Source organism: Symphodus melops (genome assembly GCF_947650265.1).
Source record: "Symphodus melops genome assembly, chromosome: 21".
Classification (NCBI taxonomy): Eukaryota; Metazoa; Chordata; class Actinopteri; order Labriformes; family Labridae; genus Symphodus; species Symphodus melops.
Genome location: NC_136711.1, coordinates 3,928,837 through 3,996,492, shown reverse-complemented (window position 1 = coordinate 3,996,492; position 67,656 = coordinate 3,928,837). Strand labels below are relative to the sequence as shown.

Below are 67,656 nucleotides of genomic sequence, written 5' to 3'. Positions count from 1 at the left end.
ATGTATGTATGTATACTACATGGTGACTCAGCGACCTTCTGTGGATTTATGAATGAAAGACAATGGTGTTAATGTATTTTACCCACATACAAACATGCTGGTGTGGTGTCTGTCCTCAGGGATATTTGGTCAACGTTTGGAGGACACAGTGCAGTATGAGAGGAAGTTTGGCCCTCGGCTGGCCCCCTTGCTGGTGGAGCAGTGTGTGGACTTCATCAGGGAGAGAGGTTTGGATGAGGAGGGTCTCTTTCGAATGCCAGGACAGGCCAACTTGGTCAAAGAGCTGCAGGAGTCCTTCGACTGCGGCGACAAGCCTTTGTTTGACAGGTAAATGACAGAAAGGTGACCACTCTAACTTTCTGAGAGCTGAACAATAGAACGTTCAGTAATATATTTTTTTTTTTTACTTAATTGCAGTAATACTGAAGTCCACACGGTGGCATCCTTGCTGAAGCTGTACCTGCGGGAGCTGCCTGAACCAGTCATTCCTTTCTCCAAATATGAAGACTTTCTAACCTGTGCACAGCTTTTGGCCAAAGATGAGGAGGAGGTATGTAAAGTATACTGTGTGTGTGTGTGTGTGTGTGTGTGTGTGTGTGTGTGTGTGTGTGTGTGTGTGTGTGTGTGTGTGTGTGTTTTGTTTGCGGTTTGTGTTCATGAAAGTGATTCTCTGTGTGTTTTATCAGGGGGTCCAGGAGCTGGGAAGGCAAGTTAGCACTCTACCTCTACCAAACTACAATCTCCTCAAGTACATATGCAAGTAAGTACACTGCCACTTGACTCATGTGATATCCTTCAATCAAACTGACTTTATTTATATATCAAAAATATGTGTCATAACATGACATAAATCAGACAGAAGCACAAAAGCTGCTGTGAAGAAACAAAGACAGTCATTTGGATCATTAAACAATCTTTATTTTTATAGCGCTGATTCTGAGTCAATGTTATCTCAAGACACTTTACAAAAGAGCAGGTAAAGTACATGTATCTGTGTTATAGAAATAGTTTGTTATAGTTTATTTACAAAGAATGGGACATATGTATAGAGTTTTAAGTTGACTCTTAAAAGTAAACAGTCTGTCTTCCAAACCCTGACGAGCAGATCATACCAGAGAAGGCTCGACCGCCCACATTACTTTTGGAGACATTATGTACAAAAACAAAGCCTGCATCAAGAAAGCTCATTATTCTCATACTGAATGTCTATTCATAGCTTTGGATGGTCATTAGAAGGATTTAAAATTGTATGCTGTATTCATCAGTAGCAAACATGGATAAGCTGATGTTGGAAAAAAAAAGTGCATCTTTATGAGACAGAGTGTGCCCAGTTTACCCAGCTAAACATTGGAAATTCATTATATATGAGAGCTGAAGGAACCAAGATTTAATTCAATGTATTAAGTTTGTAAAGGAACCATGTACAATATAAAACAGAAGCATTGGTTGCATTGTACTAGAGTTAGTTTTCAGCTCATTTACATCCACAGTCACTGGAAACAATGGTTTCGCCCCATAGTGGCACCTAGATAAGGTGAATAGAATCAGCCAAACCTTTTTCAACTCAGTGACCAACTCTTACCCGCACAGTGCCGTGGTGTTAACATGAGATCAATCTAATAAACAGGATTTAAGCCAGCCCCAATGTGGTTCCTTTAATACCAATTAAGTGTCCCATTCTCTGTAGCAAGATGTGATGGTTGATTGTTTCAAATCCGCCGGGGAGATGTGACAGGACGAGTATGGGATAGGTGTGAGATAGTCTTTCACCATGCTGTGTTCATGCACCAAATCCCGAGTGAAAATCCGAAACAGCTGATTAGCCAATGCTTTCTCGAGGACATAAAAGAGGAAGTGAGAGATAAGTCTCTAATAGGCTAAGGGGTCTGTTGATAAAGACACATGAGGGCTATAGACTGGTGGACGGTTAAATATAGAAATCCTTCCAGTTAGTTCAGAAATCAATCAATCTTCAATCAATCTTTATTTGTATAGCATCAATTCATAACAGGTGTTATCTCGAGACACTTTACAAAAGCAGGTAAAGGACCTTACTGTTTGTCTGTTAACATTAACAAAAGAGCAGGTAACAAGACCATGCTCATTGTTATGTTTACAAAAAGCAGGTAAAGGACCTTACTGATGGCTATATCACAAGAGCCCAGCTTAATCCGTCATAGTGTGGCAAGAAAAAACTTCCTTTTAACAGGCAGAAATCTTCAGCAGACCCGGGCTCATGACGGAACAGCCATCTGCTAAACTGTGCTGGGCTTGAAATGGGATGGGGGAGATGGGACAAGATGCAGAAAGAAGAATAGGATGGGATAGGGTGGGGGGGGGGGGGGGCGGTCTGGGCAGGCCGTCCTCGTGGGGGGGTGGGGGTTGTTTGGGCAGGCCATCCTCACCAACAGTCCCAAGGAACCTAAGAGAGCTCAGGAGCTCCCAGAAAAAGGAGAGGTTAGAATATAAAGATAGTGACAAGCAGTAATAAGATATGAAAGCAGAGAGAGAGGGAGAGAGAGATAAGAGATCCTGGTGCCAGTTCCCCCGGTAGTCTAGGCCTATAGCAGCATAACTATGAGCTGGTCCTAAGCCAGCCCTAACTATAAGATTTATCAAAAAGAAAAGTTTTAAGTCTATTCTTAAAAGTACCTAGTGTGTCTGCCTCCCGGACCCCGACTGGTAGACGATTCCAAAGGAGCGGTGCCTGATAACTAAAGGCTCTACCTCCCATAGTACTTTTAGAGACTATAGGCACCACGAGCATTCTGGGAACGTAATGTTCTTGTCGGATAGTACGGTACAATTAACTCTTTAAGATACGATGGTGCCTGACCGTTTAGAGCTTTGTAGGTGAGCAGAAGGATTTTAAATTCTATTCTAGATTTTATAGGGAGCCAATGGAGAGAAGCCAATACAGGAGTAATGTGGTCCCTATAAGGTCACTTGGAGGGGGAAAAAAACTGACTAGAATTTAACCAGCTTTTACTAAATGTTGTTGTGTTCATGGGGAACTACGTGCTCATGTTAATAGCTTTCACGACTGTTTTACTTTGTTTTCCCTTCTCAGATTCCTTGATGAGGTCCAGTCCCACTGTAGTGAGAACAAGATGAGTGTCCAGAACCTCGCCACAGTTTTTGGACCAAATATCCTTCGACCCAAGATGGAGGACCCAGTAACTATCATGGAAGGTACAGGCAGATCACCACAGTAATAGTTAGGATTACATCTGAGCCCTGAGCAGTGTGTATTAACGTGATATCTGCTGAAATAAAGACGAGATCATTTGACATTTATCAAATCCTGTCTGGTTGTGATCCATAGGAACTTCTTTAGTCCAGCACCTGATGACAATCCTCATCAGGGAACACATGCGGTTATACTCAGGCCGGGACCAGGAGGGACCCACGCTAACTGAGACAGAGCTCCCTGTTCAGGGGCATCAGCTCCAGCACCGCAGCTTGGGAGCCTGGATCTCAGAGGAAGATCTCCAGAGCTGCCCGATTACCAACCCTGACCAAGAAATGCACAGCAGTGCCTCATCGCTGGATGCCAAATTGTGTGCAGCCGTCACTCCCACCCAGACCCCAAACCTTAACCCTGGACCAAAACTGGGATCTTCATCTGGGAAAGGAGAAACGGTGGTCAGCCCGAGTAAACAAGCCAAAACCATTCCATCCTGGAAATACTCCTTTAAAAGCTCCTCTGCTCCGCGTCCACAGCCGCAAGCCAAGCAAAGCAGCAGTGGAGGCTCAGCGGCTGATGTTACTAGTGTGTCCTCTGGTGGGGGGGGAGGAGGCGGAGGCGGAGGTGGAGGTGGAGGTAACTGGCTGATGAACGGTCTGTCTTCCTTAAGGGGGCACAGGCGCACATCCTCAGGCGAGCGCTCTGCTCGGGATCGAGACTCCACAGGATCCACACAGAGACTGTCCACCTATGACAACGTCACCTCTTCCTCCAGTATGGGCAGTGTTCCAAGTGTATCCAGCACACCTTGGTCCACTTCATCGTGCGAAATCTCCGTCCCTGACTCGGGAAGTGAGCCCTCTGCGAACCAGAACTGTGGAGTCGTTAGTGAAACCGGGGAAAAGAGCGAGTGGATGGAGAGCCAGAGGGAGACGGACAGAGGAAGGGACGGAGGAATGACGACAGACCCGAGCTCTGAGCAGGACAGTTGCGAGGCCATGGAGCTGTGCAGCAGCAGCGCAGCTTGCAGTGAGAACGGAAACACGGCCATGGCAGCTGGGATGCCGTCCATTATCATGTCGGAAGATGGAGACGGGACAAATGTGACACTGAGTGGCCTGGTGGAAGGAATGAAGGAGGAATTGAAGAAACAGAAGACTGCATATGAATCCAGGATACTAAAGTAAGTCTGTGATAGGACTAGAATTACAATAAGGGAAACCGTTCGACTTCAACATCAAATGCAGCATCTTGCCAGTTAGACAGTTTGTAAGGCCTGAGTAGTGTTACAGTGAAGTGTCAAACTCATATCTATGATGACATCATTAGTGGATATTAGACTTGATCCTCCGGAGACACAACACACACAATGCAACGTTCCTCAAACGCTGAGTCATTGCTTCTATTGGCAGCACATCAACTGAGAATTGGTGTCTTTTGAAACAATCACTAGTGGCTGCTATGTTTTTTTTTTTTATGTTTTGAAACTTGTAAAGCAGGGCCCAACTAGTATGATAGTAATATCAGTAGTTATTAGTTCTTAGCTCTATGTTCGATCTGTCGTAGACAGGTAGATAAAGATGTACACACGTGTGTTGATCCAAATGCAGTTATCAAACACTTGTGGAAAAGATATACAGTATAATGACGAAAACATGGTCACTCAACGAAAGTACAGTATGTGCATCATCTGTTGACACTCTGGAGAGTGATAGTACGTTATAGTCCATGAAGCAATCTCTACTGATGACGGCCGGAAAGAGAAAGAGAGTGTGATATGATGATACTGAAATGAAATGCTATTTGACTGGTGAATAAATCTAGCAGCATCAGCGCATTAAAATTAGCCGATTCGTCGCTTGATATGCTAATATCAGCAGATGTTATCGACCTGTAAAGCAAAAATGTTACACAATATATGGTGCAATGATTGACTCTTCATGTTAGGATATGATGTCGGCTGATTAATCGGTCTGACTCTACTTTTAAGATCAGCCATTACAAGCTGCACGGACCGACATTAAGGACTAAAAGAGTTCAACTCAAAGACCCTTCAAAGGTCAATCCACCCAAATCCACCTTTTTCTTTGTTTGGGTATTAAAACGCGCACTTTACTTGGCTGCATTACTGTTTGAAACACAACTTGCCAATTGCAGCTTTAGGTTAAAGGTATGTCCTGATAACATGTAAGCATTGTTCAACAATGTCGAGGGTGTAAAAGGCAAATGTCACTGACTTTTGCTTTCTGTCTCTGCTGCTGCCCTCAGACTGGAGGAGTCGAGCGCTGCTCTGTGCGCACAGATGGAGCGTTTGGAACAAGAGATGGAGCAGGAAAAGAAGAAGCAACGCATGCTGGAGATCAAACTCCGAAACTCCGAGCGGGCGCGGGAGGACGCAGAGAACCGCAATCGGCTTCTGGAGAAAGAGATGGAGGATTTCTTCTCCACACTGGGAGATCTTGCATTGGGAGCAAGGACTAGTGATATCTGATTTGACACGGCAGGGCCACTCATCTCTTTCTGGCCACGACTGCCAGCTTTTATATGTTTTTGGATTTGGTGTCTTTTAAGGGCTTATGTCCTCCTCGGTGCATCTCGGCCGTTCCTTCAGAAGAAGAAAACTAAAGGAACTGGCAAAGCTTGTGTACATTCAGGACAAACCGGATGGAAACTGAAATAACGAAGGAAATTCTGAAGGATGAAAAAATATCAAGCTGTGACTGGCTGTGTGGTCCCTGCCAGAATGTTTATGTAGAACAGTTTTTGACTGTGCATGCTTGAAATGGAGCATTTTGATAGGAAGAAAGCGCTCCTGATCACACTCCTTGATGAGTCCAGGGTTTGTCTCATGAAGGCAGTCTTTCACAGTTCAGGTGCCTGTATGTGAATAGTTCAAACCTAATGTTATTTCTATGACATTCTCTGTACTAGAGAGCACTGACTTCCTTAACCACTACTTAACCACAACATTACACGAATCAATTCCTTACTGAAACTTTACAATCCATCAGAGACATAAATGTTGAAAAAAGCTAAATACTCCTGTCTTCTTGCAGAGAGTTAGTGCGAGTCGTCTTTCTTGTAGCTACAGCCAGCAGCTTGTTAGCCTAGCTTAAAATTAAAACACAAACAGAAAAGACTAGCTTGGCTCTGTCCTAAACCTGTAAAGATACACTAACCTACCTTATCGCTGTGTCCTCGTTTTAACAATGTGTAGAACTAAAGCCTGTTCTTTCTCTCGAGCTTGGCTAAGCAAGCTGCAAGCTATATTAAGCAGGTAACATTTTTGCTTCAGATAGCATTCAACTCTTTCTAGCTTTCCACAATTTTTTACTGTTGTGTTAAGCTAAGCTGCAGCTAACCGTTAAGCCGGGTGTTCACTGTACAATTTCAGAGCGATTTAGACTTGATTTTTAAGTAGTACGACCAATGTTGAAGTTGAATTTTGTAAACTGAGGTGTAACCAGCAATCACAGCCCGATCAGCTGCTCCTGACTGGTCAGATTGTTTTTCTGACGTGTTTGACATTTTGGTTGTACGACTGCACTCACACACACAGTGAGAGCAAAGCCACAGGCTGATTCCCTGACTTTGAGGCTCTTTTGCCTGATGTGCCTGCGCAAACTGACAGCATTCAAAATCACCATGGCAACAGCAGGCATGTCTGTTTAATGTGTCTGTCCCCTCCTATCATGAAAGGAAAGTTGGCAGGAAATATCTACAGACTTCCAGCTGACAGGACATATTTGTCATGACTCAGCTGCGAATGAGCTCGTGTTTTTTTGATGATGCAGACGTCGCGTGTGTGAGACAGAGGGAAATTGAGTTTTCTTTCTGATTTAACTCGTACAGCATGAGCTCTCAAGTTATGTCCAACAATCTGGCCGTACAGTGTGAGCGAATCGTGAGCCTTGGTCGAGCATTGAAAACGATTGTGAGCCGACATTCCACCCTGACTTTTGTACAGCCGTACAGTGTACGCCGGACTTTAGTTATCTGCAGAGAAAAGGTTTCATCTAATCTTTTTCTAAGCAACATATCAAATTCATGCATTCTCCAAAATGTCACGGTACACCTTTAACTTTTACTTCTGGTTATTCAACTGTAGACTTTTAGAATATAACTCAAATCCAGGTTTAGAAAAGTGGGATTTTTCTAGATATTTCTTTTGGAGCTGAACCCAAACAGTAATAGGTCGAACCTTTGCAATAGCTGCCTCTGTACTTCCTCTTTCCTCAGGCCTTTCCAGTGCCTCGATAGACACCATCTACATGGTTTCCACATCCCTTTGATGTCAAAGCCTCAGTGTTCGGTACACCTCGACCCTCACAGATGTCAGTATACCTTTAATGTACAGATACATGACAACAACAGTTAAAGCATTTTCAACACAGCGCATGCTGCCAAGGACAAAAGGACATGTGGCTGAGAAGGTGAAGGCCATGTACAGTGCACAGTGAATACCAAAGCTGGACCGCCTCAGCTATTCGCTCTCTGAAGACGACAATGACCTGCCTGGAGGCCATGTTGATTTTGGCACATGAAGCTGAACACTGCCCTCACAGAAACAATGGAATTTCCTGGTTGTGCCTTCAGGGAAATGTTTTTGGGTTTGGAAAACGTAGTGTTGCTTGCCTGTCAAGAAATGTAGTGCATTATTCTTGCATTGTACACGCAGTGGCTTTATTGTTTTTTTTTAAATATGGCAACGGACTGCTGACGAGAAGTAACTTAAAGGTGCCAATTATTGTGAAATTGAATAGTGCATTGAATGGAAATGTTGAATTCAGAATGTATCCTCGTGAATGTAACGTGTTGATGTTGAAACCAGCCCAATGAAAAAAAATGTAAACTACCAGAGGGAGGAAAAAAAAAAAATTATAACCACTATTCATGTCCAGTTCAGCACCCCATCACTCTTACTTTGCCTTCTGCCTTTGGCTACACTGAACATGGAAGATATTATGGGATGTGTCACACATTACATCAGAAAGAGCTTCATGGATTTGGTCAATTGAATGTTTAACGATGAAATCTAAAGTCCTAGTATGAAGAGTTTGTACATCTCTTTTTGTGAAAATTGCATGAGGTTAGAATGTGGAAAAGGCCTTTTCAAAAGATCATCATCAACAGGGTTTAAATGACACTTCTTAAAGTGCCAGACAAACAGTAGACGTACAAGTATGAGATTTGTTTCAAGTTGGACAATATGACTGTTTTTTTCTTTTTGTATACATTTTTTTAGACAGGTTTACAGAAAAGACAAAAGGCTTTTAAAGGCTTTTTGAGTTAGCTCCAAGATTCCTCAGTTTCCTGAATTGTCTTAATTTCCTGCAGGTTGGCCGCCGACAGCAGATATTTCTCAGACATTGATTTCCCTTTATGTACGTCTCATGACGAAGTCTTTGTTTCTGTTTGTTAGTGCTCTGCTGATCATCTATGGTGCTTATTTATTATGGATTTCCACTATTGTAATGGATGGACTTGTATGGGAATAAACATGACAAAGATCATTGTGTACCATTCTGCATTCTTGGACAATTTTCAAAGATTTTAAAGGTCACATATTGTGCACAATGCACTTCACCATGTTTTTTTTAAACACAATTATGTGTCACTAGTCTGCCTCGACCCCCCAGTTATGGAGAAAAGTTTATCCTCTGTTTGTTCTCTGTCTTCTGCCTGCTCCACGAGTCCATCGTGTGACTGAAACAGCCTGTTCTGAGCAGGCCTGAAATAGAAGGGTTCAAATCCAGTATCACAGATCAGACATGTTTTGGGGAGCTCTGAGACTTACTTACACTTGTTGAAAAGGAGGATAATATGTGACCTGTAAAGCAAAAATGTTACACAATATATGGTGCAATGATTGACTCTTCATGTTAGGATATGATGTCGAGTTGTATTTAATTATTTCCATTTAGGTGTCTTTCAGCATACTGCAGCCATGTCAGTGCTACCAGATGCACCCAGACAACTATCCTTCTAGAATATACGGTGTGCTCCTTTAGAGGATCTGCAGGGTTGGATTCAAACCCCAGCCGCCCGCTTAGAGGACTACAGCCTCCGTACATCGGGTGCTTGACAATTTAATTAAGAAAGCTGTCCATTTAGGCGCCTCTGCTCGTCAATATGGGAGAGCTACTATGTATGTACAGCATGTTTTAGCATGTAAAAGGTTCAGTCAGCATCGTTAACACAAGCACTTGTTTGCTCAAGTCTGCCATCGCACTAATCTCATGTAAACAGAGAAACCAACACACATGACGTTATGAATCCAAACCTTGGTTTTCTCCGTTTAGACATAAATACTGTAAACAGAGCTTCTGAAAATCTTCACCCTGGAAGGAGTTTTCCCCAAAAGGTGCGTCCTGGTGAGCTAGACCACCAGTAACCTGTGTACAAAAGGCCAAATCGCACAGAAATGCCTGCCAACATGTGGACTAGAGTTTAAAGGCAGGGTAGGTCCTTTTCTTCAGATACACATTTTTTGGTTGTCTTCAGGTCCTGACAGTAATTTTTAACTCATGTGCTCTAAAAAAGAAAGAAAAAAAAATCTTCTTTAGCAGTTGTAAACAAACTCTTTGACGTATGTCAGCACTCGGTGACACATTTTATAAGTAAGTGAGGGGCGGGGCTTTTGAAGGAGCACAGAGGGGAGGGGGTGGGTGGATACCATATGGAGAACGGAGAGGATGCTACTTTCAAAAAAAATCATGCTAGTTTTGGAAAATTACCAACCCTGCCTTTAAATCGACAGTGAAAAAATAGAATGTTTTTGGTTGGACAAAAATTCCCATTCAGTGACTGTGACTCTCTCTCTCTGCACTTTATCTAAATGTAACCTTTAGTATCACCTTTGTTACAGCACAAAAGAAAACGCAACCCTTAAAGTGTGTTGTTTTTTTTATTTGCAGTACATGTTTTTTTCACTTTTTTTTTTTAAAGAGGTGGCATCATCAGATCCCAGTGCATGTATTCTAGTAGTGCACTTCTTCGTTGGTTGCGGTTTTTAGGACACGCAGATCCAGGAATTCTTAAAACTACTTGCATGGCTGGATTCACTAGCAAACATAACAAACCAGCACCATACATATAATGATTTCTTGTAGGTATTTTACTCATCTTTTTTTTTTTTGTACGTGTGTTTGTGTCTATTAACATTATTGTCATTACCACATCCCCAAATCAAAGTCTGTCAGCTGGGGTTGAAACTCGATGGACTTCCTGTCTCTGTATCAAGCCGTGGCCAACAGATTTGTTCGGTGGGTAAGACTGATTACGTAACATCATGACTATAAATAAGTCACAGAAATAAAAATCGATCTTATTCATAAAAAAGAAAAGAAAAAGGAAAACATGGATTGACAGTACCAAACATTTTCTTTACCTTCAGGAGACAGCTAACAAAGGCTCATCACATACTACTAGCACAGTTTGCTGAAGGTATTGCACATTTAGTTTCAAAAAAAAAAAAAAGAAAAAAAAAAAAAAGAAAGAAAGAAAAAAAATACATAACATTTCTCTTACTTCTAGGTGAAGTATACATAATGTACAAAACTAGAAGTCTGTTGAAACCAACAAATAGTACACTTTCAAATAAATAAATAATGGAATCTGTTATTCACACGTCTTCGATAGCTAATTCTGCAGGCGACTAAGTATATGCGAGAACTGGCAGAAATTCAGCATGAGGTAGTTCATCAAAGCCAACTCAAATCAGAACGACGTTGTTTGGAGAGATGCAGTAATTATATATGTTTTTTAAAAAAGCAACAACAACCTAAGCACAAGAAGGAGAATCAAACAACTCTGATTAAAGCCCTCGATAAGGGCCGAGAAAATTAAGAGCACTTTAGACAAAAAGAGGTGTGTCCTCATTATTCGAGCGAATAGGATGAATTGATTAAATATGACAAATGGATACATATGAATCACTGTCTCCCTCGTAGATGTGACACTGAGGAATTATTTACTCCTCACTTCTAATACGTCCTCATATGTAGGAAAGGATTCTCGTTTGCTCTTTAAATCTTCAAGAACTGACTCCAGAGAGAATTTAGCTTTGTTCTGTGTGAACCTGTCAGCAGCTGCTTCTTCTTCTTCTTCATCCCGACCCTGAAAACTCCACTCGCATGATAACTCAAAAAACGTTCCCTTTAAATCCTGCTGAGAGGAGAATGGAAGCGAGTTGCACCAGCTGTTTGTGACGTTACACAAAGTGAAGTTCAAGCATCGTTCTAACTCAACAAAACTCACAAAAGTGTTCACCAATATTTACACCCTGTCGCTGCTCATTTTTAAAGCTAGCATTTTGTGGCTAATAGCCTGCATTAAACATTAACTGCAACTATAAACACGCAAAGCTAAAATTAGCTTCAATCATTCAAGTTATGAACTGTTCGGCCCAGTCCAGGACCTAAAACCAAACCACATGGGCTGGGTCTAAGATTAAAGGGGGGGCAGCTTCAGTACACGCGTGTAGAACCAGGCCTGGTTCTGCTGCTCAGCGACACATACAGTTTATTGTGTTCTAATGAGGGTAGCTTAGGTGACATACAAATAGTTATTTTAATCGTGCTATATGTCTTGTATATTTTGAAATATCAGCACAGCTTGCTTCACTGTTCAGTCACATTTCATTGCTCGGTGCTCGTGTTGTAGCATCGAGGCGTTCTGCACCTTTTGAAAATCAAAAACAATTCAGAGGTTCCAGAGGAACTACATTTGTAAATTGTTCACAAACAATATTTCAGCTAAAACTAGTTTTTAATAGTGATAATAATAATAGTGAAACCTAATTTAAGTTGTCACAAGCGGAAAGCTGCGAAGATTCACAAACAGCTGGTGCAAGTCCAGATGTTGATGTGGAGAAGAAGCCACAGTTTGTCAGTATTTTAAAGGAGATTCGATCTGCGCTAACCTTCGACGTTTGCAGCTAAAGGTCGTCTTCTGCAGAACTGAGACGGACGCTGTTACAGGTTAAACACGTTACGGGGAGTGGCGCGCATGCGTCTGCTCTAAAAACAAACCACAACACCTGCTCGTGATCCATGACGGCACAACAACACATCCGCTCTCTGCTCCTGCCCAGGAGCTTTAGTTTGGGTTTCATAAAATCCCTCAAGCAGACACACAGGCTGAGTGAAACCTCGAGAGATTGAGCATCAATGAAAACAATAAAAAAACACTACTTTGTTTACCATCGTGACACTTATGATCTTTAAAAGCACAAAATAATAAGATTCTGTCTTTACAGTTTGAGGCTGACATGGCGAGTTACAACTTGGGTAACGGCGGTTAGAGGGCAGATTAGATAAGTAGGGCAGAATCTCTGTGGATTTCGGCGCTGCCTGTCTGATATGTGCTCATCACTAAAGCCTCACTCTGCCTCCTAACAGTCTCACTGTACAGCTCCACTGGTTCCCATATAGCGTCTTAAAGCCTTTTATTCATTTGTTAGGGAGAGCCGGAAAGGCAGTCGCACAGTGCATGCTGGGATGGCTGGCGCTCGCCGGACAAGAATAGACGAGAGCTCTCGTCTATGTAAAAAAAAAAAAAAAAAAAAAAGTCCAGGAAGTGTCTGGACACGCTGCATGTTCATCCAATCAGGTGAATCATTAAAGGTTACATCACTTACTCACGCAACACTTTGCTGTCAAGAGTGGATGGAGAGGTGGAGGAGAAGATCGGAACAAGCCCGCTGTTCAGTGAGTGTAGACGCACCGAGCGCCCTCGCCTGGAGCCGTAACGGAAATAACAGTGACGAAGCCTTAACCTCAGAGTTCACTCTTTAGTTTGATCCAGTAGTTAAAATGTGTCGGCCACATTTATCATGTCCACTCTTCTCTCTGCAATCCTCTTGTTAAAGTAGCACTCAAAGAATTTAAAACAACAATAAAAAAAAACAACAAAAAGAAAAACGTATACTCGGTTGCCGTCACTGCAAAGAAACACTTCTTTGTACTTTGATGAAATACCTTATTAAACTGCCTGTTCTTCTGAAATGACTCACACACACACACGCTTAAGCAACTCAACGTATACGCCGTCTCCTTCTTAACCCTGCAAGACAAAACCGTCTCCCGCTCACGGGTCCGACTCAAAACAAGTAGAAAAATATACGACACATTTGTGACAACTACAACCCCCATAATACACCACTCGCTTGATATGGAAGCTGCTGCTGTTACCCAGACGCCACGAGAACCCAACGAAACCACCGAACGCTCACATATACAGGAATGAATGACAAACGACAGGCACTTTTCCTTTCAATGCTAAATAATAAAAAAAGGGCACTCTTATTGCATACAGTAAGAATCCTTTGTTTCCTTTTGACTGGTTTGTGCCGCTGCTGTTTCACATGCAAGCTTTTAGGTTCTATTCACAATTGGAGGCAAGTCTGGTGCAGCAACAGTTTGGCCAACTTGTAGAAAAAAAAATGAATTCAAATGTCCAAATTCACAAAATTCATGACTAAGAACAGGATGTGGTAATAGGAAGTCGACATCTTTTCACACCGTCCCATCAGGCTGCAGCATCACTATCCACCCAAGACGCTGAACATCGATCACCTTCACAAGCTTTCTGAATACCACCGTCCCTACTTTACAGAAAGCACATTCTATTAACACCGCCACCCACTTTACAACCTCTCACTGCTCATCTACATCTCCAAAGACCTCCCAAAGCACAAAAAAAACCCAAAAACATTCCCAAGTCCTTCACCATCATTTCCCCCCGCTGTGGGATCACAAACTGTTTATCTGAAGCAATACTCCACTGTTAAAAAAAAAAAAAGCTTTCAGGGAACGTGAAAGAGCCGCTTCAGTCCAGTCCTCTAAAGCAATCCCACCACTCCACTTCCCCAATGCCACAGCCTGTTGCACATAAGAGGAAGAGGTACTTTAAAAGCACTTAAAAACACAGAAAACAGCAATCCAAAACACTCCAGGGACCCAACGGCGCCATTATCGTTCCCTTAGCTAAAATGTAAAAGGTCACTGAATCACATGAGAGGGTGAAAAAAACCAAAAAACTGATCATGTCTGAATAGGAAGTTGAGATTGGGCAAATGATAAAGCTTATTTTCAATTCAAATTACACAAGTAGTAGTGACTCAAAAGAAAAGGATAACGGGTAAGAATGAATTTAAAGATCTCAGTAAAAAAAAGGAAAGAAAGATGTCGTATGCATTGAAAACAAGCAGCATATTTCATGAAATTAAAAAAAGTGGGGGTTACTAAGAGCGTACGTTTGTCCATCCAATTATGTTTCAATGGCTCACTGCAAACTCGTATCAAAGAAAAACTACATCTACCATCTAATCTGTACAAACCGACTCGACATTGATATGGCAAGTTGTAAAAGCAGTAGCTTACAAGTGAACCAAATTACTTCCAACAGAAAAATATAGATCACATTAAAACATCTTACAGATAGTTCTTGAAATTCTCACCGTCGGTTAATACAAACCGGAACAACGTGAAATCATATAAATTCTCTTATCGTCTTAGGTTTCTGAAAAAATTAAGAAAATGCCACAATAAATTACAGCTAGGACTCAAAGAAGGAGAAACATCCTTATTTTAAAAAAAGACTATAACAGTAATAAAAAAAGAAAAGAAAATCTTTTTCTCATTATTTCTCAAACAGCTAGCTGGCTAATCGCTACACTACTGAAGACAAGCACAGAGGGGGGGAGGGGAAGAGGTGAATGCAAGGGGCGGGGCCAGGAGCCAGTGTTGAGCTTGTGGTCTTGGATTCGACCAGGGGGGGCTCCGCCGAGAACCAGGAGGAGTTGGTGTACATGATAGTCATCTGCAGCAGCCCAAGGGGGCGGCGGCTGGAGCAGCGGCGGCGGCAGCTGGGGCGGAGCTGGCCGCCGTGTTCAGGCTGCTGTCAGTGTGGGTCAGGGTGGAGTCGGTGGTCATGGAGGAGGAGGAGGACGTGGCGGTGTGGTGCTGGTGGTGCTGCTCGGGGCTGCTGCTCACTGCTGCACCTGTGCTATAACAAAAAGAAACAGGAAAGGGCCAGTGGTCAGCCAGTGAGAGGGAACATGAGCACACACTTTCATTCACACACTGATGACAGAGGCTACTGTGGAAAGTGTCCATCTGTCGTCTCTTATCCTTTCAGACACTCGCACGTCGCCGCCGAAGCAAGCTGGGGTTTAGTGTCTTGCCCAAGGAGCTGGGGATCGAACCCCTGACCTTCGGTTTAAGAGCCACCCAAATCCTAAAAAAAACAAAAGAAACAGCACTAACCTATGGACGCTGGCTGTCCTCTGACGACACCGTTCTTTGTCCTCTCTTCCCAGTCAAACACTTCTTTGTATATCAACTCTGTAACAACAGGACACAGGCAAGATGAGAAACAAGAGAGAGGGAGACAAGTTCACAGATGTCACCTTGGGGCGATCAACCATCCTCTTTTTCTTCAATGTTTCCCATAAGTGTGATGTATTATTTACATATTCATCTGTTTCCCTTCACCTGCAGGGGGAAAATAAAAGTGGAGGTTTTAATGTGATAGATTATTTAGAGAAAGATGTGATGACTCATCCTCGAGTCACAGCACAATCTCCTGCTGTCATCGTCACTCGATGATGTGAAAGCGAACCAGGGATGTCTTTCTCACAATCCTATGTTCTTCCCCAGGAGTCAATCAGGGGTCGATCATGTTTTACTTTCATGTTAACAGCATATTAAACACTACTGAATTTTCTGTGCTCAATAGTATAATGATGATACACAAAAATCAAGTAATCATAAACACAACCACTTTTTACTTATTGCATGTTTTCTTGTTTTTAAAAGACGTGTTAGGTCTTAAAAAACCTTGTGTACGTTCACTTATCGCCCATCTTAAAAAGATCATATTTCTTTAAGTCAAGCAGGGAATTATCTACATGTTTGTTTACCTTTGAGTAACTAACGCTGTTAAGTCATCGCTTCCAATTCTTTCTTTTCTTTTTATTCAGTTGAATAACAGAGACAACATTTTCTTATTTTTGCCTTACATCAAAACTTAAAAGAAGAAGCTTATCTAAACTTGCATTTCATCACAGTTCAACAGTAAAACCCCCACAGAAGCATGCCATGAGGTACGTCAATCTGGATTTTGCACACATTATTTTAAAGACATTATTTTTCATTTGTAATATCTTCGAGAAAAAAAAAGGAAACTGGGAAGTCATGAATGCAACAGGTGTAGGCTGTACTTCCTGTTTAAAATGAGGAGACAGACGGATAACGACTTCAAACATGTATCAGCGTAAGAAAGAATATCAAATGTCCCACACACAACAAACTTATGCAACACACTCCACAGAGCTGAGTACTTGTGACAGCTAAAAAAAAAAAAAAAAAGGAAACTAAAGTACTATCCTACCTTTCCACTCCTCCACTGTGTGCTCTCTCTCGTCGAGCTGCTTGTCTGTGATAACTGGTGGCGGCTACAAGAACACAGAAGGAACACGTCATTTATATATTGCACTCTGAAAACAGATGCTAAAAAACACACACAACACACAATAAATATGAGACTCCAACAAACAAACAAAAAACAAAACATGACAAATCTGAAATCTGAGCTTTTCTTGTTCTGACTCAGGAGCTGCAGCTCAAACAGATTCAGTAAACTCAGTAACTGCTGCGTCCACTGTCCTTCAATAAAGCCGCTTAATGCTGACATTCCTCTTTAGGAACAAATATTACAAAGTACATTAAAAAGGTCCGCACACTGAGCTGGAACAAACACCCTAAAAGTGGTTTGTGTGTGAGATGCATCGACGCAGCGTCACAGAAACATCTGTGCACAAATCTGCACTCGTAAGTGATGAGCTGTCACTTCTGCACAGTTACTTAATGCTGAAGGGAAGAAAGCCACAATTCATTACCTCTCTGCTTGATCACAGGCTAAATCAATTTGCACTGGCTGAGTCATTGCACTCCAAAGCAGAAGGCCGTTGGAATGTCACCAGCCGCATACAGAGAAAGCTTTTTGCATGCAGAGAACCAACATTTTCAGAGCGAAGAGGCGGTGGCAAAGAAAACATATTTTCTCTCACAACAACTTTCTGTGATTGGTTCTTCACGCTGCCCTGCATGAACACACTTTATTTCTCTCTTCACTTGATAGATGTCTTTATTTGTGTATCTTTAATCTGTCGACGAGGTCAAGTGTTAAAGTATGGAGTCAGAACAGTCTCATAATGAATAAATGCACACAGAAGGACTCACAAATGTATTTGGGAGTTGTATATAAATATGACTCGGTACACAAATGCATTTTCAATGCACACACACAAATGTGTTTCAATCCATATGAATACAATAAATTAATATATAAACAAACAAGATTTGTAAACACATTTGTGATAATTCACAAATGTACAAATCAACAATATATTTCTGGAAGTTGTTACATTTATATATGAATTGTCAAAAGTGCATTTGTCTCGGTGCTTTTAATTTGTAAACCTGCATTTGTGTGTAGAATCAGGAATCAGCGAGGTGTTTGGTTTAAAGTCTTCTGACAGTGTTTGGTTGTTTGCCTCTGCTCATGAATGTGAGCACATGAAATCCACTGAGCAGATCAGTCTTAACCAGGATTAATGAGAGAGCACTTACTGCCTCCACTTCAGTGGGGTCATACCACACGTTGATATAGGGATGCTGAAGAGCCTCATCCACTGAGATCCGCTTTGACGCGTCTATTACCAGCATCTTTGATAGAAGGTCTCGAGCTTGGCTCGCTGGAAAGAAGAGAGAGTGGATGGTTAATCTGAGAGTGTCAAGTCTTCTCAACACTGGATGCTGCTAGAAACAATCCATGGACAGAAACTCAAAAGTCATCAATATGGTGTACTGGATGTACAGAGGATGTAGTCCTTGTCACAGTGGCCATGGGTTTGAATCCGACCGCTGCCTGTCACTCCCCTCTCTTCCCTTCCAACATGTGATGACGGTAAAGAGCGATGGATCCGTCCTCCAGTGAAACACGAGCTGAGCTTTAAAGTTTCTCTGCACATTAACGTTTTATTCTTTTTATATTCTTACTTCAATTCATTTTATTTCAATTATTTAAAAAAAAAATTTGGCAATAATACAAGCTGATGGAACTTGGATCTTCTCTTCAGCTGGACTGTTACAGTCTGCCACTGCTGGTTTGTGGTTATGCATCGTGAAGAACAATGTCATCAGCGAGGCCTTACACTTTATGCCAAACAGACGGTTCTGCTGTGCACTGTTACCTGTTACCTTGTCATCGTAGGATTTCAACATCAATGTTAATTTTTTTTAAAAATGTGAGCAAGAGAGTAAGCAAAAGAGAGAATTATTTATCGACGCTTGATGTTCATGTCAGGAAGCTCTGCCGGTGGGGCCTCTCCGAGCTCTCAGAACCAAATGTGAACAGCCAACACGCACTTCACAGAAAGACATTTTCTGTCACACGCTCCTGCCTCTGCAAACTAACGAGGACAGGAAAAGGATGGGCTCCTTTCTCTCTCTCTCTCTTTTCTTCGCGGGACGTCTTTCCACAGCTCGGCGCCGCTTGCTGTGAGCGCTCCCTGTCATCTTCTCTCTCTCATTTACACACCAACGCGCTGGAGGTGAACTCTTCTCCCGCAGAAAACAACTCGGTCCTGAACTGTCAGCTTCCTTAGTAAGTGTTTAATCTCAGGCAGCCGCTGAAAAGTGATTTGTCACTCGGGCTTTGCTGTCGGCTGATGTTTGCGAACACGCAGCCTGCGACACGAACTGATGCTATTCAGGGGAAAAGTTCTCCTTTCTGGGTTACGAGTGCCGGGAGGATTACTCACTTGGCCAACTTGGATCCATCATATTAATCCTATTTGAAAAATCAGCTCACAAACATAACTGACTTTAAAAGGGCTTTTGTTCAAATTTAAAGCAGACTCACTGTTGCATATTATGGCATTAAAGTCAGGGCTCCCGAAACAGGAAGGGCCATTTACTTCTTGTTTGTTCCATCATGAGATAACACCAGAAATTTACATTTAAAAATTGGTTCCAGGCTGCTCAATTTATGCAGCTATTATAAAAGCACAAAGATTTGAACTCTTGGCAGGCAAAACATGTGATACGACCTCTCATCTTCTTTGTGCTTCAGAACAAAAAAAAACGAAAGTAGAGTACTTCCATTTACATCCGTTAACGGACAATGAAAGACAGGAGTGGATCTTTACCTTTCAGTTTGTTGTGTTCGGAGTCTGCCGGAAACAGAACGTCAGGGAAGAGCTTCTCGAAGCTGTAGCCGGCATACCGTGGCCGGTTCTCCACGTAGGTCCTCACTGACTGGTTGAGCTTCATCAGGAACTCCTGAGACGGAGTCCCGAGCTGCTCGATCACCTTGTTCCACTGGTCGATATCTTGAGGTTACAGTATTAAGAAAAGCAGCAGACTGGGCTCGGGGGGGAAAGGAGCGGGTTGTTAAGTGGTTAGAGAGGGTCATCTTGAGAAGCGTTCATTTAAAAAAAAAAAGAGAGACTGATTGATTGGGTATCTGCGCCTTGTTCGGTGGGGTTTCGGTTCACATACGCTCTTTAAATACAAAGGAGCTTTAACACCATGATTTCAAAACGTTCGACATTCAAACATAAATACAGATACAACATGGAGGACACAAACAGCAACTCAATGATCCGAGTCTGACCAAAAAAAAAAACTGTGTTACGGTCAATCAACATCGCCTGCATTACAAGAGGAAACAGATTTCATATTCATGGTCCAAACAACCACGAAAGTCAAAATGGTGGACGCTGTCATCAGCACGTTTGGCTTCAATTCAAAGAGACTCCATGAGCGGTGGAGTAATACGTCAGTCAGCTTACAGCAACACAGGAGCAGAGTGGGTCATTTACAAGACACGTCACAGACATGTTGAAAAAGGAGAATACAGGTGAGCTGTAAGTTGGTTAAAAACATCGCTTCTCTATTTTACAATATTTGGGTAAAAAATACCAGCGAGGACGGACAATGTTCCACTTTAAATATTGCTCCTCCATTTAAACATGGCGAGTGTTGTGTTTATCCTTTATCATCACTGAAAGTGACGCTTCTGCGCACCAATCACGGAGGATCACAGAGGGAGTGTTTCAGGAAAACATGCAAACATACTTTATCTGCAGAATAAACCTCTTACCTGTTACAGGTGAACTCAACAATAACATCAAAAGGTAAAAATGCAGAATAGACCATTTTCATGACAAACATCTTAATGTGGCACAGCAGGACAAACAAAGCTGTCGTTAACTTAAAGTGGTCTTATTAACAGATAGCCAGTTTACTGGATACTTGGATTCATAGGTTAAACCTTTGTTTTACCCGCTGTGATAACTGAAGTGTCTGCCATGAAGATGTACTCCTCTTCAACTGAAAACATGGACGTCAGCACATATCCAACAGGAACAGCAGACACTGTGCTCAAAGATATGAACAAGATGTCAGACGAGGAATGAGGCTAGATGGATTTGTTGGGTTGGGGGGGGGGGGGGGGGGGGGTTTGGAGGAAAGGTTCAACTTAAGGATACGATCAGTGCCTGGAAACAACACACTACCCCGGACCATTTCAGCCATGATGCAGCCAACAGACCAGACATCAACTGAAAAATGAAATGACAACCACTGAATTAGCATGCAGGACCGAAAACAAACAAACCAAACCTGAAAAGAAAAACAACAACAACAACAAAAAAACAGAAACATGATGTGGTGCCAGGTGACGTGTGACACAAGACAAGTATGAAGAGCATGCAGCTGCGTGCAGTCTCAAACCTGCGTCAGCGTCCCACAGAGCAAAGTGTGCGAGCGTCAGTAAAAGCAGCATAGCTTCTCAAAGGATGTGTTTGACATAATGTCTTCTTCAGGTACACCGTGAAGTGATCACGAGCTTTCATAAGTGAGACACTGACTTTCAAGGTCCTCGGAATTTTTTTTTTTTTGCAGAAATACACCCTCACTACCCTCACTGCTTTCATACTGTTTGAAACAGGTCTGCTGGGATCCATATGGTCCCCCCCCTGTCTGATAGAGACAGTCTCCTGCTATGAGGAGTATATGTGAACAGCTAGTTTCAAGAGCAAGTCCTCTTGAAATTATCTAGATTTTATTTTCGGTGAACAGAGGGATGTTGAAAGCAGCTGAGGATAAATGCGGACGTGTTTTTGCAGTTATATTCCTGACCATGAAGGAGCAAACTTAAATTCTATTTCAGATTTATTTTTTCTCCAGTGACTGTCGCGGTGCGGCTGCTTCAGGAGAGTGAGCTGGGAGGCTTTGTGTGTCTGTAGAGAGAGCAGGTGGGCGGCTGCAACGTCAACGTGTCAGGCAAATCTCAGAGATAGAATTTGTAAAGTTGCTCACAGGGAATGATCTCCATGCGATCCATAAGATGAAAACGAGAGAAAAAAAGAAAAGAAAAAAAAAACTTGAACAGACGTAAGATGTTTGTGCGCTTTGTTTTCGTACGAATTGCCAGACACTGCTGCAAGCAGCTTAAGGATACAATCCCTTCCTGGAAAAAGGATTTTGTGGCGAACCATTTCTGCCATAATACAGCCCACAGCCCAAATATCCACTACACATGTGCAGCATTAAAGGAGGGAGAAGAGAATAAGCAAAGAAAATGCAACAAGTCAGCAGGAAGAACTCGTGGAAATGTTTGGGCTCAACAGTATGAACAAGACTCTCCTGAGTTCTGCCCTCATCATTACTGCCATGCAGCGACCTCATTAAGCCCGTTAACAAGAACAATATATTCTGAAGGACTAAAAAAATCCAAAACTTACAGCATAGAGAAATATTATAATTATATAGATGAACAGAAATGTTAAATGTGTATTATTTAATAAATCAAAGACAGACACCATTCAGTAAGAACCAGGAGACAGTGATGCTGCCTTCATGGACTCCTCGGAAATACAGTATTTACCGTGTTTATGAGTTAAAAGCACCTGAACTTATCCAAAGTGCTAATTAGGATGGAGACATTTTTTCAATGATACCCGAGTTCTGACTTTTGTGTGGCAGAAAGATTAGAAACAGTAAAACAGGAACATGTAGATTTCTTATCTTGTTCACAGCAGCTATTCTGTTTTTTAATAGTCACACATGTTAGTATATGCATCTATCAGCTGTAGCAAGCAAGAAAACGTTTAACTCTAAAGCATGCAAGGCGTATATTAACACTGATAACAATGTTTACTTGATGCATATAGTCTATGTTTATTTTCTGTCTCTGACACACTCATTAGTTTTCTGCTGCTTTTGTCAATAAACAGCAGCCATGAAAAAACCAATGTTACTTCCAGCGCTCTTTTTCAGAGCAGAGCACTTGAACGTGCGCGTTTTCGTTACTACGACCAGCACAACTGGGAAATACGACGTTTCAGAGGAGAACATGAATGCAGCACAAGTCTAGGTTAGCTTGGCTTAAAGACTGGAGACGAGTGAACAGCTAGCAGGGATTTGTCCAAAAAAAGAACAATCTGCATAGAAGCACAATGAATGAAATCGAAAGGAAAATTAACTATTAACCATGAAGCCCCCCCGCCTTGTTCAGCATAAAACCACACATAACTCTGGACTCAGCAGGCTAGCTGTCCTCACCCTCCACCAGTCTCCATGCTATGCTACAATAACTGTCACCTAGTTTCTAATAGTGTCTAATAAACACAATTAGAGGTTTTAATCTTTCCATCTGTCATGAAGCAAATTAGCAAATTAGCACTTCCCAAAATGTTGACGTTTTCCTTTAAGAGTGTTTTTTTTTTTAAACTGGGATTTGTTCAGAGCAGGAGCACCAAGTGAAACTGCTGAAGCATGCACAAGTGCCTGTATTCATTCTTTCTTTTTGTAGCCAGGCTGTTAGGAGCTCAGGACAGGCAACCTCTTAATAAAACATCAAAGGCATGCTAAAGCACTGCTGGGAACTGGAGACCCCAGACAGGAAGTTTCCCACAAAGCACCGATGCCCAACATGCCAACGTCCCTCCCTGAGTGTGACCTTTACAGGAACAAGGAGTGAGTGTGTGTGTGTGTGTGGTTGGGAGGTGCTTAAATTAAAACATCCTGGGAAGGGAGGGGGGGGAGCATGCAACAGGCCAGGCAGCAGCTTAGGCGCTCCTCATTGGCCAGTCCCTCTCAAGAAGCTGCTCTCCTCCACTCACCGTTGGCCTGGTAGCCCATGCCCAGGATGACTTCAGGGGCACGGTAGTAGCGGGTGACCACATAGGGTGTCATGAGGAGGCCAGTGGCGGCTGTCCGGGCCAGGCCGAAGTCCAGGATCTTCAATGTGCAGTCTGATTTCACCACGATGTTGCTGGGCTTCAGATCCTGCACAGAAAACACAGACACACAGCTCCGAGTCAGATTTAGACCGAGGAGGAGGGGCAGCTCGTAAAAAACGACTCCATAGAAATAGTCTTCTTACTGAAGGTCTCGTTTGCTTTCGTAGGACAAAAAGAGGCCACACTATAAATGACAGTCTGTTTTATAACAAGCTAAAAAGTCCTCACAGGAGCTTTGAGCACAAAGGAAAATAAAGACAAAGATAAAAGAGGGCCGGCCGTGGCTCAGCTGGTCGCTCGCCCCTTAACCGGAGAGTCAGAGGTTCGATCCCCAGCATCTGCAGCAACATGTCCAATCTGTCCTTGGGCAAAACACTTAACCTCATGAATGGGATCAGTGAGGTCACTTTCCAGATCATCATTGTGTGCACTGGTATGTTTGACCTGCAGTGTGTCTTTGAGTAGTCAAAAGATTATTGCAGAAAAGCATGATACAAGCTCAAGTTAATTAACCATACAGACCAGCTCTCATCGTCTTATCTGCCAGCAGGGTTGGCATGCAGGCAGGCAGAGAGGATTAGTTACAATAATGCAAAAAAAAAAAAAAAAAAAAGAAAGAAAGTGCCCAGAGATAGGCTCCTGTTTAGTTGGTGGAAGGAGTCGTTTAAGGACACTGCGGAGCAGCGGCTGTGGAGTGGGAAGTGTTCTGGAGAAGGTGTGTTGGCGAACCAGCCTCCTCTTTGTGCTCGAACACTTTATAAAAATAAATACTTAAAATATTGAAATGACTTGAACAGACCCCTCACATCGTTACTCCTACAATCATAAACATCGCTTGTTAACAAGTCTTTGGCGAGCCGTGACTCACGTTGCGTCTGTTCGCCTTCTCAAAGCCGTGGCGTGCCGAGCCGTGGCGATGCGAGCCTCGCTGGTTAGCTCCGCCTGTGGCTCAATTAGTTCTGCCTGGCAGAGCAGGAGGAGCTCTGCTAATCTACTGCTGCTGTCTACCGCTGAGGGTGATTGACAGAGAGCCGGCAGAGAGAGAGAGAGAGAGAGTGTGTGTGTGTGTGTGTGTGTGTGTGTGTGTGTGTGTGTGTGTGTGTGTGTGTGTGACTGACTCTGTACGCTTGGATACAAGAGGGATCATTTGTTTACTCCTGCTGGTGCTTCAGGTGTGTGTGTGTGTGTGTGTGTGTGTGTGTGTGTGTGTGTGTGTGTGTGTGTGTGTGTGTGTGTGTGTGTGTGTCATCTTGCATCTGTTGATTAAAAGTAACAAAGCACCTGAGTGTGTATGTGGGTGTCCTTAACCACCGTTGTACATCCTTTCAGGAGCAGAACGACCTGTTCACGTTCGGCTGTGTGTCCTCACAGTTGATATACGTGGATACATGTTTACTCCCACCTTCTGGAACCTCCCTCCCAAAAAACATCCCAGACTCCCCGACACTCACCTCCTTCAAGGAATCTTTAAAAGCTCACCTCTTCAACATCGCCTCCAATCACTAAGCCCCATCCTTCCACCTTACACTTTACGTTTTGTTTATTGATTGTTTGTTTTTTGTCAAAGCGTCTTCGGGCATTTAGAAAAGCGCTATATTAAACTAACATATTATTATTATTATTATCATCATATGAAGCGTATAATCTGACGTCGAGGTGGCTCGGTCTGTTTCCCAGAGAGAGGACTCGAGTCCACGTCGTGCAGTTTGTGTGCAGCTGTGTCGCTCTCTTACTGCCTTCTGTTTCAGCTTGGTGGAGTGTACACTGCTACGAGCTACAGTGTGATAGCTGAGCTCTCAGCCTATGGGGAAAGTTTTGTGGGAAAACAATGAGTGGGAAAAACGTTTAATTGCGTCGACGGTGGCGTCTGCTCTCGTGGTAATGACGGCGCTCGTGTCAGCATTTTATACGGGTATATGCAGCGCAGTAAGAAACACTGTTTACTTTCTAGATGAAAAAAACAGGTAATTACATCCTTCTTGTGTCACATCCTGTGAGCTCCTGACCTGTGTCAGGCTGATGAATCTGAAGCCTTCAGTTGGCGTGGAGAGTGAAGTCTCATCCAAAGCAGCAGGCTGGTAACATCGGGATTGTTTGTTATTATTTGTCAGATTGCTGGAGCTTCATGACTCTTTGCATCCTGACCTCCTTCAAACATGACGATACTATTCATGCATGACCAAGCCAACAGGGTTGGATCGTGTTTTAGGGTATTACCATTCACAAAGTCTGTTTAGACCTCTCTTATGCACCTACGCTGCACCAGGTCCCTAATCTCCTCAACGATAAGTTGTGGTCTTAAGAGGGTCTGACTTCATCTTGGCTCGTTAAAGTGACTTCCTGAAGTCTTGTCGTCATCATCATAATTTTTTTCTAACACTCACGGCAACAAGGAAAGGCAGAGTTTTCTTCCCCTAAAGTATCCTTACAGTACTTTATGCCGCTGTCATTTACAGCTGCATGTGAGTCTAAGCGTACATCTGTTTATGTGTCTGTTTATATCTGCAGAGCGCCTCACCCTGTGTATGATGCCAGCAGCGTGCAGGTGTTTGATTCCACACAGCATCTGGTAGAGCAGGTAGGACAGCCTCTCGTGGTCCAGCTCCATCTGAATCACCTGGCAGAGGTTAGCGTCCATCAGCTCCATCACCAGGTACCTGTGCAGAGACCACACGGGGTTCAAATCATCGCACACGTCACACGTACAGAGCTTCTTTTTTTCTTCTTTTCTAAATCATTCCTATTGCAATTAAAAAGCACGACCAGCGTGGTGTGAGAGCTAAGTGAAGCGCTACGAGGTCTTATGTGTTAATTATTCAACATATGTGACTCAGAAAACGTTGGATTGTTTGAAGTTTCTTTCTTTGTTCATTCTTTGGCATTTAGGAAGTGACAGTAAGTGTTCTGCTTCTCCAAACAGTGGTGATGTTATGCTGTCTGGCAGCTGTTATATCATCAGTCCCTACAATCCTCCCACATGGTCCAACGACCTTCTGACATGTTTTTTATCCTAAAAAAAAGAACATCCTGGAGAGTTCACTTCTCCACCAGGAACAAGAAGTAGAACCGATGTGTTACTACGTGTAAGACGGGGGGGAAAAAAACGGACACTCTGTGCCCGACTGTAAACGTGTGTGCTGAGATCCACTTCCTCAGAGGTGCTTTCACTCGGTGTGCTGCGACGCTCTGTGTGATTAAAGCGCACATGTAGCTACACAGACAGACAGTGAGGGGAATGGAGTGCTCCTGCCTCATCCTCTCACTGCGGCTTCGCTCTGCAGCCCTCTGGCTAAGATTTGTCCAGTTTCCTTTTTAGCTCCAATCAGGCAGACACAGTGCGCTCAAACACACACACACACACACACACACACACACACACACACACACACACACACACACACACACACAAAGCTTCCAGTGGATGGCATTAATCACGTTGGTTCCCGTCATACTCGGAGAAACCGTCACTCCCCCCACATCTCAGTTTAGAACTCCACTCTCTGCAGTTCTTTTCCACTTTTCACCCACATGGACGTCCTGTCCACTTGGAAACACATCGAGGACGCCACTTTTTTATTAAAGGGCACCGTCCACACAAATGTACACAAACAGGGAAATAAGCCTTTGGACAGATTCCAGAAGGATCCCTCCATCAATGCCACCCAGGATTTATTGGACTGTTTGTATGTGGAGGAAGCTTTTTTTTGTTTTGACTGCAGATTGTTTTGTTTCTGATCCTTCATATCAAACACGGTCATCTTTAAGTCACTGAGGCTAGAGTCTGTGTTCATGAAACACTATATATAGCTACATGGCACAAAGCCCCTAAAAGTCACAGATGATCACCTCAGCTCCCAGCACGCCACATCCCGTATTGATCTGACCAAGCGGCAGCGAGCAGCTGTGTTTGGGCTCAGTGATACTCACACATCTTGGAATTCTTCCAGCGTCTTCTGTGGTGTGAATACATTTAATAGGCCGATGATCTGCCAAATAAAAAGCACAGTTATTACTTTGTGTCCGGAGGGGGGGGGGGGCGGGGACGTGGAGCTGTAATGTCTCTCTGCGTCCCTGAAGCAGCAGAGCGAGCAGCTGGAGGCAGAGCATCATGAATGAATAATAACAGGAAACATGGAGGGGGGTCAGCTGTCAATCAAACAGCTTCACTGTACTTCAGTAGAAGACAGTTAAAGATGAAGATTAAACAAATGTCACAGGTCAGTTACTTCATCATTTGTAAGAGGAGCAATGAAAACTGGCAGGTCGATGGAAACACTGAAAATGTCCTTCTCGATATTATATCAGCATCATTTAATTTAATCATTGCTTTTGATGCATATTTTTTCTACGCTTGTATTTTTATCTTTTTTAATTTTTTGCACTGTGTGACTTTCTTCTGCTATCCTGCTCTGTAACACTGTACATTTCTCCTCTTGCGAGATGAATAAAGGATTATCTTATCTCAACTGAACATCTGTGTGTTGGGAATCTTCAGTGTCTCACGAGTCCATTTCGATTGTTGGGGTCCTGCGATTCGATTCAGAATCTATTTTGGATTCAAAGTCTATTTTTGAATGCGTACGCACTTCAGGGTCGACTCCAGTCATCTGTGACACTGGCCGTTAAGAGCTAGCCTTAGCACTTAGCAGGGAGCGATTGATTAGCCCCAAAAAACAACAAAAACAAAGATTACAGGAAGTTTCAAATCAATTTTAAAACTCGGGAATACAAGAATCTGGATTTTTTTTGTGCACCTCTTTGTTCTCTTACAGCAGCGTTTGATGGACAGAGATGCGCTGATCAACGTTTTTTTCCAGTTCTGATCAGATTCTGATACGCAGGTACCGATAAAACACCTTTTTTCAGAGAGTTTGATAACTGCATATGAGGGATCAATGCCACAGATCATAGATAGATCAAAGAGAGATAGGGCTGCTATATATCCAAATACATTTACAATAAACGGATCCATTTAAAGCTGAAGGCCTGAATCAAACGAACGCACAGCTCCACATAAGTGACCAATAAGATGTCACAGCTCAAAATGTACAACTCTGAAAAACAACAGGAAAGGTCCGAGGAGTGGAAGCACTTACGTTCTTGTGGTTGACACATTTCATGAGCACCAGTTCTCTGTAGGCCCGCTTCGCGTGAGTTTGATTCTGAAACGGCCGGCTCAGTTTCTTGATGGCGACGTTCCTCTCGAAGTTGTGATCGTACGCTGAACTGAAAAATAAAAAAGGGAAACATTACTCGATCATAGATTTACTCTGACACATCTCTGACGACAACACGCGGCCTCTTCAACCATCGGCAACCGGTTCAAGGTTGAAGGTTCGATGAATGCTGAAGATGTGAAGGAAGCAGATCGACACTCGTTAGGGCAGTTTAGGAAAAGAGGACAAAGGCCTTGTGTCTAAGAGACGGAGGAAAGATGGAATAGTCACAAAACTGGGACTGTAGAGCAGTGCACACCTTTCCTTTATACATACACAGTCGTGTGACGCAGGTGCACGTGCCGCTTGGCCCGACATGTCGTCTCCTTTTTTTTTACACTTCGAGTTTCCAAAATCCAAAAATGACCAAATCATTTGCACAGCTGTAGTTTCCATGGACTGCAGACACCATGTGGAGTCTAATTTAAATCCAATCAACCCAATAACATGTGAACATTACAATGCGTGTCACCGTGACAACCAGCCTGAAGACCCTCACGTACAGCAGCTACTGACTTTTCCAGAGTGTTTGAACATTCTTCTGTTTCTCTAAAGCTCGTCACGTCTACGAGAACAAAACGTCAGTGTGTTCAGCGTCCTGGACGTCAGCTCTCTTCTGCCGCCATCTCAGGTGAAATCTAAAAATTAGTCCAACTTATTGGAATAAGCCTTTGATGTCATTTCTTCCTCGCCGACCAATCAAATTCAAGAAGGGGTTGGACTTCTGTTGACAACTTTATAAACAACAAATAGTAAAAACAGATCGGACTCGTCTTTTCAGGGCTAGAGAGGGACGCCATAACTTTATGAATGTCTGAATGTTCTCCTGGTGAAAAGTCAACAATGAGTGAAAAAAAAAATAAAAAATGGACGAGTGTGTCTGACCTCAGAAACTTTCAGAGCCAGTGGCTTCAATCTAATCACCTGAAGAAATCTGCAGTTAGCGTCATCAGCTCATATATATTCCTGTTCATGCTTTTATTGTGAAAGGCAAAACAAGAACTGAACTTTGGATGACAGAGAGGTCGGAATTCAGAAAAAAGACGAGGAAGAGAGAAGAGAAAAAAAAGGAGGAATCTAAAAACTATTAACTGAAGAATTACTTTGCAGGTTTGTGTGTCAAACATTCAACCACATCTTTTCCAGCATGTCTCCACCAAATCCAATGAAGTCGAGCATACGTGGAGATGTTCTGGTCATGTGACCTTCTGCCACATACAGACTTTCCGTTAGTATTTCTGTCACATTAGAAGTCAGGTTCATCTTTCTTACCAGACTATTCCCTGTGCTCCTGAGCCGATGGGTCGCAGGTTCTGGTAGCGCTTTAAAACCATGAAAGTCGAATCTCCCACATCTATACTGTAGTACTCCTTCTCACGCTTGTTCCGGTTCATGGTGACGCCTTGGAGCTGCGCTGGGGATGGGCATCCAAGTGGAGCTCTCCTCTCAAGACCTGCAGAGAAGAAAGAAAAAAAAAGGTCATTGTTTGAAACTCATTCATTACACGTCAAACGTTCCCTTCCAGCATCCACCTCACTCATCAAACCAGGAAGTCTGGAATCTCCAGAACACAGATTTGTGTTTTTTTTTTCTTTTCATGTAACTTTAAAAAAGGAGTTGCAGTTTCTCTATTAACAACGGTGCAAACACAATCTTATAATGTGGCTTTCACTGAATGTAAAAGCCTGATTGAACACGATTTAGTATGTGCATGTCAAAGTCGTCATGCTTTAATCCTCCATTGAGGTTTATCAATCATAATGAGTATGATATCAAAGCGCTGAAGCTAGCAGCGAGAGCCACCGAGGACGCTGTGGAGACGACGGATCATTAGTGAAATTTGGAACAGTGTTCTGAGAAGGTCAGCTTTTGTCGTGATAGCTGTTCGCTCCCCGGACGATGAACTGACCTCTGGAGTGATGAAACAACAGATAACCCCGCCCTTCAGCGTCCTTCATGCCTGCACTCGTCTTCTAGCTTCCCTCCATTCGTCTCTCTCTTCCTTTCTTAAGGCTGCGATCCAATTTGAGATGAGTTTTTGTCCAGGTCAGACGAGAACAGAGAAGGAGCAAAGTCCAGAGTGGAACTGAAGCGATTCACATCCTCTCCAAAGATCAACCGACCTGCTGTCCAATGAGCATCACTCATATTTGTTATTCCAGCTCTTATGTAGCATCATAGTCCAGGAGGACGATAAACTGGGTACTATAAAGAAATCTTGACTTGACCTGAAATTCACTTCAGAGCTCGACATGTCAGAGCCCGAAATCTAACAACCCCAAATTTTAGAATTCAAAAATCTAAAATATTAAAAAAGAAAAATAAAAAAAAAATCCAAAATGTAAAATCTCACAAAATCCAAAATGTTATAAAATATAAAAATATAAAAAAATCTAAGAAAATCTAAAATGTTATTTAAAAAAAAGCAACAAAAGCCAAAAAGTAATAACTAGTCGATAATGTAACAAAATGCTGAGCAAGAAACGTGCTAACTTTTTGCCCAAAGTGTAACAAGCTGTCTCCATTATTACAAGTTAAATATGTCACCTCCCCCATAATGTAACAACTTGTGAGCATCTCAGCTGCGGCTTCAGCTTCACTCTGAGTACTCACAGCGGGCGCAGTGAGCGAGATCACAGCAACAACAACCACTTTACGGCAGCTATGGAAACTCTCTCAGGACTTACAACTCCAAATTAAAAAAGAAAAACAAAAGTGTAAGATCCATCCAGTCATTATCTATACTGCTTTGTTTCCTCTTCATGGTCGCAGGTGGGGGATCCCAGCTGTCATTGGGCGAGAGGCAGGGTTCACCCAATAATCGCAGGGTTGCGTGTAAGATATGTGACATGAAACTGACATGAGATACTAAAGGGAGAGGAAGTTCCAGCCACAGTCGTCTTTTGCCAAATCTGTTGATCAATGCCGGCACGCATGGACAAGTTGAGTGTAGAAAAGACGAGCTGGTTTTGGTCAGGAATAGAAAGTAATGTTCCTGAGCCAGTGGCACGACTAAGGACTTATTTAACTTCACTGGAAGTCTTTTTTTTTTTTTTTTTTTTTTAAACATAGACAGGGAATCCAATCAAACTGTAAAAGTCTGTCTGGAAAGCAATGGATGCCAGAAAACAAACATCTCGATATTGAACTCCTCTCCTCCTTCTCTTCTTCGTCTCTCCTCTGCCTCGGCTGCAGACGACCAGGGAAGACTGAAAGCTTTAGAAAACTCTGTTCTTTTATCTTGCATCCACAGGAGAACTGCTAAATGTTTGTCATGAGGTCAACTACTTCACTTCTAACCTTGTAGATGCAGAAACACCAACTGTGAACATGAACCTTTCTCTATATGAAAGCAAAAGATTGTTTCTCCACCTCCTCCTCCTCCTGCTCGCTCTCAACCTGATGTTCAACGTCCTCCCGAGCATGGCATGAATCACCTGCACAGCCACAACATCAACTGCTTCCTGTGGACAGGTCTTGGACTAATATTTAACGGCAAAAAAAAAAAGAAAAGAAAAGTGGGTTACTGTTTCCCATGCGATGCCTCCGTTTCAGTCTCGACGTCCTGTCAAAGTGACAGAGGCATGATGGTGGTGCAAAACTGTCTCAGAATCAGAGATAGTCACGAGACCCACAAAAAAAAATTTAAAAAAAAAAGAAAAAAGAAAGGTGCATCATGTATAAAGAGTGGCGTGGACAGGACGGAGCTGTGTGAGGTTAGCACGTCTGTTTGGGTCAAAGTAAAAATCACAAAAATTCTTCTATACAACAACACCTGTGTGAGAACGAGAGAGAGGGAGAGGGAGAGAGAGAGAGAGAGAGAGAGAGAGAGAGAGAGAGAGAGAGAGAGAGAGAGGGAGAGAGAGAAGTCCAATGATCCCTCTTCCCTCCCGTCGATCGAGCTGCTACGTCTCTTATTTAAACGTTAGCTTCTGGAGCTGTCGTTATCGTAGTTTTCTGCGTGTGCGGAGCTGGTCACCATCCTGACATCATCATCATCATCATATCTTTCCCTGTGAACTCTGTTCATGACGACATCTCTGTGCCTTTTTACACTTCCTTCATGGAGCGATGCTTTCAAATGCTACGCTCAGTGATCCCCCTCAGCTTGTGTTTGGCTAACTTGGCTAACATCTTGTCAATGCGACCATCACACACGTTTCATGGTTATTGTTTTTTTTGAAGGGCAGATACAGGTCAGTGTCGCGACAGAAGCAAGGGAGTTCCTGAACAATCCCCGACGCTGTGCAGCCTGGCCTCGTTTGAAACAGATGCACTGCTCCTCTCAGATACTGAAGAGTCCGCAGTGCCAGGTCCCGTCGACCCCGGGGCCATTGTTCAACAGGTCAAAGCGTTGACTGCCAAGTTGTTGCTTCCGCTTTCAGCCGACACCTCTACTCTCGCTTTCGTGTCACGTGACCGCAGTGGAATCACTGAAAATTGGACCGCGTCACGGTGTTACCGCAGACGGCTTTCAGCGGAGCGCCTTCACTCAGTGCTGGCGTGTGACGTGTTCCACATTTTAAGTGAAATGTCCAACACGGTCAGAGACCAGCCCTGCAGGTCGTCCCTTGTTTCAGTGCAGGCTGTAGGCAGCCACAATGTCACACCGTTTTCCTCTGATCCCCACAGAAGTGGAAATGTCAACTTCATCTGCAAGCTTGGCCGGGCTTCAAAGGAAACAACATGCAAGTCACTGACTCCAGCATGCTGTTCACAAAGAATCTGTCAAACAGGCCACTCGTGTTACGTTCTATAATCTGCAGGTAAATGTAAAATATGTGTGTCAGGCTGTCTTCAGGTTAGAGAGAACATTATACGTGTTCCTGCGAGGAGCTATGGAAGCATGCAAAGATGGAGTTTGGGGATGTTTGGAGATTTTAAAAAGGCAGAATGTGAAACATTTTACACACAAATAAAGCTGAAGTCAAGTTTGTGTAAATGTCTCTCTGAGTCATGGCTGTCTCTCCGTGTTTACACGGACGGGACGGCCTCGGTTAATTAAGCTGTTTTGGGTCGAGGACGAGAGAAAAGAAGAAGAACAAACACTCACACTCACTGCTACCAGAGGAGAAACTCCGGGTTTGTGTTCAGTCCTCCTGGAAATATCACAAGCTTTTTTCAGGAGTTTTCTGCAAGTGTGAAAGACGGATTATACATCTGTGTATCTGCAAATCAATGAACATTTCACTCCACATAACTCCAGCCGAGACTAAAACCTTGGTGCAGGTCCGCCATTTTCATCATCTCTACAGAGGAGAGGCGTAAACGGGGAAAACTCAGGGGGGCGGGCTCATTGCATTTAAAGAGACACACACGCCAAAACGGAGCGTTCAGAGAGAGCTGGTTTCTACAGGGTCACTCGTCTGCTGCTTGATTCATGGTATATTTGGACCACAGCACAGAAACACAGATGTTTCATTAAGAGTGCAGGGGACTGTTTGAAAAGCTCTAGTTGTAATGAAGTAGGTTTAGATACTGTAGCTCAAACAAAACTGAAGCCACAGCTTCTCGTTCTTTATCTGACCACATGGCACATCGAAGGGCCCGGCGGCGTTCAGTTTGAATGTGAAACTCACTGGATGCTCCTCCTGCTGCACTCAAACAACACTTCAAGCATCACGGTGGATTTCATAAAAACACAAAGGGTGACACATTTGTTGCCATCCTTTAAAATAACTGGCTGTCAGGGTATGGAACAAGCAGAGAGCAGTACAATTCGCCGAGTCATGAATCGTCAGGGTGGACTTCGGTCCAGGTAAACCGTCATTCTCTTTGGAAGATCGTCCAGACTGACGCCGCTCTCTGCCTCTCAGCAGTCCGTCACACCGGCTCTGTCTGCAGGGAGTCCACGCGTCTCTGAGAGGACATCAGCTCCTGGTCACTCTGGACATCGTGACTTCACTCTTGCAAATACATGGAGGTTTATTTTATCTCTGCAGCCCAGATTGAGACCGCTGGCAATTTGGCAGAGTTGGATTTTATCTTTGACCTGCTCGCATTCAGCCGTAATGGCTGCTGACAAGAGCCATGAGGGCAGAGTCCGTGCCAAGTTCTGGCAAATAAAAGCACTGAAGCACATTTCTCCTCCGATTGTCTAATGGGACATGTTCAGCTCGAGCTTCCTTAATGTAGCCAATCTGAAACCAACGTGTTCGTCAGGACAGAGGGCGCCTGATGCTGGAAGTGAAACGAGCACCTCACATTCACATGCATATCCAATCAATAATGTTGGATACATTTTAAAGATGTGATGATGACAACATGGCCGGAGGCTATAATCCTCGATGCAGCGGTCGAGGGTTCAGGCCCCGTGCTGCACGTCACCCCCAACTCTCCCCTCCCAGCATTTCCTGTCTCTCTTCAGCTGTCCTATCCAATAAAGAACAAAATGTCCCCCCCCAAAAAAAGATATCCACTGATGACAACAGAAAATGTCCTTAATAAGAAAATCGGTCAAGAGTAATTCTTTAAAAAACGTCGACCTGCGATCACATCAGTGGTTTGAGACCACACATTGGATGACACGGATAAAAGCAGGGAAATGTTTCTTTTATTCCTCTTAAACTGTTTTCATGTCATCGAAGGCAAAACTGAATTAAACAACGACGAGACTCGTTTTAACAAAGACTCGATCCTCTGCAGAAAACCTCAAGGTGCTCAAAGAAACACTCCAATTTCACCCCACCAACACTGATGATATACTTTGCAACAAAAGAAATGGTGCAGACTTGCACCACCTCTAAACTGAGGGTTTTAACTGATTCTGATCTCCAGCTGGATTAGCTCAAAGAACCTGTATTTGCCCCTCAACCATGACCGCTAGAGCTGCACTGTATTGTTGTGTTGTTGTGCCGGAGGTTGACCCTTTCTGCCGGGTAAACACAGGACATAGTGCATGCTACTTCTCGGCCTGTTCATGCGAGTTATGAGACCTGCATCATGCTATGAGGAAAAAACTGCACCGCGCCTGACGATTGTTTAATTTTGCAACAACAGTGTGACGTTGGATGAATTCAAATGTGTGATAAATATCAGCATACACCTTTAAAGTCAAATAATCCACTTAATTTAACAACATAATCTAATGGTTTAAAGTGTGAGACTTGTTTTTTTAAAGAGTCTCGTTTATTCACAAGTCAGTCGGGAAAGGAAAAAAAGCCTCCAGGTGTCAAAGTGGTTTTCATATGAGGAAAGCTGGGATCATATTAGGATCTCCGCAGACCACCTTTCACTTCTGCTGCAGGAATCAGATTTCTTTGCTCGTATCTGACCACCACGCTGGTCTCTTGCCAAGTTGTTCAGCAGGCCCTTCAAACAATGTGCATTGCAGTGTGTCAGATGCAAAGCCCCAAAATGACTTCAGGTAAGTTTCCTTACATCACTATTATTAACATTTAACAATTCGATGTCACACAAAACTGCTTCTGTTATCCCCTAGTTAGCCTTAATTAGCATGCCTGCTTCATTGCTGATAAATTATCTGATCCTTGCACCCAATCTAAATCAATGAAACACAGAGATATCACAGTGCAAAATGGTGCAATTGCCAAGAAAGAATGTTTGCATTCAAGTCTGAACTCGTAGGTCAGTGGGGCCTTTACATGAATAACATGAAAACGACACAATCACACTTCAGCTTTACATAATAACAACACACACACACACCTTCTCTCGACTTTGTCTTGTTTTTTTCAGAGATGCAAAAACAGTGTAAAAACACACAAAAAAGTGTTGCACGCTCCTGTGCTCGCTTCACATGGTCTGGATGAAGCTCTCTCGTGTTTCAAGCTAATAGAAATGTATATTCATGATAATACCACAGCAGTAAACATTAGCAATCCGGTGTTAGCTTCAAGAACGGGCTGTATTCAAAGGCGTCTGTTTACACTGTAGAAGCTGTGGTGCTTCTGTGGCTGCAGACTGGAGGTCACAGTGGTTTTAATTCAAAGTTTAACCAGTGTCATGACTGGCAACACCACCCGCCCTGCAGGATACAAGCAGTGCTAATGTGTGTGTGTGTGTGTGTGTGTGTAGCATTACATGGAGAGGTTACAGTAGTGTGCCTCCCAGTGTAGCCACTCAGTCTGGTTGCCTTTACCAGTTAGGCCAGACCTGTCCAGCCTGCTGTGCTTGGTCACCATGTATATTATTATAGTAACACCTATTATACAGTAACATGTCTGACTCAAAATGTGTCACTTCCCATCCCCCAACAGCTGGCAGTAACACGTCAAACATGCCTCACAGGAAGAAAACAAATCCATATGTCGAGCTCACCCCTCTCTGGTTCAATCCAACGGTCGCTGTTTGCTGCCTCCCGGAGACACAGTGTGTGTTTTAAAGAGACAAAAACAGCCTTTTAATCCTTTTCTTTTCCAGCAGCTACACTCTCGATTCCCTCACACTAACAGGCCGGGGTCATCACAAAATACGTTCGTAGCTTCAACGTAGTCTAATCTTTGTGCTTCCGTGATACAAGCAGTTTCTGCCATTTCATACCGACGGCGTCGTCGAAACCTTTGCGACGTTTCCTCCTCGGCTGCACAATGAGGAGCAGGGCGCGTTCAAGACCGCCTGCGCGTCCCCGCCACACACTCCAGGGAAGCGGAAGTGACGATTTCGCAACATTTTGACATGATACTGGAACTAGGACAGGGCAGATATGATATGCTATATGGCATATTTTATATACAGTTATATGCATTGATTATAACTATTTGACAAATGGGTAAGATCCAGTATTTTAGATTTTAAAGTGTCCCACTTTTAGAACCACAGGTCGAGCTGATCAAAGTGTAAAACTATTTAATGTCTCTTCAGGGATACCCAAGTTATATATTTCAGGCAATATAACACTAGGAGGTTAAAATATACCTGTATGAACTTTTGTTACAACAATTAAAGCAACAACTAGTCTTATGATTGCAGCCTATTATTTTGTTTTTGTAGTCATAAGCCTACTGTTATAGTAGTCATTTGGCCATAATTGAATTCAACAGTCTTAGAGGGACTTTAAACTTTGCTACAATATGTTTTCTCTCTATCTGTGTGTCTTTGGCTTTTTATCTGATTGTATTTATTTGAAATCATTTGTCAAAATAATGTAATTCACTCTTTATCACCAGATTTGTTTCATACCAAATCAATCATTAAGTCAATGACATTTATTTATAAAGCACATTTAAAAACAGCAACAGCTGACCAAACATGTACATGAAACAAGTAATATATTAAAACACACAGATCCACACAAGTAGACCTATTTGAAATAAACACAACAATGCTAAACTATCATAAACATCAATTGACCCTTAAAGAAGAAGGTCAAGTGCAAGATGTTGCTTCAGGTCAGGTCCATGTGTTATATACTCCCTTTGCCCGAAGGGACAGAGTGTCAATACATTTAAAGGTACTGTATGGCTGAGGATGAAGTAGTGTGTTGGCTATACTTCCTGATAAACATGCTTACAACTTAAATTTAAAAACATAACACGCAGCAGGTACAACTGGAAGAAGAAGCCAAGAGCATGCTCAACAAAACCTGCTTAGTCATCGTCCTTGGGGGATGGCAAACCAATTGTGTGTTAATCTACCGTGCTAATAGAGAGAGTGGGACAATGAATGTGTCACTTGTCGCAGAAACATCAGATTAACAGTCCCGTCTACAATGGATTGGTCCTTTGCTGCCCCATCTGCCATTAGCTTGCCCTGCAAATCCAATTATGTTCTTATGCTGCCTGCGCTAAAAATAGGAGGAAAAGAAAGGAAAACACAGAAACAACACGTCAGAAGCGTTAAGAGGAGACCAAATTATGTTATGGAGCTGATGTGTCCTTTCTGCAGAGATAACTGAAGTGTCAAGATAAGATGAGGTATCTGTGACAGGCTGCCATGATAGACAGAGCTCGGACCGGGGAGAGATGGGTGGAACGGCAGCAGGGGATGCATAAGAGGAAGAAGGATTAGGTCTCAAGGAACTTCAGAAAAATCTCTTTGGATACTGGATGAAATAAGGTAAGACACATTTAGGCCTTAAAGTGCTTTCAGACACAGTGCTGCCTGGGCTGAGGTATGAGGCTTTTTATACTGGTTACTGCTGTTACAAAAAGACACTGGAGCATTGTGCACACACTAGTGTCGATAGATGAATGAGTAAAGAGCTATAGAGCATCTAAGCCTTTCAACTCATACATGTTTGAAGCAAGCAGACACTGACAGATCCTGCGTGCTCTTTTTCTAGCAACGGAGCTAGCAAGAACAAACAGAAAGGCAACTTGTGCCAAGTAAATACTACTAAACAAAGTGCAATACAGTAAGTTTTCATTCTATGAATTAGGAAAGCTAGTTATTGTAATTAGGTCGTTGATGGTTCAAGTAACATTTTCACTGGGTTGCATTTTTACTCAAATTAATTAAAAGTACTCCTATTTCCTAACACAGCTTTGGGCAGAGAAATTGAATATGTATGATGAAGAACATGTTTGAAAAATCTGCCATTTGACTTAAAGGCATTATGACATGTCAAAACAGCTGAAGTGCAGCTTTTGATAATAGGGTCAGGCAATGATGGCTGTGATCCATTTAACTGCTCAAGTTTCAGGGTCCTCGCTTGTTAGGAATTTTTAATGACTTATTTGAACATGTAATGAAGAGGGTGCCATTGTTAATGTTATGAGTAACACATGTACTTTTCCTACGTTAGCAACTCAAAATGGCTTTGACTAATTGTAGATTACGTGGACACTTCACCCAGGGTTATCTTGTTTAAATAAATCAAAGTACTCATGGATTCTTGGTATTCTGTCATGCCACCTGACATGCCACATTAAGCTCTTCTGCTGTCTGTCAGTGTTTTAATTCTGTCCATGTGTCCCAAAGGTCGCCGGGCGGAAATCCCAGTGACAGCAGCCACAGTTGTACCAAGTTGTACCTGTAACTGAGATCCATGAAAATAGGCTAAAATATATTCAAGAGCTTCAATATGAAGATTTAAACCATATAAATACCTTCCTTAGATAAGACAGTCCCTGGAGGCAACAATACTACCTTCCGGATGTTAATCAGATTTTGAAACCAATCATGGAAACGAGCTGATTCTTTAAAGTGTAAAATGTATCCAGTTATTCACAAAAGCTTTAGTATTATGAGAAAAGGACAAATATATTTTTATTTTCCATCAGCCTTGATCTTAGATCCATCACCATAAAAGTTGTGTCTTTGTTTTAAGAGGTCACTCTGAAAAGTTAGAGCATGAAATGTTGGTTCTGTATTTGTTTACCACATTATGGTATCATCAGTTTTAAAAAGTGTATAAAATGAAATCACATACAGTTTATCTTATCTGCAGATCTTGTGCAATATGGATAATTTTCAATATACAGTAGTTTGTGTTGTTTTGTATTGGTGTTTTTCTGTTGTTTGTAGTTATTGATTCTAGAGAAAGCAGCTGATTATTTGGCAGCGTTTTGAGTGCGAGAAAAGTTTCCCCAAGGGGACAACAAAGTGTATCGTAACGTGTGGGGCAGTGTTGTGTCGTATTGTAATATAGCGTATCGTAAAGTGTCGCAACGTGTGGTATCTAATCGTAACATGTTGTGTCTTATCGTAACATGTCGTGTCTTATCGTAACTTGACATGTCTTATCGTATCGTAACATGTCGTGTCTTATCCCAACATGACGTCTTATCGCATCGTAACATGACGTCTTATCGTAAGATGTCGTGTCTTATCGTGACATGACATGTCCTATCGTATCGTAACAGGCCTTATCAAAACATGTCGTGTCTTATCGTAACATGTCGTGTCTTATTGTATCACAACATGTCGTGCCGTATCATATCATGTTGTGTTAGATCTCATCGTCTCATACCATATTGTATCATTTCGTTTTATTCCTTCATATACTGCTTGTAGACTTGTAGTATTAAATGACATTATTAGGCGACTTATATTTTTTACCGATAAGTCAATCATGAGGGTTTAACTATTTCTTCAGAATTTGAGCAGCATTGTATCAAGTCAACCTAACCTATCTTTCTTTTTGTTCTGTTGTTTGCTTTTCCTCTGGTGTCTTTTTACTATGATAATTATTATCTCATTTTACATTACTGACTGTGTCACAGTAGCTTCAATCCATTGTCCAACTTGCTTGTGTTTTTTGACAATTTAAGGAGCACTGGAGGCATTAATAGTCACGGCTGCTTTTGTATGCTTCTGCATGGAATTAGGGATCAGCAAGATCAGTAACATGGTTTTAAAATATCATTTACAAAAATGATGCATTTACGCTTACTTCCCCACCATGAAATACCCCGATTGTCTTTGATAGCAAAAAGCGGAAGTGTTAAAGAAGTGAACAAAATTGTCTTGTTTTTGGTTTGTGACAAATATATCAAAAGGGTCATTTAAACAGCAGGTGCAGGTAAAGACAAGTTTGGTTTCAGGTTGTGTCATGCTATCTATACATCATTGTGATTAGAGATTTAGTGATCCAATTTGAAACTGACATCAGCCTCTGTTTGATACTGATTTAAATAGTTGCACTTGGTATCAGTAACAGTAGGGCCAAATCCGTGAGTGATTGATTTAATTCAATTCTCTGCTTAAGTCTACATGTCAAACGACGTCATGTATCAGCAGGGTGCCGGGTGTTCAATTTAGCCAAAGGAAAAAGGAGGAGCTCTGAACAGCCACAGTCCACAGAAATGAAGTGTCAGATATTCGAAACTTTGTCGCACTTGCTATGCCAAAAAGTTCTCTGACTGCAATGTGATTTAATTACACCACAGAACAAACAACTGACCAATGAAAGCTCCTCTGATGAGCTGATGATGAAATAGACGGAAATTAATTCTGATGCTTCTAAATGACCCACAAAAGCAAAACCACATCATCGGTTAGAGGACTGATTCATTTGACATTCGTAACGCCTGTAAACGCTGCCACGGGTTAGTTGTCAGAAAAGGGAAATTAACAGCAAGACTTGGTTTATAAGTTCTGAGGCAAAGATTCACAGTGACTAAAATTTGATTTGATTGTTAAAAGAAGGCTTTTTTTAGTCATAAAACAGTACTCACTCACACATACATACAGGACAAGATCATATAGTGCTGTGTCACCATGGGGCACCAAAAACAACACAAACTGAAAGTAAAATAAGAGTGTGCGTCTGCATTTCTTCATGTTTGTTCACTCAGTATATAAAATGGTGAATGTACACGTATATCACTTTGGTTTTTCTGAACTATCAGGAGTAAACTGGATTCTTTCAATGACCAGAATCCACTCAAGGTAATTTACAAGGTAAGTTAAGGTTGGTAATCCTTTAGCGAAAGCACACGAGTGCTTTACAACTGCTCACCAGGCAAAGTCAGGCCGTTCAGTCCATGAATCTAAAAAAAAAAAAACTAATCTAACTGAAAAGACATCATTTACAAGCATATATTTTGAAAACAAAAATCTATCTTTTTTTGACACATAAGGATCATCAGTAGGAAAATCTAATTCTATTGAAGCTACTTAACCTCTAAGTTCAGTATATCATTTTATGGGACCGCACAGATATAAGAAATAACTTCCTCTTTTTTTTAAAGGAATAGTTCAAAGCAATTAACAGTACGGCTGAAAGTGTTTCCAATTAGATCTAATTCCACTTAATCCTGAGCTTGTCTGCCTTCAACTTTAATCTCTGACCTCATGACAGCCATTGTATCTTAGTGGGATTCTGGTCTGTGAGGACATTTTGCTCACTGGTTAAGAAAGAACATTACTTGATGACTTAACAACCGAGTATAATTACCATTAATTGGTATAACTCCATGTTTAAATGTAGATATGCACTGTAAGATGTTTATAACGTTTTTCAAAGTGTATTATAGCATGGCATTCTCTTGTCTAGGGCTAATTGACTGTTTTTTATCTGGTTGTGTCTCCCAGCAAGGATGGGTACCTTTGTGACCCTGACTGAAGTGATGGAGGCTCGGGGTTCACCACTGGATGAGGATGAGGTCTGGTGTCTCCTGCTGGCCAGCACTGAGGCCTTACTGGACATTTCAAAAGAAGGTAATCACTTACAGTATTAGTTACCATTCCCTGGGAAAAAAGATGCTATTTTTTAGACAGTATCCAAGAGCACCTCGGGTTAAAACAATGTCCCCATCCAAATAGCATCTAGTAATTAAATTAACCTCTTTGTGTTGTTAAATGTCAGAAGTGTCTGCTGGGTTTTCTGTTCAGGTTCAGGTAACATGTGCAGTGTGCTGAGTCCAGGCTCAGTGCTACTCTCAGCCAATGGGAGTCTGGCTTTCAAAAGTTGTGCTCGGTATGAAGACGTGGCCTCCTTCACAGCGCCTGAAGCCCAGGGTCACACGTCCTCCTCCAGGACTGCAGTTGAAAAGGTTGTAAAAAAGAAAAATTCAGACACATTATTTATACGTTTAATATAAAACCTAAGGATACAGACAATGGTTTCAAAAACCCAGGGTTTTGGAACCTAAACAGGCGTGCATGGTAAATGTGAGGTGCTTTTATTAATGTATGTATTGTTTCCTTATTCCCCAGATGGTTGTGTACTCACTCGGAATGACCCTTTATTGGTGTGTTGATTATCATCTTCCACAAAACCAGGTACTTCTCTCACTCAGATGTGTTACATATCCTTAGTACCCCGTCGTTACTCATTTCGGCGCCCTTTCTCCTCGCAGCCTGTCCAGTTGAGTGCAGAGTTGGAGGGTTTGCTGCTGAGCATGTGCGAGGACGTGGAGGTTCGGAGGAACGACCTGCTGACAGTGCTGGAGACCTGTGAGCTTCACCATAAGGTCGCGATGCTGCCTCCTGCTGAACAGCTGGTCAGGCAGCTAGTAGAAGATGTCTACAGAAACTCAGTGAGTGCTTGGTTGGGTTGGTTTGAGCTGGTTTAGTGCAGTTATGTTTCATTTTGCTAGAATGTTTATGAGAGCTTCTGTATGTCTCAATGTTTCCTTGAACTGGACTCTGATCTGTCTGCAGGTAGATCATGTGTCCATGTCTGAAAATGGATCCCAACTCACAGACCGCAGTCAAATCGTCAGAGACAGATTACACAGTAAGTCACTGAGTCCTGGAATATTTGTTTGCAACAGTAGAAAGTAAAAACATATTTGGTGTTAATCACTCTGTGTGTTGTCTTGTGAGAAATGAATTGCAAACTCAAAAGAAACCATTTGAAGTTTTTTGACACACAGATTTGTCCCCTATATCTTCAGATAGAGATTTTAAAAAAACGTGTGTTGTCTTAAACCATGAGTGTTCTATTGAAAGCGGAGAAAGAGACACTTTGTGATCTCAGCAGGACAGCAGACTTCCTCTTAAAACAAAAGCAACGACCTCACAGACTTCAGTTTGACCGTTCAGAAAATATCATGTAAAGTACGACTAAAGCTCATAAAAGACACAAAGATCCACTTTAAAATGACATGCTGACAAATGTTCCATTTTAATATTTTATATGGATTCACATTTTGTATAAGCTTACTAGCTTCTGGCTATTGTTTCCTTCTTTAGTAATAATATTTAGTAATAAAATGTTAATTTGTTATTCCATGTTAAGCTAACACATTTCTGTTTGTAGCTTTACTTTTACTGTACAGAAATATGAAAAGGTAAATCTTTTTATCTCACTCTCTGAAATGAAGAAGTAATATTGGTAATATTATGTTTTTCAGGAGGTTCATTTAATAACTCATCATGGGCTTCGAAGAGGATCTCTCGAACATTCTCAGGAGCATCTTATGCAGGCGAGCCCATACGGTATGACTCTGTGTTCACACATATTCTTTACATTTTCTAACAGAGCTAACAATACATTGTCATTGGCCAACATTTTAACTAAAGTAAGAATATGAAGAAGAAGAAGCCCAAACCACTACATGGCATTTCTTCTGTAAAATGGGAGCGTTTTGTCTGAGTCATCATGAGCGACAGATGTCTCCATTCCTCAGACTGATCACTCTCTGATTATGGAACAATTTGATTCACAGGAGTCCCTCAGCAAGTCGACACAGAGAGAGTTATAGCAGCTGGCAGCAACTGAACCGCGGCCCCTGCAGTCCTTTCCTGGATGGCAATCGAAACTCCAACTCAAGATCTCTCACACAGTTCGGCTCCACGGTGACTCTGACTGACAAGAAAGCAAAAGTAAGCCAGATGACTGTATTACATAATATGATGACACTACATATAGACCATACAAAAGAGATGTGTCTGATTTGTGGAGTACTGTGTAGTATCTTTAAAATTGGCATAATAGCCAACACCACCTTGGTTTATTAAAGCTCCAGTAGAGAGGGTCCATCTTTAACACTTACTCATCTGGACTTTTGAGTCTATTAAATTAGTATTTTGATGAATTTCACTTAACTTTGCTAATCTTTTTGGATTGATGTTGATTATTTTCACTTCACTTCGTCTGGCATCAATAGTCTCATTGCACCTGACTTTCAGCAAAAGTAGACAACTGTAAACCCGGCTACCGTGTCGTCACATATAAACCAATGAGCTGCTCCAACATGAAGTGGGCGTGTCAGCCAGCCTGCTGCCTTTGTAATGAAAGACTATAAAAATGCTTGAATCTATCATGGTTGCTAATGCTGCAGGGTAATTATTGGTCAATCCCTAAAACATACCCCGCTTAATCATCTGTTTTATCCTTGATGAAAAAATCAACACGTTGATTGATTGACATATTAAGCAATACTGCAGTTCTGTTGGGCAGTGGGCCTATCAGAGAATAAATAAGGTGGTGAAGAAACACATCTGGAATGACCTACACAACATACTACAATAAATGATTATGGTAATGAATCAAGTGAAAAGAAGGGTCTTAATAGATTTCATTGATTGCTCTACTGTCGTCCATGTTAGCTGAGCTGTGGCTCAGTTGATAGAGTCGGTGGTCTTCCCACTGGAAAGTCTGGGGTTTAACCCCCAACTCCTGCAGCCTAATGTCCGGTGTGTCCTCGGGCGAGACACTTTGCTGCTTCACCTGTGGCGTATGAATGGGATTAGTAACTTCTGATAGTCGATTTCATTTACCCAAGTGTTTTCCAATCTTTCTAGGCTGCCCTTTGCCAGATACAAATATTTTGAAGCCCCTTTTTAGAAGTTTATAATCCCAGTCCTTTGATAATTTCAATGACTAGTATGGGCTTGATTATATGATGATGATGATTATATATGATGATTAATACGACAGAACTTCTCAAGTTTGGTGTTTGAATATGAGACTGCGCCACTCTTACTTCATTTTCTTTTTAATTTATTGCGGGCCTTAAAGTCTTTATAACAGAGATCAGATGGTGGACAAATGGAAGAGAAAGTGGGGAATACCATGGTCAGATTCAAGCCCACCTTTGAGGGCTGAAGCCTCAAACTGTACATATGTTGCATAAACAAACTGTGCTAATGACACCCCCTCTTAGTTCATTATCACTGTCAAGCTTTGAGCTGTATATTGTGTTGATCAAGGCAAAAGGCAGAAAACCCTCTATCACGCATGTTAAAAAGAAGGCGTGTGCTCTCTTTATTGCCCACGTTTGTTCAGGTGAAGCTGAGGAAGATTGCTTGCTTCCGGTCCTTTGTTTTAGTAGTTCAGCAGAGGTATAGATCCACTGACAGCCTTACGTTTACCTGGAAGTCCCCTCAAAAACTGTGTCATGCTTTGCTGGAAGTGCATTTCTTCATTTTCTCTCATAACTTTGGGTCCCTCTATGGGCACGAGCCTCACTTTTGGACTCACTGTTTCACACAGTCTATAATATAAAAAACTAAATGTTTCTTGATTGGGGGCATTGATTGGAGTATCTTCGTATGCCTTGTTCTTTGTTGCAGGACATGGGTCCAGAGTTTATTAAGGTGTTAGACGAGCCACAGGTTACCTTAGAGCTCCCTGGATCCATTGTGGTGAGTTCTTCATATATGTATATTTTTTTAATCTTTTTAAAACTCCTCTTACATTCCCACGTAATCCTAATTCTGTTTTTTTTTCATTCTGCTTGAAGTCAAAGAAAGGAAAATCTCTTACCACTCAGAGAGAGCTGAGTGTTGTGATGCCAAACGGTCAGAGCATCCTGGTCAAGTGTGAGGTGAAATCCAGGGGTGGGGACGTCTTTGACATGATCGTGGCTCACGCCAACCTTATGGAACACTTCTACTTTGGCCTTGCTTATATTGACGGTAAGACGAAACCTGATTTATAAAATGGTTGGGATGAGTAAACGAGAGACAGGATGATCAACTTGTTGGCTCTTTGTCTGAGGAACTGTGTTAAGGTCTCACTGATTTTCACTGTTTTAACATAAATAATGCTCGTCCATGTATTCTGTTAAGATGATGCAGGTAATCAGCTGATGATTTACATTATGTTAGGAAACAAGCACCCATCAGAGGCCTGAAAAATCTGTTCTTGATGTTGTGAATGACAACATCATTTGAATAACACCTTTAATTTATAAGACTTATTATTACTCAAACAAACATACATATTTGAAGGTAAAAGTGGGTAGGATTAGATTATTTGTTAACTTCTTCCTTCCTCCTTTTTGGGCATGTAATGTTGTTGTTGTTTACATTTCATTTGTTCTCAACATTTCTTTTTGATTACAGCCTTTGTTCTGTTTTACATGTTCAAAATGAAAGTAATAAAAGAAATGTAATAATAAATGAAAAAATTAGAACAAAAAACAACATTTTTCATGTAGGAATAAAGTATGCTTCTAATTATACATAAAAATTCCTGCAAAAAAAATACAGGAAAAGTGTAAAACTAAGGTCAACCCTCTTGACTTGGACTGCTGTGGAGAACAACATGCGGTCAAGGAGCCACATGTCAGATAAAAATCGGTGTCGCCTACTTAAAGGACCACAGCCTCCGTACACACACTAACCATTAGCTTTAACTGACGGTTTCTTTTTATTCTCTCTCTCTTCTCTCTTCAGATAATGAGTTTTTCTTTGTGGACAATGACACCAAGATTTCCAAAGTTGCCCCAGAGAGCTGGAAGAAAGTGCCTACAACCACCTTTGTCCTTTTCTTCAGGATCAAATTCTTTGTCAATGATATTTCTCTTCTTTTGTAAGTCCTCATGAAATCACAACTGAAACTCTACGTCCAAAGTATGCTGTGGACACAATCCTTTCAATGTGTACGCTTTCCTCCATCAGGCACAAACAGACCCGTCACCAGTTTTACCTTCAGCTCAGGAGAGACCTTTTAGAGGACAGACTGTCCTGCCATGAGGAGACGGCTCTGTACCTGGGAGCGCTGGCTCTGCAGACGGAGTATGGAGACACAATGCCTGAGGTTGTGCTCTAAACATTTCAACAAAACATGTGAATCCAAAACAAGTGCATGCTATAATAACTGTGCAAAGCTGCTCTGCTAAACCCAGCTTAAAACATTTGCATTTTCATGCTTTATACAGCAATGATTTGTAGTTTTTTAGAGTGTTGTAATTCTTGATATATACAGCTGTCAATTAGTTCTGTATTAGATTTTTTGCTAGTTAAAAATGTTTGTTTTTTTTGCACCTTTGTAAAAATGTTTTAGAATTGTAATGATTTTATTTTCTGCACGCTTAAAACTGTTTTTTTGATTGGATGTGTTTAGGTGTACGGTAGAAACTATTACCGCCCTGACCAGTATGTCTCCAAGAGTGTGATGGAGAAACGTGCCTTGCCGTATATTCAGGGGGAGCTGATACGACTTCACACCAACAACACTCAGATGCTGCCCGACGAATCAGAGCTCGAGTTCCTTAAGGTGAAAAAAAAAAAATACAGTCAATTCGACTTTTAAAAAAACGTGCTTCTTGTCAGCTTTTATTTCGAGACTAGAGTAAACATGCCTGACGGTTCCCATTCTCAGGTGTGTCAGCAGCTGCCAGAGTACGGCGTGTTTTTCCACCGTGTGTTACGTGAGAAAAAGCCTTCAGAAGGGGAGATTATCCTCGGTGTTTGTGCCAAAGGCGTCACCATCTACGAGGTTAAAGATGGCTGCCGGTCAACCAGCCAGAATTTCTTTTGGAGGGAGACGGCTACAATCTCATCAAGTGTGAGTGCAAAAGATTTAACGATGGGAACCTTTCAATCATTTCCTTCAAATTATGAATCTTTTTTTTTTTTTTTTTGGGCTTCACTCCAAAAACTCTTCCTTTGTCCTCCTGCAGCGTCGTAAATTTATTTTAGAGAGCCGGGGCAGCAATAAGAAGTACACCTTCGTCACAGAGAGGTCAAAGATTGCCAAATATTTGTGTAACCTCTGTTCAGCCCAACACAAGTTCAACAACGAGATGAACTCTCGCCAGCTCAGCCACAGCATGGCCTCAGGTTAGTAACTACCACTTCATTATTCCCTCCTTTCTAACCTTACAACAAGCTAAACATTGGCAACCATTTTTTCCAGACATTAGCAAAAAGACAAACTCCAACAACACACAGTTTTTTGGTGACTGCTCCGGCTCATTGTGTTCTCTGTGTTTCCTGGTGTGTACCTCCAGAGGAGAACATCGTCCAGTATGCGGCGGTGTGTCGGGCTCAAAGTGGCCAGCTCAAGTCCTTCTCTTGTTCGGAGACGCCTCAGGACGACAGTGGTCTGACCACGCCTCAGGATGAGACACTGACCAAGCTGTGTGACGATGTTGCGGCGAGGATCGAGGCCCGCATTAAACAGCAGCGTCAGAGCCTCAATGAACAGAGGTATTCATCCTGTTCAGTCTTCGAACGGTGCAAGAAACCCGGTGCATATAAAAGAACTGCACGCACTGAGGTCTTATCGTAGTTATTGAACTCGCTGAAAAATATTGAGGCCTGGACTTTTAGGAGTCTGTTTGAAGAATAGCTAATGTCGTCCTTCTGCCGCTAATTCCAAACAAACCAAATTTGTATGAAAAATCAAATCTGTTCTCAGAGTTTTCTTACATTGATCGACAACACTCATCCACATTTATCACCTTTAATCTTTGTTATCTCTGCAGCCCCTGTTCCAGCAGCCAGCGCAGCAGCGTTGGTATGCGTTCCCCATCCTGCTCGCAGAAGAGCGGATCTGAGGCGCCTTCAGGCTCCCCAGCAGCCAGAGGTACAGTGTCACAAAGAATCTTCATTATTATTTCTACCGAATAGACCACAAGTGGCCACATCAAGTCCCAAACTCACTCGTGGTGCACTTAAAGGAAGAATGTGCAACATTTTACACATTAACATAGCAGTAAGATGTCACATAAGCGTTTTTAGATCACAATCGTTCTGCGTCAATTTATGTGTGACGCTACAAGCTAGCTAAAACATGCTAATATTAGCCTGAATACACAACAATGAAGGCCACAGGCAATTGCTGCTCAAGCAAGGGACACCTTCGTTCGCAGCTCCAGGTGTGCCACTGGAGGAGAGCAGCGGCTTCAAATTGGCAGAGATGTCGCCAAACAACAGTTTGTTTTGGTTTCATGTTGGTGCTCAAGGGCGACATCTACTGGATCAAAAAGAAGCCCGCTCTTCCTTTAAGCAATGAATGTTGAAGGACATTGCAGAAAATATATTTTCTGTTTCCATCTTTTTTCTGTATGTCTTTAAACGGGATTGTGTTTTCATGATCCCTCTGTGGCGGTTCATGTGCGAGGCTGCTCTTCCATGGTGGGAGATTTAATCGAACGTGGATGAAATCAGTGATGTTGTGCTTTGTGTGTTACAGAGACCCCAACAAAACTCGGGTCATCATCAGAGAGAGAAGTCATATGTGTTTCTCTGAGGAAAGACCCAAAGCTTGGCCTTGGTAGGCTGATCATGTTTTCAGATTTAACAGTTTGATGCTCCTCTTCATTTTATTTTATGTGGCGTTGTACTAACCAAACCCCATGATGTACGTCACTTTGGATGAAAGTGTCTGCTGGGTGAATTATAAAACAAAATGTTATCTGTTCATTTGAGTCCATGTTCACTGTCGTTGGAACATGTTGGATGTCTGTGGGGGCTTTTTCCTGGATTATAAAAGAACTTTAAACGTTTCTCTCCAAGTAGAAAACACAAAAATAACACAAGTAACAAATGTTTAAGATCCTGAAAGAACCCAGTCTATTGTTGATCCATCTGTGGTCTGTGTTCAAACAGGTATAGTAATAGTGGGAGAGGACACCGTGGGGCATTATGACTTGGGGATCTTTGTTGCCTCCCTTGTGCCTGGTGGACCTGCTGATAAGGACGGACGCATCAGACCAGGTGATCATCAGCATTTAAAACTTAATGTCAGAAACAATATATTTATGGGCCAAAGTTCAAATAATGACGGGTTGCAGTCAGACTTTTTTTTTTTTTAATTAACGGCTTCTTTATTTAGCTTAAGTTCCAGTAAGTGGTTTTTTTTTTTTTTTTTTTAATGTTGGATATTTTATTTCAGTGCAGACTCCTCGTCTTTGTGAGTTTAATCTGGTAGTAAGTGTTTTTCTTTGTATCTATCCAGCATTTCACCCTTCAATCTTTAAGAGAAAGGATGCTTTGCAGCAGAAAAGTACAGAGGAGGACAGAGAGGGCAAGTGAGGTTTCTGTCAGGGTTCAGCCATACTGTAGGCCTTTGAGGTAACAGGTGGTGTCTTAGAGGTGGAGGTGAGATCTCCAAACTCTACAGTTACCGGACACCAGCACTTTTTCACTGTGACCTTTGCCTTAAGGTGGTCGTCTGATCTCTCTGAACCACATCAGCCTGGAGGGCGTCACTTTCAGCGAGGCAGCCGAGGTCATGCAGAGCAGCCCTGAGGAGGTGCAGCTCATTATCTCACAGCCAAAAGGTGCTGCTCTGATTGTGTGTGTGTGTGTGTGTGTGTGTGTGTGTGTGTGTGTGTGTGTGTGTGTGTGTGTGTGTGTGTGTGTGTTTAAATATACTGAGCTGTGATCCCTTACCCATACTTGTTTAAGTATAACGTTCGGTATCAGCATGTTCTTCTGATGCAGCTCCAATTGACAAACATGTAGATTGAAGATTTGTAACTTTCCTTCCCTTCTTTGTGCTGTGTAGTTAATTTTCTGTGCATTTGATTTATGATTTGTCAAAACTGTTATATTTTTGTTTATTCCATCATCACATTTATTTATCCTCATGCAAAATGAGGATAAATAACGTTGACTCGTCATGCTCTCAAGGGCATCAACAAGCTTCCTCCTCCACCTCTCGAAGTAGACCATAAAAAGTGCTCTGACTGCACAGATCACAATGTTTTTATTTAGCTATCTGGGCAAAGTTGTTGATGTTGTTTAGATTTACATGTCAGCTGTGGCTCAGTTGGTCGAGTCGGTTGCCTCCTATGGATGGTTGTGAATCGCTTTTAGTGGTAGTAGCCGTATACAAGCTTCATTTACCATCCATTTATATGTAAGCTACCGCTAGCACATTTTTTCATGTTTTCAATCATTTGGCCAAGCTTAGCTTCCATCTGGGATCTGGCGCTGGCCTGTGCAGTTGCCAGAGGTGGTAGAGGTGTCCCCAAACCCAAAGTCAGACTGGAGGAGGGCAGTGTCTTATACAATGTTTCTTACTGCTAGGCTAAGCTAACCTGCTTCTGGCTACAGCACATTCAGTCACCAAATAGCTTCCAAGAGTTGCCCATAACCTCATGTCAAATTGAGAGCTGAATATAATCATCTTTCAGAGTTACTGAAAACCCCACTGTTAACACCATTAACTGGACAACTTATCGTTAAAACTAGTTCAGATCAAGTCAACCATTTTAAAGTGTAAGTAAAACATTAACCGACTTCCAACTTAAACTGAATTCTGTTTTTATCCACAGTCCGTCTCAGCCCCATCATTATGCGTTCTTCAGTGTTAAGGAACCACGAGTCCAACAGCACACCGATGACGGACGGGCATTTAGGGGATGATAGTCTGGACGAGATCGTTTCAGTCATGATGACACCAAAGACTGGCAACAGGCTTTCTGTCCCCCGAGAAGTACGAGTCATCGGTGCACAGGTAGGATCACAGAGGGGTTCAAATGTTTTTGAGGATGTAAATTAGTTTACAAAAATGAACTTGGTCATAGAGTAATTTATAACATTTAAAGTCACATATTATGCAAAATACACTTCATGACATCACAAAGGGAAGTAACCCCTCCCTCAGGTGGGTGACACTCCCACAGCGAGGTGTTCTGACAAGAAACTTCACAACCACTTAAAAAAAACAACAACTGTATAATATGTGACCTTTAAAACATCATGTACAGTAGGAGGCCATAATCAATATAAATAATACCAACTATTTGTTCTTGATTCTTGTAAAGATGCATTGATAAACTTCAATAAATGTTATTTAGAGCTTATAGAAACTGATGTAAATGTTGCTTTTTTAGGACAGCCCCCTGAATTGTGGGAAGACAGAGCTCACTGTGGAGCTCAGAAAGATATCCGGAAGTCTGGGCATCAGCATCTCTGTGAGTTTATGCATTATTTTCATGTTGATATGACACCATTCCACTTTGTATTGCTATGTTTTTAATAACTGCAGGTTTACAATGGTGCGTGAAACAATGCAGACACAAATGTGGAGCAATGTAATAATTATTGGTGCTGTGTGTTTTGAACACATTTTTATCTGACACTGACACAGTGAGAGGGGGAGGCGGTCTGATGACATCAGTTTAACTCCTCCTGTGTTAAATAGCTGCTTTTGCACCTTAATCAGTTCATACTGTTCAGCCTATCAAAGCTTTCCCATGATCACCACTGAAACAGTGGAAGGAAAGGAACAAATACAGTTTTATGTACAAAAAAATCTTTAGTTTGAAAACTCTGTGTTGTTTTAATTCTATTTTTATACGAAGCAAGGATTCGATTAGATGCTCGGAGAAGAAAAGAAAAAGGGGAGTAACTCCATCAGTGGGTCACAAAGTCCGCTCATCCCAATCTGATTAACATCTGATGAGATTATCCATCCACGTCACATCACTTCATTCCCGTCACCTCACTAGTCATCCATCACCACTGCTCCATTAGCTGAGCCGCGACCATCAATGGAGTAACTACTTAACTAACTAACTAATACTCTGTTCTGAATGTCAGTTGTGTTGTTAACCTTTCAGGGTGGTATCAACACTAATCTACAAGGGATCTACATCCGAAGTCTTGTTCCCGGAGGGGCTGCTGAAAGGGATGGACGTGTACATACAGGTATTCAAAGCTAAATATTAGAACAACCACAGGCTTCACCAATTTTATACAACCGGGCATTTTATAATGTACATAGAGTATATGTTGGTATGTTTGATCTGTTTAAGTCATTTGACTCCTCAGCAGTGGGGTCTTTAATTGATTTCTCATTACGATGAGTTTTAGGTTTAGCTCCTTGCAAATCTGTGGTAGCGTCTCAAATTAAAATGGTGTGAGTGCGGTCCTATAGGAACATATACTTGAACATAAAGCTTTGGCTGTTCTAACAGGGGACTGTGGAAAACAATAAAAGCCTTTAAGTACAAATAATGTTCAAAATATAACATTCAAATACAAACAAAGGGTCCGATACAATCTTGTTTGTCCGATCAGTCTTGTGTCCTGCCTGTCTGTATACTGCTACTGGATGCCTTGAATTTCCCTCGGGATCAATAAAGTATCTATCTATCTATCTATCTATGGTAGAATGAAACTTTTTTTTCTGACGCTCTAAACATATTACATTTAACACGTTGGATACATTTGTCAGTGTCTTCCCCAGAGGCATAACAGCTCCCTGATTGGGCAAACAACACCCTCTTCAACACTGTGTCACTGAAATCTAACACTCATTTTCATGGAGGAAACTTGTTTGAATACGTTTTAGCCTTAAACTGATGCTTCTGGAGAAGAGAGTATGATATTACAGGCCAGAAAACAGGAACCTGTACAAGAAGCAGAAGTCATGGAACAAGTAGAGGGGGAACACATGAGTGAGGAAATTCTTTTGCTTGTTTATTTGCTGTTAACTTTCCTTTATTACAGGTGACAGACTGCTGGAGGTGAATGGGATTAATTTCCAGGGCTTCACCCACCAGCAGGCTGTGAGCTGCCTGAGCAAAACGGGGGAGGTAAAGAACAACATATGAATGGCATTTTGCTTTGTTCCTGCAAGTGACGTGCACCTTAGAATGTAGGTTGGCTTTTGCACAGGGTACCCTGTTGGTCATTGATGACTTTACAACAGTGTGAAAATCTCAAATCATATTCAGTCCTTTTAATTCTAGCCTGACCAGTCACATAGAAATTCTCTCTTTTTTCAGTTACTCTACCTTGACGTTCCTGAAGATTCTGCACTTGTAGAAAAGTGCTCACAGAAAGATTTAAGAGTAGCTTTAGACATCCAGAAACGTTGGATGTAATCTTTTCATGTGAAGCTATTCATGTTACAGTTACACTGTTTGCTCTGACTACATTCAAACACACCTCTGTTCGGCAGTTGGCCCCAAAGATTAAGCCTTCATCGAAAAATTGTTCCTCTTCCTTCATTATTATCTGTTCACGTAGTTTCATCTACGCTTGCGTGATAACTTAAAGGCCTAAATGTAACTGTTAAATTCTTACATCGGCATTTACTGCAATGTGACGACTGCTGATTTTGACTTTTGTTGTTTCTTTCATGCATGTTGGTCAGTTTAATACAATCACACATGTAAAGTTTAATTGAACAAAAGAAAATAATCAGCACTTGGGAATGTAGCATGAAGCCACACGTTTATTTCTATATGATGATGATGAACTATTTTTATGAAGTCTTATTTTTTTAATATTAAACCAACTGTACTTTGCTTTCTAAAAAATGCCCATCATCAGCTTCCTAAAATGATACACGAGGATGAATATGAGAATATGAAACCTGGTTGTACTGTCGGCATAGTTCTTTAAAGTCAAAGTCAGAAAGCTGCTACTGAGGCATTTGACAACTCTTGTTCTGATCATTCTTATTTCTCAAACGTTCTCCATTGCTGTTCTGTCACGTTCACATATTAGCTTCTTTCCAACTGCAACCCAACCTTCTTATAGCTCTTATGCTCTCTCTCCTTACATACCCCATTGTTCTTGTCCTTTCCTTACAAAAACCTCAATGTCTTTCTCGGCTGACTTAAAACTATATTCTTGCCATTTCCTCTCCTCCCTCCCTTTAGGTGGTAACCTTGACAGTGGAGCGGCAGTCATTGAATGTACCCAGGGTTTCTCTCGACAACTGCAGCATCGGATCCAATCAAAGCATTCGTCCAACCAGCACCCGACTAAGGTTCAACAGCTGTGATCAGACGATCAGTCCTCCTCCAAACATGAACTATGACCAGCCCAAGTTCTACAGCTTTGTAAATGAAGGTAGGTGTCCACAGCTTAGGTGAAGACCAATGGTCTATTAACACAAAATACATCGATTTGGTAAAAAACAAGGAAAGCTCAGGATCTCTTTCTGGGAACTGCTCAGAAATGTTCGCAGAGCATTAGTGCTCTTGCAAACTTTGAATAATGAATTAAATTTTGCCAATAGATCGATCTGCAGTTCCCTCAGAGAGACAGAACGTTATGTCACAACACCTTACACTACTGAGGAAGAACCTGCGTGAGAGAACCTGTCCGGTCGACTCTAAGCTGTTTTGTGCTTTTATATCCGACCAGGCTAGCCTGGCTGCTTCAAGGTGAACTTTCACACACTTCCTTTTCTTCATCCTTATCTTCCTTACTGACCCTGACCTTCTCCTTCTTATCCCCTCTGGCCTCACTTATCCTTCTGCATGCCTTTCTTTATCTTTCTTCCCCCATCTCTTCACTTCCCTTCCACACAGGCAGGCAGATATCATTTTAAAACAACAGAAAATTATACTTTTGTAACTGCGATAAAGCTCTAACTAACCAATGTCACTTTAACAGTAACCGTTGTGTTCAAAATGTCCTTTCTACTGCACTTACATACAATACATTCAGTGATCGGTTTTTGTATTTATATTGAGTTCAGATTATCAAAAGTGTTTCTTCATTTCAACTTTGACTTAAACTTTTTATTTTGTCTTGAAAAACAGAAACTTCAGAATACAAATGTCCTTTTAGATTTCTTTATCGGGCTAAGAGCAAAAACAACAAACACGTTTTGGTCCGAGACCGTCATCAGCGTCAACAAATGTTGCCCTTCTGAATGAGAAATTACAGTATTATATGTAATAAGAAAACATTTGTTCAAACTGAATTTTCTGTTAACAATTGTTGAAGTCTTATTACCAACATTTACAACATCTTTCCTGAAACTGTGTCCTATGTGTTGTTCATTAAAAAGAAAATGTGCAGCCATTGCAAAATACACCATGTTCATAGTTAGGTTTTGTTTTGTTTAGAGCCACTTAAGATTGATTTTTTTTTTGTGTGTTTCTCGATTGAAACATACTTATGGGCCAACAACTAGCAACCTGTTAGCCTAGCTTGTAAAGAGTGAAAACAGCAGGAAACAGCTAGCATAGGCAGAAGTTTGAGGGAAAAAAGCTTTTTAATTAAACTTAAAAAATGGCCCTATAAGGTGACAAGACTGAAAAAGGTTTTTAAGCTAGCTGTTTTTCCCGCTATTAAGACTTTATGCTAACAGGCTACTAGCTCTAGACTTATGATAATAAGAGGGGCTATGAGAGATGTGTTGATTTTACTTACAAGAGAGAAGACAAGTATAAAATGAATGCTTGAATTTCCCTCAGGATCAATAAAGTATCTATCTATCTATCTATCTATCTATCTAAAAGCCACCAAATATAGAAGAAGCAAAACAAAAACCACAACTTTCAAATCTTCGCTAACAACGTAATGAATATCCATCAAACAGCATGGTAGCCTACTGTATAGCACTAATCTACAGTATCATCCATCAGTGTTCAAGTTTTGACAATACTTGCATGTTGCTTGTAGCTCAAATGGAAATATTGCTATTATTCCATTCATAGATGTGACATAGGATTAACCATAAAGTCAAGACATCCACTTCTAGAATGGGGTCTTATTTAGTAAAACTTTTTTTGACTACTTTGGAAGTCAGGAAGTGTCAAACACCTTGTGTCTGAATTGAAATATTAAAATGTCAAAAACAGACTAAACAAAATAATAAGCTTTTGTCATATCTCTTTCCTTCCCATCCTCTTCCCCCTCATTTTTCTTTATCTGTTCATTTGCATCGTGTTTCAACTCAACATCATCCCATTACTCCCAACAACATCCAATCCCTAAGCCAACACTCAGGAAGTGACTCTGACTAAGAGTGCAAACGGCCTGGGCTTCAGCTTTCTGATGTGCGAGCTGGATCCACCCACGCGGGACTTTGGCAGTCTGGTCCGGATTAAAGAGCTTTTCCCTGACCAGCCAGCCCAGCAGAGCGGCAGGATCCAGGAGGGAGACGTCCTGTTGGCCATCAATGGCGAGTCACTCAAGGAGATGTCCTATCCTGTATGTGCAGATTTCCAACTAAGCTGATTAGAGTTAACTCATTTCTGTATTGAACGTACACATTTCCTTTTGTGAGGAACTTCCCTTTATTTCAATTCCTTAAGAGTTATTTTAATGGAAAATTATATGCAAAATATCTAATCTTGAATATTTAAAGACATCCTGTCTATTTTTGCATTAAATTATATATTGCACCTCCGAAGTAGAAAACCACATGCTAAAGCTGAGAGACACAAATCAGGGTCAGGATCTATTGATCCATTTTCATATGTTTATCATCTGTGTTTAGGACTTATCACAGTTAGTTCTTCCAGTTTGTTGAAAAGCATTACTTTTAAAGGGTCAATACGTAAGATATTTTCCAGAGCCCGACCGATAAATTGGCCAGCTGATAACATTGGCCGACATTAGCGTTTATTATTATGGCTAATTTGATCAAAGATATGTGCTGATAAAACTAGATATATTGACCAGTCTCACTTTTTTACACAAGCAGTTCTCTTTCACCAGCAGAGGGCGCTATATAGATTACAACGACCATTATCACTCTCCAGAGAGTCAAGCGGTGATGCACGTTAATGTTCAGTTACTTTCCAGTCGAGCGACCATGTTGTCTTTGTTATAAATCTTCTCCAAAAGCGTTCGATAACTGCAAATGAGAGATCAACGCAATAAATGTGTATATCTACAACGATATCAGATCGAACATAGATCTAAGAACAAAATCCGCAGATACATCAGTATCAAATTGTTTTCTTCCCCAATGTCAATAGTAGTGACCACAAAAATCAGTCGGGCCCTCATACTGTATTTACTGAACTAAATCATAACATTTCAGATGTTAAGAAACATGCTACAGTACATAAGTGTTGGTTTCTCTGACAATAACGCAGCAGCCAGTGTGTCCTTCTGGTGAAAAATTGTTGTGTTTTTGTTTTGACCAGACCTAATATCCTATAAATATGTTACACTTGATATGTACATGGCACTTGTAGTGGTAGTGCTATTACTACTAACTGAACTGTATGGGATGGTTTACTGTTGTTTCAATGTGTTTCTTCACCCTGACAGATAATTAAGAAAATACTGTAAACTTGATTTTTCTTTCACATAAAATGATGAGTAAAAAAATTCATAACTACAGCTGTAATTTGTGTTTATTGCCCTATTAAAAAGTTCTCTCTTTTGTCTGTAGAAGGTGCTAAAGCTGTTCAAGAATTCCCCTCCAGATGTTCGACTGACACTCTGTCGGCCCACACCAGGTAAACATCCACTTTGTATCATGGCCTGTTTACACCTGGAGGTAAAACAGGCGTTATGTTCGGGCTCTACACGCAGTATCTCAGTCTGGAGGGACTTTGGAACCACAGCGTTGCGAGTTCAAGTCCCGGTGTGGACAAAAATAAGACAGTTGGTCTGGTAGCTGCAGAGGTGCACATGTCCCTTCCTAAATACTACTGAGGTGGCCTTAAGCAAATTTCCCTCAGGGATTATAAAGTATGTTATATTAAATTTAAAGATTAAAATTAACAGACTTCGGTACATTTGTCTTTTTGCATGAGCAGAAGTTTTGACTTTTTGGGTACCAATGGCACCAAATAATGCATGAAACATGAGGAAGCTGTCACAACAACAAGAAAAAATGTTTCTTGTTTGTTCTTTGCAAACATATGATGTAGGGTTTTTTTCTCTTTAAGCACATGAAGCAGGTTAATCAAGCAACAGGTGTCATTGTTGTATTTAATGGTGTTCAATTGAGATCCAACCACACAAGATATATGTTAATAGTACCAGGTGTAAACAGAGCTTAAACATTAACAAACACATTCAATTAATTTCCTCACCTGTGTCTCTGTGTCTGTAGGAATCCTTCCATCCATTGATCAGTTTAATGGCACATGAACGACGTCACTGAGTTGCACAGCTCCAGAATCGACAGATGTTTGATCAACCAGGCTGCGGTGATGGAGGTCGAGGGCCGACTGAATATTGATAGACTCCAACCCTGCAGAAAGGTCCGAACAGTTCCACAATTTAACATGATGCGATGTGATCTGACACAGCATGTTGTGACCTTCTTAATGACCAGCCAGAAGCGTTTCATTTATTAAGTGTTGTCACCGTCCGGAGGGATAAACTGACGCTTCAAACTCTGCAGCCAGACACTCGAGTTACATAAAGAAATCCTTTGACATGATGTGACAAAATGTGATAGCTTATATAATGTCCTGTGACCTGACATGATGTGACAGCTACATAACAAAATCTGACATCAAAATATTATTTTATCACAACAAAAGAAATAATACGTGTTCTATTGGCTCTGAATCAGTGCTTGCTGTTTGCTTTGTCTTGAGTTGTACTGCAACATTAAAGTCAGAGCTTTTCAGCTTTTAAATAAATATTCAAATGTCGTCTGTTTCCCAGGCCTGCTGAAGAAAGAGTGACGGACCAGGAAAGCAGAGAGGTTGGTGGCTAGATGTGGAAGAATGTGTGCAGGTAATGCTTAAATTAAAATGTAAATTATTTAAAAAAACCACTTTTGTTAAGTTTATGTCGAGGAGATGAGGAAGAACCTTAATGCAGATGACCCATACACTGAGAGTATGAAGGGATTTAAAGGTCAAGTTGAAATTAAACATATATTTTAAAAAAGCAGGATGTCAGCATATGTAGCAAAGAATCCACAGAAAGGACGCACTGAAAAGGCCACAGGCAGGAAGGTACACAGTCCGGTTCAGGTTCAGTTTGCTAGAATGCAAATTATTATGCAACACTGATGATCTGGTCAAGAGCTGGCGGAGATGGGAAGCTCTAAATACTGTGGGAGGTCATTTTGGAATTAGGAACAGGAAATCAGCGGACGTAAGGTATGACTTAAACAGGTGAGAACGTTTGAGGACATCATGGTTGAAGAATAACAAGTGTCGAGTTTCCAAGGATTTGATGAACCTGGAGAAGGAAGAAGTGATTCTCCTGCATATTTAGGGCGACACCAGCATAATTCAGTCAGCTACTGTTTCACTGTATGAGTGAGTGCTTTCCGCCTCGGTGACCGCCTTGCTTGTTGACAAGCAGCAAACTGTCATCAGACATACAGTATCTCATGAATGGAACATGGACTTCCTATCAGTTCATGGCATAGACATAGAAACCTACAAAGAATCATCAAGAGTCTTTTTCCTCACAAATAAACCAAAAACATTTTGAGGTGTTGAAGTTTTTTTTCTAACTTATCACAAGCGTTGGTTCTTGTAGCTGGAAACGTAACTTGATGAGAGAAGTCGATCTTTCTTTTACAACTTTCTCACATGATGTCAACAAGCTGGGTCTTCAGTGAGCGACTCGTGACGCCTCAGTGTTCTCCTGAATGACTCAGGAGGTCCTTTGTTTGTTCCAGCAGCAGTCAGATATTTCAGATACGTTCAGTGCTCTTTGTTATTTATTCGCTTGCTGTGTACAGTAATTGTACTGTCAATATTGTTTGTTGTGTGTGTATGGATTGTGAAGGTGGCAAATGAGCTGGGGATCAATACAGTTTTCTAATCTGTCTACCTAATTGGACTTTTTTCTTCACTATATTTGACAATCTCAGGACAACCTTTTATTTTCTAAATTCTACTTCCATTTAAAACAAACTTTTATAACATTGTGTTTCTTTTAGCATTGACGTTTAAACATAACACTTACATTATGTGTTCTTCTCTCAGCCACAAGGTGGCAGCATAGTCATTTAACTGTTTAAATGTGCCATCTCTGTAAAGCAAACAGTACTTGTCAGTGTTGCTGCGTCGAATGTTTAATTAATAAGCCTTATTGGAAAGAAGAAGGAAGCTAACAAAGTCTTCTTCTCCTTTTCACAGGAAATTCTGAAGAGACCTTCTGCTGACGCCGAGAGAAGAGGACGAAATAAACTGTTACACAGCTCTATTGGTGTTAAGAGTGTCGAGGACATCAAAACTCAAGAAGATTTTCCAATTTGAAATATAAACAAGTTTTTTTTAATTATTTATCATTAAAAGTCATTGACCCTTGTATCAAGCTTTTTTGTGCTTGCAACTTCTTCTCACAAAAACAAAAGCCATTAAACTCAATACAACCTGAATATGAACGATCCATCCCCAAACTCTCTTTAAATATCTGAACAAACCAGGCAGCACACACACACACACACTCACACACTCACACGGGTAAGGAGCCAGTAATGGCCCCTCGTAAATAAGGGTTCCTGTATTTTGGTGAAACCCAGTAGTGCATCTGGATCCCATCAGAGCTTGTGTTCCCTTTGCAAATGATCCCAAATGTTTCTAATTATGCCAGTGGACTCGGCACGCGGCTGTGTGAGCGCTTGTGTGTGATTGTGTGCGTGGAGCCGCTCTGACGGACGCGCACACCCACATACTGGCCTCTGTTTATTCATGAACGGAGTAACAGAGATGGACAGCGTGGTGTTGACCTCGGGAGCCTCTGCTGAGGTCACTGCACGTGGTGATGACTGATGAGTGAAAGATGGGGCAGAGGAGGAGATCTCGACTAGTTCTGTCTGCTGACATCACTGTCTTCAAGCTTGTCTCGAGTGATTTGAAACCCTGGGGAAGGGGGGGGGGGGTCGGTTTTTAAGGATGGCTGTGGCTGGAGTTGGTTAAAAGATAAAATATTTAAAATATGCAAATATATTTAGAGTATTTACCATGAATGTTTCACCTTTTAAAAAACATTATTCGTCAAATCAGCTGAAAAAAAAAAGAAAAGACATTCCCTGCGTTTGGGAATTAATGCAATCTGTAATCTCAAAGCAAAGCTCTCCTTATTCAAAGACCTGGACCATTTGGATTGCATTCTGATTTTACCATGCAAATGTGATTGTTTGTGCTCTTATAACTTCATAGGTGCGTGACTGCACACACCAGGGAACATTCATTAACTGCTAAGATTATGGTGGACGTTTTAACGGTGCTTTACTGTTGATGAATGTGCTGGAACTGAGCCACTGTTGTTCACTACGCCAAATGCTGTGTGAGACTGAAACAAAGTGCAAAAGAAATAAAATGAAACGGAGGGAACCGCCATTCGTTCACTGGTTGACCCTTTTTGTTATTTTAGAGAACAGAGTGTAGTAGCTGTTTCTGGAGGCAGGTTTTCCCAGCCAATCATCTGGCTCCTTCAAGATATTTAAAGCCATTTTATCGCAGCTTTCTGGGACGATTTTTTTCTCAGAATTCCCGTAAAAGTTATTTAAAAAAAAAAAAAACTTGGATTATTTCCCTCTGCCAGACACAATGACATCATTCATGTTCAGAATCTATTGTACCTCGAGCATTCAACATAACCGCTGACCCATCGTCCAAACATGCTCTGCTCATTAAAGCTGCAACCATTTACTTATAATGTATACATGAAGCTATGAATGGAAAATGTGTCACTTGTGTAACAGAAAGAGAAATACATGACAGTTATCCAATCAGTGTAGTCTTAAAACTTTATTATTCCACGCAGGTCAAACCCAGAGACAGAACTACAGCACAACAAAGAAAACGCCACGACACGACACATAATCATTTTGAAACATTGCATTCATGATGACTATCCTCAAATCCCAGCCCTTGTATCTCAGCTTCAGAACTGCTGTATTCACATTGAAAGTAAGTATCAGGCAGGAGTCGATCGTTTCTCGAACAGTTAGGTTCGAGCTCCTGCAGCCACATGCCTGAATTGTTCTTGGGCAATGACACTTAAACAAAGGTTGTCGCTTAGGCAGTGGCATGTGCGTGTGTGTGAATGAATGGGATGAGTTAATACTGATGTACACTTTACATAGCAGCCTCTACCATCAGTGTGTGAATGGTGTAGATGTGGGCTGTGGTTTAAAAGCGCTTTGAGTCATCAGAAGACTAGTGTTGTAGAACTTGAAATCGGTCGCGGTCTCGAGAACAATTTTGAAAGGTCGAACCTGTCTTTTACTCGGCCTTGTCTCGGTCTCAGACTGGGCGGACTCCGGATTTTAAATCAAGGCCACCACTGATAGGCGATGTTTCCAGTGATAAGAAGGAAAATACTCAAACAACAAAAACTCATTCATTATAAAAATGTTTTCCCCCGGTTACGGCCACATGCTTCGTGGTGTTACTGTCTGAGTGAGTGACACGTCAGCTGCACACAAGTTGATGATTTCTCTCTCTGGAACCACATGAGGGTCAGTTCTTCAGCCGGTAATGTAATGAAAAGGTTGTTCAGTTCTCCATTAAAAAGGTCAAGTCCTAGACACACGTTGGAAATGTGAGATATTTTTGGTCTGCTGAACTTAAGAAAAGCTTCGGCTCAGTCAAGAGGCAAAGAGCGAATCGTTTCTGGAAAGACTCCAAATCAATAACTGTGAACAGAGGACACGAGGTAAATACTATGAAGGTATGTTTGACAGTAAGATGAGCTAACTAACCAGGCATGTCTTTATCCCTCAAACAGTTTCCTTTTTGTTCCCAAAAATAAAAATACAGTAAAATAATCTGCACTCTTTTATCAGCTACAGGCTCACCTGCAGTCAAAATAGGATGAGGGACAGTCACATAAATGATGCAACCAACAGTATCAATGAGTTCAGAGGGGCGGCATGCAGGTGTGAGGACTCTCTCTCGGTCAGCGTTTCATACAAGTACATTTCACACTCTTCAGTTTGTTTTCTCTCTTTCAAGCTGCTTAAATTCAGCAAAAAAAAGTTGTCATCTCCAAAGAGAAACATTTAAAACAAATGAAACATTTTAATTTTTTTTACTCCAGAATCAGAAAGTGTTTAGGATAGCTGAATCTTCTTTTCTTTCTTAACAATATTTGGTTTGAAAATAATTTTAACCTGTTTTACCGATGCAGCTCATGGCTCCTCTCAAAACAGCTCTCCATTGGCTATGAAGACTGACCTACTTTTGAACCCCAACAAGTTACCTTCTATATTAGATCAGCTCTGCATCATACAGATGGAGTAAGCTTGGACTGCACCTAAACCTCACAAAGTACTACAGACACACTTTGAGCGAACACGCAGGGTGTAACGATTTCCCACCCTCACAGTGCGTTACATGCCAGTGTGCATTGTACACATTCACAAAGAACGGCATTATACAGTAACTGGAAGTCAAACGAGTGGCCCGACCTCACCCTTACCTTGATGTAAGCGAGGAGAGTGTGACATATGAGAAAGCATCTCCTTAAACCATAAAAGTAGATGATTGTTTCATACTGTATCCAAGGATAAATGTCTCTGCCCCTGATGTGGAGTCAGGCTGGAGCTCCATGACCCCCAAAGAAACATGAAAAACAACACCCAGACAAATGGGCACCGTGATGCAGTGTGGCAGGCGTCAGAGGCCTCTCTCTGCATTACAAGGCATTGTGAAACATTCACATTTTCCACTGCAGCCAGCATGACTCACGGCCCTGTCCGGTGGCAGCAAAGGAGAGGAGGGTGATTGCATGCGTTGGGCTATTTGCCTCCGTCTTTGATGCCACCTCTCGTACTTTCCCAATTAAACCGAATTTGCTCATGTATGGAGCGGAGTGCAACGATTAAAGGTAAGGCATGTTGTTTTTGAGAAGGGCCTTAAATCCATCACCACGGCTGCAACGTCAAGCAGCCAGTCAGACAATCTTTAGTTGGAAAAAGCGGGCAGTTCTGTTTGAAATTTGAAGGGGAAATCATCACATTTGACTTATTACTGGCAAGTGGAAAAGGATATCCTCATTATAATTATAACCTGACCAAGACGGGGGATATTTAATAAAGAAAACAGCGGTAATTGTACATTTTAAATGGAGCAGCCAGCAAAAGAATTCCACCTTTCTGTTGAAGTTACGGGGTTTGAAAGGAGGATGTCAGTAAAAAGGAAACAGCCAAAAGCGAATAAAAGTTCAATATGTTGAAGAGACGAATAGGAGGTGAAGGGGTAAGTGGGTGTGTATGTGTTCATGCACGCACACACACACGCGCACACACACACACACACACACACACACACACACATACACACTTAAAGGGAAAGTGAGAGAATCAAAGGAACTAGGAGTTACGCAGCTAGTTCATGAAGTGTCAACATTGTTCAGAGTGGGAGGTCGCCCCAGGGGAATGCTGCTTTACACACATGGGAGAAATTCAACAGCTCTTTCAGCGGAAATCCTCATCATACATCCCCGCCGCTTCAGGAAAGCAAAACAACCCGATGGAGCCCGGAGTCGGAGCTGTGACTTGTAGCCTGGGCTGCGGCTGTCTCAGTCAATGAGGTGAAGAGGACTGAGAAAGATTTACACATTTCGACGACAGATATCTGATACTTCCAGCATCTAAACTTCCCCAAAGCAGCCGGGGGCCGGCACGGTTTCTGACTGATGCCTCAGGATCAACAATTACTTCATTAGATGAGATTTACGGCTCTTCTGCTTTCTTTGAAATAAATATTCAGCTTCACCCAGAGGAGCCTTTAAGCCATTTTGACAACATCCACCTATCCTGGGAAAGGGGACTGTAATATCTCATCCACCTTTTTTTTCCCCACACTTGGTTACACCCATGTGCATGAAGGCGCCACACACAACATCAAGAGTCTACTACATGAGAAATACGACTGACTGGCTGGCTGAGCAGAGCAAAGCTAGCAACCAGCAAGTTAAATCTGCTGGTTGAGGGCATGTCTGTGTTGCAAGACTTCCAAAAAGAAAATGTGTCAACAATTCTGTCTTGGGATAAGATGGAACAGGTTTAGGCCTAATACATTCAAACATTTCAATTGCAGATAAAAACATTTGTAAAATATTGTTGAATGTCCCTGTCACACATTCATTAGCTGTAATAATCAGTCTGTATTTGTCCCTCCCCTTCTGTGGCTTATATTGTTAGCTAATCGGCTATCTTGTTTGTTTGTGAGCATGTTAGCTTAGGAAGCTACTACTCTTTGTTTGCAACTTCAAACCTAGGTTATTATTACTATTATCATTTAATTTTGTATTTCAGTGGGGAAACATAACAATGTAAAACTCACAAAAACCTGTAGTTTAAAGTCTCTTATGTAGAGATTAAGTAAGGGATCATGTTTAGCGAGCATGTTGTTATCACTGAATGAAACCTGTACATGGAGAGGAAGACAAAAGGTGTGGTTGTTTTGGCGTGCAGTTATCAGTAATGTCTACCAGAGGGGAGGAGATGAAGGACTTTGATGTCCTCTGTTCAGGGGTTTCACAGAAGGGGCAGTCAGTAGAGAAAGGAGAGGAGTGGGGAGAGAGAGCACCCTGGGGGGGCTCCAGTGCTGATTGTCCAGGTGCTAGATGCTCCTTAGCCTAACCCGTTTGCCTCCCACCAGTCAGGAAGTTGATGCTCCAGTGACAGGTGGAGGTTTGCAATGTGAGCCTATCAGAACCAAGTATTAACTCTGCCATGTAGTAATCATTAACTGCCCAGAGGAACTCTTGTTTGCTACTTACTAAATTAAATTTGTAACGTGCCAAGTCATACA

General features: G+C 41.7%; 3 protein-coding genes across 7 annotated transcripts in view; 2 read left to right on the top strand and 1 right to left on the bottom strand.

Moving 5' to 3' along the window:
- Nucleotides 1-8,936, top strand: part of arhgap22b (Rho GTPase activating protein 22b) — a 43,479-nt gene extending 34,543 nt beyond the window's left edge. The window contains exons 5-10 of the mRNA XM_079334493.1: nt 120-327; nt 418-550; nt 687-760; nt 3,071-3,192; nt 3,326-4,370; nt 5,456-8,936. Coding sequence (XP_079190619.1) covers nt 120-327; nt 418-550; nt 687-760; nt 3,071-3,192; nt 3,326-4,370; nt 5,456-5,678 — 1,805 coding nt within the window. The 3' untranslated portion in view covers nt 5,679-8,936. The remainder of the gene's footprint in view (nt 1-119; nt 328-417; nt 551-686; nt 761-3,070; nt 3,193-3,325; nt 4,371-5,455) is intronic.
- Nucleotides 8,937-14,232: 5,296 nt separating this feature from the next.
- On the bottom strand, nt 14,233-37,305 carry mapk8b (mitogen-activated protein kinase 8b). Of its 4 annotated transcripts, none has more exons than XM_079334495.1 (12): nt 37,223-37,305; nt 29,993-30,173; nt 28,601-28,730; nt 27,432-27,490; nt 26,023-26,161; nt 23,385-23,550; nt 20,748-20,819; nt 19,404-19,586; nt 17,824-17,948; nt 16,583-16,646; nt 15,457-15,534; nt 14,233-15,191 (listed from the first exon to the last, which is right to left on the bottom strand). In XM_079334495.1, the coding sequence occupies exons 2-12, from the start codon at nt 30,112-30,114 to the stop codon at nt 15,007-15,009; spliced, it is 1,323 nt and encodes a 440-aa protein (XP_079190621.1). In that variant the 5' UTR covers nt 30,115-30,173; nt 37,223-37,305; the 3' UTR covers nt 14,233-15,006. The 4 variants fall into 4 exon arrangements, with proteins under 4 accessions (XP_079190621.1, XP_079190622.1, XP_079190620.1 ...); XM_079334496.1 differs by lacking the exon at nt 20,748-20,819 and adding an exon at nt 21,722-21,793 and having other exon boundaries at nt 37,001-37,300; XM_079334494.1 differs by having other exon boundaries at nt 37,001-37,299.
- A 1,273-nt stretch (nt 37,306-38,578) lies between these two features.
- frmpd2 (FERM and PDZ domain containing 2) lies at nt 38,579-62,197 on the top strand. Of its 2 annotated transcripts, XM_079372756.1 has the most exons (30): nt 38,579-38,737; nt 42,659-42,784; nt 42,959-43,119; nt 43,283-43,348; nt 43,426-43,605; nt 43,730-43,805; nt 44,425-44,509; nt 44,740-44,896; nt 46,589-46,660; nt 46,759-46,933; nt 47,696-47,831; nt 47,921-48,059; nt 48,366-48,518; nt 48,624-48,809; nt 48,925-49,084; nt 49,255-49,453; nt 49,732-49,832; nt 50,442-50,522; nt 50,858-50,965; nt 51,415-51,531; nt 52,531-52,712; nt 53,092-53,172; nt 53,821-53,908; nt 54,713-54,798; nt 55,873-56,065; nt 57,948-58,162; nt 59,358-59,424; nt 60,027-60,177; nt 60,590-60,661; nt 62,026-62,197. In XM_079372756.1, the coding sequence occupies exons 2-28, from the start codon at nt 42,664-42,666 to the stop codon at nt 60,062-60,064; spliced, it is 3,423 nt and encodes a 1,140-aa protein (XP_079228882.1). In that variant the 5' UTR covers nt 38,579-38,737; nt 42,659-42,663; the 3' UTR covers nt 60,065-60,177; nt 60,590-60,661; nt 62,026-62,197. The 2 variants fall into 2 exon arrangements, with proteins under 2 accessions (XP_079228882.1, XP_079228883.1); XM_079372757.1 differs by lacking the exons at nt 59,358-59,424; nt 60,027-60,177; nt 60,590-60,661; nt 62,026-62,197 and adding an exon at nt 56,235-56,382 and having other exon boundaries at nt 57,948-58,111.
- The last annotated feature ends 5,459 nt before the right edge of the window (nt 62,198-67,656 follow it).

Coding starts and splice junctions, on each gene's coding strand:
- mapk8b (XM_079334495.1), bottom strand. CDS start 30,114: ATGAACCGGAACAAGCGTGAGAAGGAGTACTACAGTATAGATGTGGGA. Junction 27,491..28,600: donor AATGTGTCAACCACAAGAAC/GTAAGTGCTTCC, acceptor TTTATTTGGCAG/ATCATCGGCCTATTAAATGT. Junction 16,647..17,823: donor ACCCCACTGAAGTGGAGGCA/GTAAGTGCTCTC, acceptor GTGTTCTTGTAG/CCGCCACCAGTTATCACAGA.
- frmpd2 (XM_079372756.1), top strand. CDS start 42,664: ATGGGTACCTTTGTGACCCTGACTGAAGTGATGGAGGCTCGGGGTTCA. Junction 46,661..46,758: donor AGCTCCCTGGATCCATTGTG/GTGAGTTCTTCA, acceptor TTCTGCTTGAAG/TCAAAGAAAGGAAAATCTCT. Junction 48,519..48,623: donor CAGAGCTCGAGTTCCTTAAG/GTGAAAAAAAAA, acceptor TCCCATTCTCAG/GTGTGTCAGCAGCTGCCAGA.